The sequence below is a fragment of the Pogoniulus pusillus genome, chromosome 11 (genome assembly GCF_015220805.1).
Source record: "Pogoniulus pusillus isolate bPogPus1 chromosome 11, bPogPus1.pri, whole genome shotgun sequence".
NCBI lineage: Eukaryota > Metazoa > Chordata > Aves > Piciformes > Lybiidae > Pogoniulus > Pogoniulus pusillus.
Window position 1 is genome coordinate 13,987,632 of NC_087274.1, and position 69,530 is coordinate 14,057,161.

The 69,530-nt window shown below is 47.1% G+C and overlaps 2 protein-coding genes across 4 annotated transcripts in view; both read right to left on the reverse strand.

Moving 5' to 3' along the window:
- Positions 1-22,863: 22,863 nt before the first annotated feature.
- On the reverse strand, positions 22,864-43,105 carry LOC135179391 (myosin-1B-like). 2 transcript variants are annotated; one of them, XM_064151151.1, is made up of 38 exons: positions 42,902-43,105; positions 42,670-42,813; positions 42,419-42,575; positions 41,854-41,881; positions 41,641-41,755; positions 41,455-41,547; positions 39,891-39,954; positions 39,700-39,798; positions 39,503-39,606; positions 39,289-39,427; positions 38,774-38,892; positions 38,530-38,679; positions 36,946-37,116; positions 35,138-35,444; positions 34,955-35,031; positions 34,373-34,460; positions 34,161-34,278; positions 32,698-32,821; positions 32,476-32,612; positions 32,127-32,382; positions 29,387-29,629; positions 29,120-29,296; positions 28,890-29,035; positions 28,708-28,798; positions 28,229-28,618; positions 27,939-28,065; positions 27,591-27,709; positions 27,069-27,265; positions 26,553-26,736; positions 26,301-26,466; positions 25,997-26,121; positions 25,517-25,825; positions 25,185-25,388; positions 24,181-24,306; positions 23,919-24,089; positions 23,724-23,828; positions 23,494-23,589; positions 22,864-23,087 (listed from the first exon to the last, which is right to left on the reverse strand). In XM_064151151.1, the coding sequence occupies exons 1-38, from the start codon at positions 43,103-43,105 to the stop codon at positions 22,932-22,934; spliced, it is 5,826 nt and encodes a 1,941-aa protein (XP_064007221.1). In that variant the 3' UTR covers positions 22,864-22,931. The 2 variants fall into 2 exon arrangements, with proteins under 2 accessions (XP_064007221.1, XP_064007219.1); XM_064151149.1 differs by having other exon boundaries at positions 34,955-35,008; positions 35,112-35,444.
- Positions 43,106-59,476: 16,371 nt separating this feature from the next.
- LOC135179384 (myosin heavy chain, skeletal muscle, adult-like) overlaps positions 59,477-69,530 on the reverse strand; it is a 19,478-nt gene continuing 9,424 nt past the window's right edge. For both annotated transcript variants that reach the window (XM_064151133.1, XM_064151132.1), the window contains exons 21-38: positions 69,045-69,287; positions 68,670-68,846; positions 68,439-68,584; positions 68,257-68,347; positions 67,778-68,167; positions 67,118-67,244; positions 66,893-67,011; positions 66,432-66,628; positions 65,845-66,028; positions 65,593-65,758; positions 65,298-65,422; positions 64,797-65,105; positions 61,469-61,672; positions 60,969-61,094; positions 60,707-60,877; positions 60,516-60,620; positions 60,291-60,386; positions 59,477-59,701 (exon numbers count right to left, since the gene is read on the reverse strand). In XM_064151133.1, coding sequence (XP_064007203.1) covers positions 59,546-59,701; positions 60,291-60,386; positions 60,516-60,620; positions 60,707-60,877; positions 60,969-61,094; positions 61,469-61,672; positions 64,797-65,105; positions 65,298-65,422; positions 65,593-65,758; positions 65,845-66,028; positions 66,432-66,628; positions 66,893-67,011; positions 67,118-67,244; positions 67,778-68,167; positions 68,257-68,347; positions 68,439-68,584; positions 68,670-68,846; positions 69,045-69,287 — 3,132 coding nt within the window. In that variant the 3' untranslated portion in view covers positions 59,477-59,545. The remainder of the gene's footprint in view (positions 59,702-60,290; positions 60,387-60,515; positions 60,621-60,706; positions 60,878-60,968; positions 61,095-61,468; positions 61,673-64,796; positions 65,106-65,297; positions 65,423-65,592; positions 65,759-65,844; positions 66,029-66,431; positions 66,629-66,892; positions 67,012-67,117; positions 67,245-67,777; positions 68,168-68,256; positions 68,348-68,438; positions 68,585-68,669; positions 68,847-69,044; positions 69,288-69,530) is intronic.

A 69,530-nucleotide genomic window follows, 5' to 3' on the forward strand; every position in this document is an offset into this window, starting at 1 on the left:
CATCTGGGGAGGCAACAGATTTCAGAAGGAATGACAGATGACTTGTTTTTCTCTGCTCTGTGTAACTTCCCTTGCTAGAAATCCAGTTCTGAAGGAGCACCATGCTTTCATCTACCTAGCTCAGGTGCCAGCTCCTGCAGTAAGGACACCACCAGGTCCCAAAGCCTGTTCTGCTCTTTAATATCAAGTTTCCTGTTGCTGAGAAGACTCAGAGGAGTGAGGCTATGGTTTGCTAAAGGCTTTCCTAAAGTCACTACCCTACACTTGGCACTCTCTGTGTCTAGTAAGTTGGTGGAGTACAAGGACACGATTACCAAGAGTTTTCAAAACCATTGTAGGATTCTATGTTTTCAAGTAATGCAAATATCTCATCTTCATCACAAATCTGTTACTGTGGTGCCCTACTGTCTTACTGAGAAATAATGTCCAGGCTGAACCTTCAGAGCCACTGCTTGTGCTCCATCACACGACTTCATCACTTTTTCAAATGCCACGTCAGGTAGTTATAGGTTTGGATAGTGATCCCCAGCCCCTTTGCCAGACTAAGCTCCCTGTAGGCTGTGTGCTGACCCAACTTGCTATCCTGCTGCTGCACTCTCCAGTTTATCCACACTGCTCTTGAATAGAAAGAAAAGAATCAACTCCTTCAATATGATGGTGCCACTTTTGCCAATGTAGCCTAATATATAGTTTGTTTCTTTCCCAGTAAGAATGCACTGCTGGCTCATGCTCATGTTTGTCACCTGGACACCTACCAAGGACACACTTTCTATCTTCACTGTCCAAGCTGCTGATGGAAATGTCCAACAGTGTGGACTACAGTGTTGAACCACTGTGCCTGCTATGGACAGCCAGCTGAATGCCAAGCCATTCATCCCTATACCTGGAATGCAGGGCTCCAGCCAATTTCCAACAGATCTAGCAGTCCCATAGTCCAATGTGTTCTTATGAATCAGATTGCTGTAAGGAAAATGTCCAAATCCTTACTAAAGTCCACTTTTTTTCCCTCTCATCCCCTTATCTGTGCATGTAATTATAGAAGTAATCTCTTCCAGCACAATTATTTTTCTTTCCTTCTTCACTTCACTTCACTTCACTTCACTTGGCGTCCTATAACTTTTGAGGGCTTCTCAAATTTTGAAGTTGCAGAGAGGAAAAATGGAACTTTAAATTACTTTAACAATAATAAACCTCTGCTTTGCCATTTGTTTTCCCTACATTACAATGATCAGTAGAAAGAGAAAAAGGGAAGAAGAGAGGGAAGTATAACCAACAGTTGGAAATTCCTTCAGTTTCACAGAGAAAGTGGCTTGTAAATTACTGCCAAAAGTGGTTAAGCCAATCAGCACTTTGTATTGCCTTTCGTGCTGTTTCAGTCACCTCGGATCTAGAGAAGTGAAAGTCACCCAGGCCAGAGCAGCAACATAGTTCATTACATTTTGGTTCATTAATTTTGGTTCATTACCTTTTCTAGTTAATATTCATAGAATCACTGATCTGTCAAGGTTGGGAGGGACCTTAAGGATCATCCAGTTCCAACACCCTGCCATGGGCAGAGACACTTTCCACTAGGTTGGGCTGCCCAGAGCTACATCCAGCCTGGTTTTAAAACCTTCCAAGTGTAGGGCTTTCACCACCTCCCAGGGCAACCTGCCCCAGTCTCTCACCATCCTCATGGTGAGCAACTTCTTTGCAATGTCTAATCTAAATTTCCCCTCCTCTAGCTTGGATCCATTCCCCCCAGTCTTGTCACTACCTGACACCCTAAGAAGTCCCTCCCCAGCTTCCCTGTAGCCCCCTTCAGCTACTGGAAGGCCACAATATGGTCTCTTCAGAGTCTTCTCCAAACTGAACATTCCCCAACTCTCTCAGCCTGTCCTCATAGCAGAGCAGCTCCAGCCCCCTGATCGTCCTCATGGCCCTTCTCTGGATGTGCTTCAACACCTCCATATCCTTCCTGTAATAAAGGCTCCAGAACTGTTCCATTTCCTAAAAGCCTGATTTAAGTGGTTTTCATCTGGGGGAAACAAAAGCATTAATTGGGTAAGTCATAACCACAATTACTTAGAAGATGGCAACTGACATTTTCTTGGAGTTACAACTACAGGCTATAGTGTGGCATGGAATGAGTAGGACTCTAGACTTTGTTCCAGGATTTGCCTATCTCAGCAAGCTGTTCCACCCCTTGAATCCCAGAGGCATTTCCTGAATGCCAGATTTGGATTTAAGTTTGATAAGACAACCCAGTGTAAACAGTCTGCAGACTGGACAATAGCCAGGATCTGTAAAGCAAAATGTCAAGCCCTTATTCCTGCTGCACAGAATCCCACGGACAAGTTAGAGGTCTCTGCCATGCTGCTTTTGGATGCAGAGTGGGGAAAGCATTTGAGGGTGTATGGCCCTGCTGTCTGGGAGTCTGCAGAAAAGCCTCCTGAGCCTCTCTTCTCTGCAGTGTTGGAGAACTGCTTTCACAGGTGTAGAAGCAGCTGCAAAGCTGCAGTGTTGTACTATGGGCACCTTCATTTGGTTTATGTATTGCTTTGCTCTTCGATGACACTAAATTGGGTGGTAGTGTTGATCTGTTAGAGGGTAGAAGGCTCTGCAAAGGGATCTGGGCATGCTGGATCAATGGGCTGAAGTCATTGTATGAGGTTCAGCAAAGCCAAGTGCCAAGTCCTGCACTTGGGTCACAACAACCCCGTGAATGCTCCAGCCTTAAGGATGAGTGGCTGGAAAGTTGCCCAGCAGAAAAGGACCTGAGAATGCTGGTTGACAGCCGGTGAAGACAAGCCAGCAATGTGCTCAGGTAGCCAAGAAGGGCACCAGCTTCCTGGCTTGGATCAGAAATGGCATGGCAAGCAGGAGCAGGGAAGTGCTCCTGTACTAGGCACTTGTGAGGCCACACCTTGAATCGTGGTCTCAGTTTTGGCCCCCTTGCTCTGAGAAGGACATTGAGGTGCTAGAGCATGTCCAGAGAAGGGCAACAGAGTTGGTAAAGGGTCTGGAGAACTGGGGTGGAGATGATCAGCTGAGGGAGCTGGGTGTATTTAGCCTGGAGAGGAAGAGGCTAAGGGGAGACCTCATTGCTCCCTGCAACACCCTAAAAGAGGCTGCAGTGAGGTGGGGGTTGGGCTCTACTCCCTAGTCTCAGGTGACAGAAAGAGAGGAAAAGTCCTGAAATTGTGCCAGGGGAGGGTTAAGTTGGAGAGGAGGAAAAAATGTCTTTGCTGCAAGAGTGGTCAGGGATTGGAACAGGCTGCCCAGGGAGATGATGGAGTCTCCATCCCTGGAGGTGTTAAAGAATCTTGTGGCCATGGCACCTGGGGACATGGTGGTGCTGGGCTGATGGTTGCACTCCATCTTAGAGGGCTTTTTCAACTGAAGCAGTTCTGGTTCTGTGGATGTCTCTTCTGCAATGCTAGGTCTGAGAGAGGAAGAACTAGAGCGAGGTGCTTAGCCTTACTCTAACATAAGTGAGGACAGGGATCTACAAGTTTCTTTTTACTCAGGTCAGGCATTCCCTATAGCTCACCTCTGTGATCTTGCTTTTTCACTACCACAGGCTTGCCAGACCAGAGACTGCCTCTAGACAAACATGTCTGAATGTCCATGGGGATGATGTTCAGTATCAGGATATCCACAGACTGACAAGTAAGTTCAGCAAACCAGGTGGTGGACAACAAAAACAGATAATAAGGGCAGAGAGAAAGGTGAGAAGTGTTCACGGGCATTTTGCACCTCTGGGGAGATCTAAGGGGAGAGGAATGAACCATGATGGACACTGCAGTCTGGATGGGACCCTATGTAGTGTGTGCAGATATGACCATCCAGCCTGAGTACTGATGCACTTTGCCAGGGACACTTGGACTTTTTCTAACCCAATTCCATGCCTGTTAGCTCTCCTGGCTCTGTGTCCTAAAGCTGGAAGTGCTGCATGTGGAAAAAGGATGGCAGTGTGAGGAAGATGTTCCAGTGCCTGCAGTATTTTTGTGGCTCTCTGCTGGACTCTTCCAAGCAGTTCCCTGAAGTCCTTCTTGAACTGAGAGGCCCAGAACTGGACACAATATTCCAGATGCAGCCTCACCAGGGCAGAGGAGAGGGGAAGGAGAATGAGGCTGTTCTTTCTCTGCTTCCCATTGCTGAACTTTATGCCAGTTCTTTTCTCCAGCCTGTCATCTACTTCTCCCAAGCTTGTATTTTCACAGAATCACAGAATTAACCAGGTTGGGAAAGACCTTTGAGATAGTCAAGTCCAACCTGTCACCTAACACCTTCTAATTAACTAAACCATGGCACTAAGTGCCTCATCCAGCCTCCTCTTAAACACCTCCAGGGATGGGGACTCCACCATCTCCCTGGCAGCCCATTCCAATGCCAATCCCTTTTTCTGTGAAGAACTTTCTAAGGTGCAGCTTGAGGCTGTGTCCTCTTGTTCTGTCACTGCTTGCCTGGGAGAACAGATCAACCCTACTTGGCTACAGCCTCCTTTCAAGTAGCAATGAGGTCTGCCCTGAACCTCCTCTTCTCCAGGCTGAACACCCTCATCTCCCTCAGCCTCTCCTCACAGGGCTGTGCTCCAGCCCCCTCGCCAGCCCTGGTGCCCTTCTCTGGACACATGTGCTGTTCTGCTGGGAGTGTGCCCTGTCCCATCCTCCAGACTGTTAACCATGAAGTGAAACACTGCTGACCCTGTATTTTCTAGCCCCACATTCCCTGTATTGCATATTTGCAGTTTTGGCAGTTGTGCCCATGGGTTTTGTTAAACTAGGAGAGCTCAAACACACTTCTGGATGACTGGACTTCATTCATAACATGAGACTATCCAGAGCTGGTGCTAAGGCTTTTTATGTGGAGCATCAGGATGCCTGTCAGTCCATCCTGCAAGGCCATTTCTGCCCTTTGGGATTCCTAGGATTGTTGTGCATCTCGTTTCAGTCTGAAGCATGGCATGACCACAGCTTTCCTCTCTGGAAATACTAAACCTTTCATAGCAACTGCTGTCAAGTGAACAGCTTAGAGGAGATGCACCTGGAGCATCTGAATCCAGCTGGGTCTCTCTACCTGGCAGCTACAGCACGGAGTGCTAGATGAGTTCACAGCAGCATCTGTTCCAGACAAACAATGCAGCTACTGAAGAGGACACCTAGATCCTAATGCAAACACAGAATCAGGGAATCATTTAGGTTGGAAAAGACCTTTAAGATCATCCAGTCCAACCACAATGCAACTACTATGACCACTAAACTATATCCTAAAGCACCACACCTACACATTTCTTAAACACCTCCAGGGATGGTGACTCCACCACCTCCCTGGGCAGCCTGTTCTCATGCCTCACTACTCTGGCAGGAAAGAAATTTTTCCTAATATCCAGCCTAAACCTTCTCTGGCACAACTTAAACCCATTTCCTCTTGTCCTGTCATTGGTTACTTGAGAAAAGAGATCAACAGCAGCCTCACTTCAACCTCCTTTCAGGTAGCTGTAGAGAGTAATAAAATCAGTATGCAATGTAGTGCAACACATCTGCCTCATCACCCCATGCACATGTTCCTGTGTGAGCTGCAGCTCAGCCCTCATGGTGCTGAGGTGTGTGAAGCAGCCACGGTGCTTTAGCGTGGGAGCATCGCACCTGGTACTGTGCACCTGCTTCATCTATTAGCTTTGCTATCACACACAGCATTCAGAAACTGCCTTTGAAATCTTCACTAGAAGCCTAGCTTGACAAAGCACTTTGGGCTGGATCAAGCCTTTCTAACCTCTTCCAGACTGCCATGTTCCAATACACACTGACCAGGATCTTTTGGATATTCCACACAAAGAGGGATTAAGTTTTAATACCAGTCTTAGCTATTTGATAGCAATTTGGTATGAAGCAGTACTTTGATTTGGCTGAGTGGTACTGCACACTGCAGGACATAAGCATGATACAGCAATTACAGGATACATGGGAGCTCAATGCAAGCAGGATTCCTGTTACCAGCCTCTGGATGCTCACTAGTGTGGTCCTTTGTATCCCCAGTCACAAGGAAAGAAGATATGGGTTGAAGCCAGCCTGAGCCCATTACTATCCTCAAAATTCATTTTGCTTGTTGTTTAATTTTGGTACTCTCTGTTGACCTGAGCCACACACACTTCCTTTCCTACCCAGCCATCTTTCTCCCTTTCTGCCTTGCCTGACTGGTCAGAAGGATTGTATTTTCTAGTGGTTGTTTTAGAGTGAGACACTTGAACAGGTTGCCCAGGGAAACTGTGGATGCCACCTCCTTGGAGGTGTTCAAAGCCAGTTTTGATGGGGGCTTGAGTGACCTGGGCTAGTGGGAAGTGTCCCTGCTCATGGCAGAGGAATTAGAAGTGGATGATTTTTAAGGTCCCTTCCAACCCAACCCATCCTATGCAAATAATTCATATAAACAGTTGCTCCACTCAGCTGCTACAGATGTTTATCTAAAACAAAAGTCCCAGTTTTGCTAAGTTCAGCTCCCTTTAGGACATCTGTGACTGCTTCTTACATTCTTTTCTGAGCTTCCTGAGCTCAGATGCTTGGTCACCACCTCTGAGCCTTCTGTTGTGGGTGTTTGTTGATCAGTCACACAGACAGTTGCTTGGCCTGACTTTACTGAATGCTCTTGTTACATTGCATGCTTCTATTCAGAAGGACCTTGACAGACTGGAGAAATTATATTCAACCAAGGGAAATGCAAATATTTGGCACAAGTTAGTCTCACAGATAGGTACAAACCAAGGGAAATGCAAGTATTTGGCATAAGTCAGTCTCACAGATAGGTACAAACCAAGAGAAATGCAAATATTTGGCATAAGTTAGTCTCACAGATAGGTACAAACCAAGGGAAGTTGCACCTAGGAGATGGAAGGGGTCTTAGTGTTTGTGTGTTTTAACAAAACCCGACCAAACCAGACCACACAAAAAGTAAACCACACAAAACATTCCTACACAAAGGAAGGTGATTCTGAAAACAAATAGAGAATGGCCTCTGAAATTGACAGTAGGATTGCTTTCAGTCTGTGAATCCACATGTCACAGAATCATAGACTCACAGAATGGTTTAGGTTGGAAGGGACCTCAAAGCCCATCCAGTTCCAAACTCCCTGCCACAGGCAGGGACATCTCCCACTAAAACAGGTTGCTCAAGGCCTCATCCAGCCTGGCCTTGAACATCTCCAGGGAGGTTGTGGATCACAGAATCACAGAATCTTCAATCACATTCTATGCTCCACAACCTCCCTGGGCAACCTGTGCCAGTGTCTCACCACTCTCACTGCAAAGAACTTCTTCCTGACATTCAGTTTAAATCTCCCCTCTGCCAGTTCAAACCCATTACTCCTCGTCCTGTCATTATAAGACCTTGTTAATAGTCCCTCCCCAGCCCTCCTGTAGCCCCTTCAGATACTGAAAGGCCACTCCAAGGTCTCCTCGAAGCCTTCTCTTCTCCAGGTTGAAGAGACCCAGCTCTCATAGCCATAGCCCAACAGCTAGAGAATGAGGGCAGCCCTGAAAGAGCCAGAAATGTTTGGATGCAAAAAGGAAAACAAGTAGGGTTCTGCCAGTGACTGACTTTCTGCCACTTCTCTTTCTATGTGTGCAGGGTTGGACTCCTCTAGCACCAGAAGCAAAACACAGCACAGCCAAAAAAGAAGGAGTTGATTGAAAGCCATCTCTGGATATAGAATATCCTGCACAGGAATGTGGTGCGAGCAAGACACTGGAACGCTGACATTCCCTGTAGAGGAGGAGGGGATTGGGGTGCTGAAAATAGATCCTTCTTGAGATGGAGATCAGGCAGCTGTCTCAGATTCTACCAGATCTGGAGACAGGACTTCCCTTCCCCCTTGCTGACAGGGGCCAGAAAGGACAGCCAGGTAATGTCAGCAGTTCAGGTAAACAAAACTGAAATACCTCATAGAATCATAGACTCCTAGACTCATAGAATCACAGATTCAGTCAAGGACCATAAGGGTCATCCAGTTCCAGGCCCCTTGCCCTGGGCAGGGACACCTCACACTAGATCAGGCTGTCTAGGGCCTCATCCAGCCTGACCTTAAACATCTCCAGAGATGAGGCTTCCACCATCTCCCTGGGCAACCCATTCCAGGGTCTCACCAACCTCATGGTGAAGAATTTCTTCCTAATGTTCAGTCTGAATCTACCCCTTTCTAGCTTTGTTCCATTCCCCCCAGTCCTATCACTATCTGACATCCTAAAAAGTCCCTCCTCAGCTTTTTTGTAGCCCACTTAAGATACAAAAGGCCACAATAAGGTCACCTGGGAGCCTTCTCCTCTCCAGACTGAACAGCCCCAACTCCCTCAGACTCTCCTCATAGCTGATCAGCTCCAGCCTTTTGATCATCCTCGTGGCCCTTCTCTGGACATGTTCCAGCACACCTCCAAATTCTCAGTTTATGGCCTGTCTCATCCAAGACACCCCTGAGAAATTGTCTTCTCTTGTTCAATCTGCTGCAGAGGTGACTTTTACATTTCAAGTGGGCATAAGTGATATGAGCAGCACTGCTTCAAAAGAAGCAGCCTTTGTGCTGCTACCCTCATCCAATGCTGCCCACTAGTTCTAAGGCAGCAGATCAGCGAGTCAAAGACAGGAAAATCAGCGCTGCTGTAACACTTGCAAGAAATCCGTGGGGGCTGCTGTTGTGTAGGTGCCATGCAGGAGCTCATGCAGGCTCTGCTGTGCCCACAGCAATGCTTTCTGTAGCTCCAAAATGCTCACTGGGGCGGTTTGGTATCTGGGCTCTAGCTGCTGTTAAGCTCTCTTTGATTTAGGTGCTTTTCCCCATGCCTGGAGTTACTGCTGAACTCCTAGAGCTCCCCTCCTTGTCTCTGGGTCCCAGGCTGTAAATTGTGATCTGCCCTTCACTAGTGTGGTCTGGGTCTCCACTACTCTGCCCAGTCTAAGTAGGGAATATTGCTCGTTGACCAGGGTGATTCTCTTCTGGGCTGGCTGGCATCTCTGCTTCCAGCACAGCAAAAGAGGGACTTCAGTGCCTTACCTGCTGATGATTTACTGGGCTTTGGGTCCTGTCTCTCCACTCTCCTCATCAGGTTTGATGAACAGAAAAGTGTTCTGCTTCATTTTAGGTGCACAGGACCAGTAACTATTGCATTCTGTAGGGTGATACATACCAAAGAGGAGAGGAGTTTGAAACTGAGCCTGTAAGATTTCAGGAACTGCTCTCTCAGCAGGGTCTCTAGAAATCACAGAATCATAAAATGGTTTAGGTTGGAAGGGACCTCAAAGCTCATCCAGTTTCAACCCTCTGCCACAGGCAGGGACAGCTCCCACTAGAACAGGTCATTCAAAGCCTCATCCAACCTGGCCTTGAACACCTCCAGGGAGGTTGTGGATCACAGAATCACAGAATCTTCAATCACAGTCTGTGATTCTGTGATTCACAACCTCCCTGGAGGTGTTCAAGGCCAGGCTGGATGAAGCCTTGAGCAACCTGTTCTAGTGGGAGCTGTCCCTCCCTATGGCAGGGAGTTGGAATTGGATGAGCTTTGAGGTCCCTTCCAACCTAAACCATTCTGTGATTCTACAATTCTGTAAGAGTAGATTTAAATTGGATGTCAGGAATGAGCTCTGCATCATGAGGGTAGCTGAGCACTGAAGCATGTTGCCCAGGAAGGTTGCCTGGAGATATTCAAGGTGAGGCTGAACAGGGCTCTGGGCAGCCAGATCTAGCTCAGGATGTCCCTGCTGACTGCAGGGGTGGTTGGACTGGATGACCTTTGCAGGTCCCTTCCAACCCAGGTGATTCTGTGATTCTAAGATCTGCAGCTTCCAGTTAGCACAGAATATGCAGTATGTGGACAGGACTGGATGCAAGCTGCTATACAGGTGACTGTTTTAGTGAGCCATCTGTTGTTGAGCCTTTCTTATTGACACCCAGAATGAAACCTGCATTGTCCAACCCTCCCTGCCCACACCTCCCCTTGCAGTACACCATTGGATATTGAGATCTTGCAGCTTGTTCACACCTTCTCACCTCAGGCTGTGATTGCATCTTGAGTTACTGTGAAAGTCCTTCTTTTAGGGGCTAATTAGGCAGAGGAAGTTCTCTTCTCAGGGGCAAAAATAACTATCTGATTTTTTTTTTCTTTCTAAGCACTTTTCTGCCACTCTTAGAAGCAAAGCTGTGCTAGGACTGTTTACTTAACTGCCTTCCATACTTTGGGTGGAACTGAGTTGTTATACCGGGAAGTGGGAGCAGGGTTTACTGATATGAGCAGGTAAGATAAAAGGGCTGTGGCCTTCTCTAGCTGCCTTATGGTCTGTGGAACACAAACTAAGATAAAATCAACAGTGTGACCAGGTTTGAATCATGGCAGACTTCAGAATACAGCAGTTTGCAAGCAGGTGAAGTTCAATGAGGCTGAATGCTGGGTCCTACACTTGGGTCACAGCAACCCCATGAATGCTCCAGCCTTGGGGCTGGGTGGATGGAAACAGCCTGGTAGAAAAGGCCCTGGGGATGCTGGCTGACAGCAGATGAATATCAGACAGGGTTTGCTTGGCTGGACAAGAAGGGCACCAGCATCCTGGCCTGGATCAGCAGTGGTGTGGCTGGCAGGAACCACTTCTGTGGAACTGGTGAGGCCACACCTGAAATTGTGGGTTCAGTTTGGGCTCTTCACTCCAAGAAGGACACTGAGGGGCTGGAGCATGTCCAGAGAAGGGCAACAAAGCTGGGGAAAGGTCTAGAGAACAAGGGTGGAGAGAAGCAACTGAGGGAGCTGGGGATATTTAGCCTGGAGAAGAAGAGGCTGAAGGAAGACCTCATTGCTCTCTACAGCTCCCCAAGTGAAGGCTGCAGTGAGGTGGGGGTTGGGCTCTTCTCCCTAGTCTTACGTGACAGGAGAGGAAATGGCCTGGAATTGTGCCAAGGGAGGGTTAGGTTGGAGAGGAGGAAAAAAATCTTTGCTGCAAGAGTGGTCAGGGATTGGAACAGGCTGCCCAGGGAGGTGGTGGAGTCCCCAGCCCTCCTGGAAGTGTTCAGGAAACCTGTGGCCATGGCACTTGGGGACATGGTTTAATGGTGGTGTTGAGTTGCTGGTTGGACTGGATGATCTTAGAGGGCTTTTCCAACCAAAAAAACTCTGATTCTACGAATTTCCAGCTTGGCTTTCATCAAATTCTTATTAATTCTGTCACATTTTTCCTTGCTGACTTTAAGTTTCCAGAGGGAAACCCAGAGAGGTTCAACTTATCACAACTTATCACCAGCTCTTCAGCAAAAATAAACCATGCTGGAACCTAAGTCATTTCTACCTGTTGTGACAAGCAGTGTGCTCTTGCTGTGACTACTCACAGCAGATCCAGGTGCAAGCAACTCTTACGAGACTATGCAGCAGCCCCATGCTCTTTGGTTGTGTTAGACATTCCACATGAGAAGGGTTTCATGTTTAATGCCAAATGTACTTATTTAATGTTAGCTGGGGGATTGGTTTTGCTGGGCAGTGTGGCAGTGGGATGAAATCTCAATGCAGACACAGTAGAGCCATTGCAATAGTTGAATCACAACCCAAATGTGATTCCTGTTACCCATCTCTGCATACTGAACACCACTCTGTGTCCCCAGTCGCCACAAGGAGTATCCTTCCTATACTGGTGAAGTACTGGAAGGAAAGGATGTTTCCATGTGAAGAATCACTTCTACTCTAAAACTGCCAGGAACATGACATGGTCACAAAAAATGTAGGTGATAACTTCATCTCTAAGGACTGTTCCACAGCCTTAGGACCATCAAGATGGTCTGAGGACTGGAGCACATGATAATAAGGAGAAACTAGGAAAAAAATGTTTTTTTCTTCTGCTGAAGAGAAGGATAAAGGAAGAGCTTACTGATACCTGCAACTATTTGATGTGATGAGATGGAGTAGCCACAAGCTGGAACTTGGGAAATTTGGATTAGACATAAAGGAAATGACTTTTGCCATGACAGTGACCCAAGGCAGAAACAGATTGTCCAGAGACACTCTGTCTGTGGAGGTGGTCAGGCCTTAACTAGATAAATCCCTGAGCAACCTGATCTGATTAGGTCTGGTTTGAGTAGTGCTGGACTAGATGACCTCTGGGAGATCCTTCCAGTCTCACCCCTTTGGTGTGGTTTCCTAATCTCAGCTACAGAGCAGGCTAAGCAGCACAGCAAAGCTTTTCTGCCTAGGCAAGAAGCAGCCTGCAGCTGGCTCAGTCACCTGTCTGCATGATGTTGTGCTGGCAGCCTGGCAGCCCAGGGCAGCTCAGACGTCCCTAATCAGACAGCATTAACACTGATGTTGTGGGCCAGGCCCTGCAGTAACCCAGCCTCTATGGCAACCCCCAGTGCTCTGCTGAAAGCCCTGCTGGTGTGGCACCACTGCCCACAGCAGCCCATGGGTGGCATTTGTTCAGCTGTGAGCAGGACCAGCTGGGCTGCAGTCGCACCACAGCATCTGACCCCAGTGGGCACCAGAGGCTGTGGCTCAGTGGTCATGATGTGGGTACATGGAGTGCTTTGCCTTCTGAGTGTGTTCTGCCCAGAGCTACTGTCCCTGCCCAGAACAAAGCTAGAAATGAGTAGATTCAGACTGGATATTAGGAAGAAGTTCTTCACCATGAGAGTGGTGGAACAGGTTGCCCAGGGAGGTGGTGGAAGCCACAGGGAGGTGTTTAAGGCCAGGCTGGATGAGGCTCTAGTGTGAAGTGTCCCTGCCCATGGCAGGGGTGTTGGAACTGGATGATGCTTGTGGTCCCTTCCAACCCTGACTGATTCTATGATTCTATACCATGGCCACTGCTCCACATCAACCCCAAGGCCAACCCAGAGCAGTGTCTCCCTGACAGTGGCTGAGACCCTCACAGGTGTCTGAGGCTGATGAAGTATGGGAATCATGGGAATAAGCAGACAAGCTGAGGCTTTCCCTGAGCACTGGCTGCCTCCCCAGGTGCCCCTGGCTCAGGCACATCCCAGCTCTGGTGCACTTGTTGGGTGCGGAGCCAGCAGTCTGTACCTGGCTCTCCTCCCATGGATTTGCATGGCAGCTTTTGGAATGAGAGGGTGGTCATGCTCTTGGAGATAGGGAGCTGTAGGAATGGTTGGAAGAATCCCAGTCTTTGGCTTCCTGTTATTTGAACTTGATTCTCCTACTTCTTGTGCAGGAAAATTCATTCATCCATCTGCTTCCTCTCATTGTCCTTCTGTGATTTTACAGCCATCTGCCAGCCTGAGGGCCCCAAGGCTGGCTGGGCACTTTCAAGTGCTGAAGGACATTTCAGATGCATGTGCCAGATGACACTGGATGCTCTTTCCAGTGGGAGGGACCTCTGTGGGGTGCTAGAAAATCTCTCTCATTCTGTTTCATGTTTTTATGGAAGAGAAGAAAAAACATTGCCTGCCTGTACACTGCCAGTGAACACAAACTGTGTGATGGACCCCAAGTTAATGTGCCTGTGCTGGGGGAACCCACTGGAGCCTGCTTTGGTATAAAGTCTCTTGGTGTAGCAGTTCCAGTGCAAACACATCTCTGAGGACCCCAGATGAAGTGTCTGTTTTTATGGCTGTTGATATCACTGCTCCCAGGGCTCAGATTTCAGAAGAAAGAATCTAATTTTTCGCTGACATTGTAAAATTTGAGGGGGAGGTCATAAGTCTCTGGGGAGTAAGAGAAACATTTGGCTCCACCAGCTGCACAGGGAATATGATCTGGGCCAAATATAAGAACCTGGAGATTTAGACATTTGTTTGGGGTGTTAGAAGTTCATTTAAAGCAATGGTTCTCCTTACACCCATATTCACATCTGCCTGCCCCACAGTATTTATGGTAGTCTAAAGTTTCTTCTCTGGATTTATCTGGCCATTGCTGTGCAGAGTCTGAAGCCTTTCTGAGAGAGAATCTACAGGTAAGTGTGTAAACAGAATAGTTTTGCTTCAGGGAACTATGGACACCTTTGGCCATGACCACGTTCACCCTTATTGCTCTTTCATCATCTGTGCTTCTCTCTGGTAAGAAAAGAGGTTCCTTTGTGCCAGAGAGTCAATATGGCCATGATGGTCTCAGGTTGATGGTTGAACTTGATGATCTTAAAGGTCTTTTCCAACTGAAATAATTCTGATTCTATGATTTTTCTTTCCATATGTGAAAAAAATGTTTCACAGAGAGAGATTTCTTCACTGCTGCTTTTGAACTGAGAGGTGGATCCACTTCTTTCTTTGGCAGAAGTGTGGCTGTGGAAAAAGAGTCCTTCTATCCTGCCGGACTAACACTTACCTCTTCTCTTTGTAACACAACAGGAGGGAGGTCTCCCGTGTGGTGTCAGATCACAGGGCACCAGGATCACCATGCCTGCAGCAGCATCTCTGTCCTCTGAGTCACAGAATCATAGAATCATAACATGGTTTGGGTTGGAGGGGACCTCCAAAGGTCATCTAGTCCAACCCCCTCTGCAGTACACAGGGGCATCCTCTACGAGAACAGATTGCTCAGAGTCTCCTTGAGCTTCACCTTGAATGTCTCCAGGGATGGGGTCTTGGCCACCTCCTGGGCAATCTGTTCCAGTGTTCCACTACCTTTGTGCTAAAGAACTTGTTTCTAATATCCAATCTAAGTTTACTCTTCTGTAGTTTGAAGCCATTGCCTCCCATTCTATCACTTCAGGCCTTTGGAAACAGTCCCTCTGCAGCCTTCTTGTAGGCATCCTTCAGGTACTGGAAGGTCTCTTCTCCAGGCTGAACACCCCCAGCTCCCTTAGCCTGTCCTCATAGCAAAGGTGCTCCAACCCTCGATCATCTTTGTGGGCTCTTCTGGATCTGCTCCATCAGGTCCATGTCCTTCCTGCATTGAAGGTCCAGAGAGTCCACAACATCAAGGATCTTAAGTGGCACTACGGAAAAATTACGGGGGGAGAGTTTTATCCCCTGTGTCTGAATGCTACTATGGAAGATTTCACATAGCAGCACCACGCTCAAATGAGTTCTGTCCTCCTGTTCAGCAGTGCTAGGTGAGGGCCAGAGAAGAGAGGATGGGCTCAGTGGTCACAGAAGTACTGCAAGAAAGTGTACCACAGGGACAGGAGAGGACCAGACTCCTGTTGGCAGGGGAAAGTGCCAGGCTTCCAGCCGTTCACTCTTGCCAAAGCAAGCAGTTCCCTCACAGCCTCAGCTGGGATGTCCATGGGGCAGACCTGTCAGCATCAAAGGGCTTGTTAGCATGCCCAGGAAACAATCCACACGTGCAATGGCTACTTGGATTGTTTGGGAAGAGCCTGGGTGGCACGGCATCTGCTAAACAGTGGATTATCTGCATAACAAGGAGGTTTGGCACCTAAGAGTTTAGCTTCCACATCATGCAAAGCATTCAGGCTGTGTCCAGCACAGCTCAATCATGCAGCGCAGTAGGAGGGAGGCATGCACAGAGCAAGCAGCTCAGAGCCAGGACATGGCTCTGATGCTAGCACTGGCACAGCTTTGTCTTCTCAGAAAGGAGAAGGAAAAGAGAGAGGCTTGGTTTTAAGATTCAGAGGAGAAAATGCCAGAAAGATGTTGCTTGATTTGTGCCTGTCAAATTGCAGATGACAAAAGAGAGCCCTCTTTAGGCTCCGAGTGCGTGTGGCTGTGCCCGTGTCACTGTGCAGCGCTTCCCGCACACCCCCTCGCTTTCTGCTGCCTTGAGCCAAGTGCTGTGCTGCTTCTCCTGCTGGGAAAATCCCACACCATCGTGACTAGTTGGCTTGTGGCAAAAGGCCATTACCAACAGTTCTGTCAGGGCATATTGGGCAGGACACTGGTCATAAACCTGCCGTTTTGGTCGGTTCCTCTCCCTTTTATTTTGATCGGTTTACTTTCCATGAAGCTTCCTCCTTGTCATCCCTGAGCAAGTAACAGCCATGGATAATACAGAACAGGAATGGTGAGGCTTGTGCCTCCCAGCCAGGGCAGCCAGAGGAACTTTCCAGATATGCTCATCATTCATTCTCAGAGACTGGCAGAATGCTCTGAGCAGCAACAGCCTCTGCAGCCCTGCCAGATGAAGAGTGTCAGCTGGCAGGAGGACTGGCCTGTAGGGTAACTCTCCTGTCCCCAGACAGGAGAATTTAGACAGTGCTCAATACCTGACTGCTATTTTCCTCCTTAACAGCAGTTTCCCTGCTGGCCTTGTTCCAGAGGTGTTTCTTGTCAGGGAACAAGGCGGAATCTGGCAGTGTGACAGAGGCAAGATGACTCTGGAGGTCTCTTCCAACCCCTAGCATTCTGTGATTCTGTGGTTCTATTCATTCCAGAACCTCGTGTATGAAAAAGTGGAAATATCTCTAAGCATTCTGTAGCAATAAATCGACTTTGGGTTTTTTTTGGAGCACTTATTTTCCTCTGTGCTCTTTTTACAGCCTGATGAGCTGTTGGCTTTTTAAATGCTCCTGAAAATAAAAACTCAGAAGCAACTCCCACAGGGTTTCTGATCATCTAGAGACAGCTCCACAAGCTGCTTTCATGAAAACATTGGTTTTGTCTTAATGACATTGGTAAGAATTTCTTGTGCTGCAGCATCTTCATTTTCACAGCAGAGCAGATGCCTCTGAACGACCTATGGAAAAACCAAACTGTCCTCAAACAGTCACTGTCAGCCTCACTGGCAGAGCAATTAGACCCCCTCACTATGAGCAGTGTGTGTTCTTCATTGCACTTGGCTGTACCAGACATCACTCGTGTCAGATAAATGACTAAACTGTGCTTGAGGAATAACTGAAAATAGCAAGATTTTGAGAAAGAAAGGGAGAAAGAAAGGGAGGAAGAAAGGGAGGAAGGAAGGAAGGAAGGAAGGAAGGAAGGAAGGAAGGAAGGAAGGAAGGAAGGAAGGAAGGAAGGAAGGAAGGAAGGAAGGAAGGAAGGAAGGAAGGGAGAGAGGAAGGGAGAAAGGAAGGGAGGAAGGAAGGGAGGAAGGGAGGAAGGGAGGAAGGGAGGAAGGGAGGGAGGAAGGGAGGGAGGGAGGAAGGAAGGAAGGAAGGAAGGAAGGAAGGAAGGAAGGAAGGAAGGAAGGAAGGAAGGAAGGAAGGAAGGGAGGAAGGAAGGGAGGAAGGGAGGAAGGGAGGAAGGGAGGAAGGGAGGGAGGAAGGGAGGGAGGGAGGGAGGAAGGAAGGAAGGAAAGAAGGAAGGAAGGAAGGAAGGAAGGAAGGAAGGAAGGAAGGAAGGAAGGAAGGAAGGAAGGAAGGGAGGAATAAAGAGAGAGAGAGAGGCAGGCCAGCTCTTATAAATCTGTGGATTGCTTGATGCAACACTTCGTTTGGAAATCATTCCCCATGGGATTTGTATCTCACAAGTGCTGTCGTTGGCCATCAAAAAGATGAACAGAAGTTTTTCTCTAGAAGCTTCCTCTTTTGTGAAGTAAAAACCAGCACAAAATTTCCATCTTTTTTGCTTGTTTTCCCTTAGTGCTCTTTTTATACTTCACTTGTTACTGTTTCTTCTTCATTCTCCTACTCAGGCCTTTTGCTCATAAAATGCCAATAATAGACATATAGGTATATAGACATATATTGATGCTTGAGATGAAAAACTTTTGTCCCACTGGAACAGATTAGTCCCACTGATCACAGAATCACAGAAACATTCAGGTTGGAAAAGACCCTCAGGATGACCAAGGTTCATTGTAAATCATATCCTCAGGCACCTCATCCAAACAGCCTTTAAACACACCGGGGTGGTGACTCCAACACCTCCCTAGGCAGCCTATTCCAATGCCATTCCCATTCCCAGCACTCTTTCTGGGAAAAAAAAGTGTCCTAATGTCCAGTCTAAACCTACTCAGTGGCGTCTTGAGGCCATTCCCTCTTGTTTTATCACTAATTACCTGTGAGAAGAGACCAGCACCAACCTCTCCACAACCTCCTTTCAGGTAGCTATAGACAGCAATCAGGTCTCCCCTCAGCCTCCTCTTTTTTACACTAACCATCCCCAGCTCCTTCAGTCACTCCTCATAAGATTTATTCTCCAGGCCCTTCCCCAGCTTCCTTGCCCTCCTCTGCACTCTGTCACCTCAACACCTCTCTTGGATTGAGGTGCCCAAAACTGAACACAGTACTCAAGGTGTGGCCTCATCAGAGCTGAGTCCAAGAGGACAATCACCTCCCTGCTCTTGCTGGACACAGCGTTTCTGATCCTAACCAGGATGCTATTGGCCCTCTTGGCCATCTGGGCACACTGCTGGCTCATATTCAGTTGCTTGTCAATTACAACCCCCGGGTCCCTTTCTGCTAGACAGTTTCCAGCCACACTACTCCAAGCCTGTAGCATTGCTTGGGGTTGTGACCAAGTGCAGGAGTTGGCATTTGATTTTGTTGAAGCTCATCCCAGTGATGCAGTTCATGGGATCACTCTTCAACAATAGCTTTTGTAACAGCCATGGTTAATACTGAGGCTGCCAGAACTGCTGCAGCAATCACCAAGGCAGTAATACAAAGATATATATGCCATGGCACAAGCTACACTGAAAGCTGGCTAACAGCACAGACAAATGAAGCAGTGCTCCCAGTTAGACTGAGGTTTGCCATTCCTTGGCTTTCCTGCTACACCAAGGATATTTTATTCAGAGCATTCCCAATGGGATTTGCAGTTTGCAAGTGCTGTTGTCAGCCCCACTCTTGCTGTGAGCAAGGCATGCTGTAGAGACTGGTACACCCTCGGCATCTCCCTGAACCGAGACAGGGAATTCCCAGCCTGTGCTGCAGCAGCAGTTCTGCTGCCCTCTGTGTAAAACGAGAGCTGCCAGGAATGTTAGCAGCAAAGAAACAGCATTGCTGAAACGCCGATCGTTCAGAGCAGGGCTGTCAGCCCAGCGCTGCTCAACACCAACCCGCAGCTGGACGCTGGGCTCTGGAGATGGTAGGACACACTTTCCTTATTGCAACCTCTCTTTCTCCTGCTGACTAACTGAATGCATGCTTTTAACATCCCCTGCAGGAGGGGTCTAATCTGAAGAGCTGTTACTGTGTTGATGCAGTTTTTAAAACACGCTGTAATGAGCATGAGATCAGACTGGAGGTATCAAATGATTTCTTGAGAAGAACAAATGTATGGACAGAACTACCACAAATGTAAAAGTACTCCAGAAGACACACATGAAGTTGGTGCAGTGCAAGTCTGGCTCTTCAGGGCATTGGCCATGGCAAACATAAGCTCATGTTTCTGGGACTAGAAGCTGCCTGTGAATCTCTCTTTGCCTCCTAATTGTATCACTTGAACTCTGTTCCAAGGCTCATTTCTGCAATGTGTTTCTGATATAGCTTAGTGTTATAGAGGAGTCTGCTACTTGAGTGCTTACAAAGCTTCATTTTGACAATCATGTCTTTCAGAAGAGAGGGCAGGAGGAGAGCAACTGGGACTCCGAAGATAGCTCAGCACAACTTCAACTTCACTGTGAAGTGGAGAAGGTAAAAAAATATTACCTGGGCAGGTACTAAATGACTGTCCAAGTTGTAAAGTTACTCTAGTCTCTTCCTGTCTTTCCAGCAAGGACCAATGGAGGAGAACTGGCAAGTGGGTCTTTGGTGAGGACATGACATTAAGAATACCCTTTCCATCACTCACCAAAGCAGCTGAGGAGCTCCTGTTACAGAGCAGGTGAGTAAGGTGAGAAGGTTGAGTGGTATCAGGATAGAACAGGCAAAAAGAGAGACAAGAGGTTGTAGGAGGAGTTGAGAAGAAGGAGCAGGCATGAAGGGAAATCAGGGTTATTAGTATAGCATAAGCTGGAGAAAGCGACTGCTCTCCCAAAAAAGGTCTCAGAACATACTAATGAGTTTCACTCACTGACAGATAACAGAGATGCCACAACATCAGCCAGTTAATGTGGTTTGGAAGCCTTGCTTTTGAATGCTGTGAATGGAGGGAATATGCACATCATCCTTTGAGCTGTGGCAGTACTGTTCTTAGGTCCTGTCATAAGCTACTTAAGAAACACCCAGAACATCTGGTGACAACAGAGTGAACCACATGGAGTCAGACACAGAACCACTGTGGGTTATTTGTACTATGTTTTCCATGCCCATTCAGTTCCATGAGGGTTCATCCACAATCCAATCCCTAGGGAAAACAGATTGTCTGTGTGTTCGTCATCAGTGTCACCTGGTTTGACTGCAGAGCTTCCATATTACAACGTGGAGTCACTGAGTCAATCCCTCAGCAAGGGGAAATGTTTGGCTGCCCAAGATAGGTGTCATTCAGGGTGGGACATCTGGAACACTGTGATTTCATGTACCAAAAAGAAGGAAATTCTGAATATATCCAAGAGCACTTAATGATGGGAAAACTTCCTGCATAGCTCAAATTCTAACACTCTTTTACTTCACTCCTGCATCTGCCATAGCGAATGTTACATTTAGGGTCTCTATCTAAAGGCATTACCAGCCCACAAAGCAGCAGTTTGCCATGCAATGCCCGAAGTATAAACCTACTCTCTCAGCTCACTCAGGAGTGTCCCACACCCTAACTGCCCTCCCAGTCCCTAGCAGGACCCCTCCTGTCCCAAGGTGCACTTCCCTTCAGTGTTTTCAGCCGTTTCTTTTGGCACCATCACTCACAAGGACTTGGGATGGGAGGTGTCACAAGACACAGATTTCCTGCCCACCCTTCCTGCAGTGCCAGGACAGAGCAGACATTCAGGAATCACATCTGTCCAAGGTTCTCTTTGACTCAGTGAGACAAGCACTGAGGTCCCAAGGCAATGAGCCTGCCTTTCTTCTTTCTTTCCTTCCAAATTCCTTCCTTCCCAATTCCTGTTTTCCAAATTCCTTCCTTCCTCACTCTCTCTTGACTTTTGCTGTCAAGGTAATGTTTCTGAGTCCTGAGTGTATGGCTTATAAGTGCTTAGAGAACAGTAACAATGAACATCTTTAGGACAAGGCATTGACAAGGAGCATCTGATAACAAACATGTTTTTTCCTGAGATCAGTTACCTTTGCATCAGCACTTATCAGGTCACAGGCAGTCTGACTCCAGAAATAGAGTGTCAATGCTAAGTGACTTCTGTCCTCCACTTAAGTCAGCAAGTTGCAGACTGAGGAGAAATTAGTTTACCTTACTCTTCCCATTAATGCTTCACTCTGACTCCAAGAAGGCTCCAGACAAGCTTTACAGGAAAGGCCAGTGGTGAGACCAGGCCAGCCCAGGGCAAAGTGTGGCACTTCTCTCCATGTCACACACATGCTCTTTGAAGTAGATCATCAGACCAAGATGTTGTCATTTAAGCAACCTGAAATGTCACATTTCATCATCTCAACGTTTAGGAGCAAGCAGATTCTCAAGCTGTCCTTTCTTACAGGTGAGAGGAGAGCCCAAACCTTTTCAAATGCTCCAAGGGCACCATGGTTCTTCCAGAGTCAGGGCAGCTTGTTCATTCGGGATGGCCACTGTAATGTTGTCCAAGAGGAGCAGGGATTGTAGGCATCCAAACACAGCACCCAGAGCTGCTGTGGCATTTGCTGGTCAGTCAGCAGGTTCACAAAAGGACTCACGAGCTGGAAATGCTTCTCCAAACTCTTCCTGGGGCACAGCTGCCACAGAATGACTTTGCAGTTAAGCTTTGCCTTTGGTATCATTTGTTTGGGCTTTTTTTTTTTTTTTTTGCTTCTTTAGCACCAACAGAATCCTTTTGTTTCCTCTTGAGGTGAGGAAACCCAAGGTTTGTGTGTGAAGAAAGATTTGGGAGCACTCTGTGGCAAGAGGGTTGCTTTCCCTTCTTTGGTGCCCAGATATGGCTGGCACTGTTGCAACTTTCACAGCTTCACACTTAAAGATGCTGTTTCTCAAGAGCATCACTTACAGTGCCATGGGAGTCAACTCAGGGTGTCATCTTTTCCTGAAATATATTTAGCTGCTGCCCAGCAAACTACTTCCATATTAGGTTATAAGATGGGAGAATTTCTTGGGTGCAAGCCTCAGTGTGCCTGGGAGATGGAGATCTGACTGCTGTTGCTGCAAACACTGTGGCTGCTGTGGTCAGCACAACAGGCTTCCTTCCTGCTGTCTCTTCCCCATCTTCCCTACAGCAGCTCCAGCAACTTCATAGCTTCTTGAAGTGTCCCATGGACACTGGTTGGCAGTGTGGAGTTGTCATGTTTAATATTTGCCTGTATTCTCAGGGTGTCTGACCTCAATATTTCTTCTGTGCTGTCATATTCTCTCAGCTGTCCTCATTTCCAGTTTTAGATAATCAAGATCAGTCCCTTTTGATTTGTGTAGTTGTAAACCTTGCAAAATATTGGCTGACTATTTCTGTGCTTAGAACAATTAATTCTAACCTTAAATTACAATTCCATTGTTGGGTAAACCTGTACTGTAGTTTCACCAGTTTTGTTTGGTCTGATGGCTGTATCTGATGGATGTAGCTGAGTCCAATTTCTGGATCTTGGGCCACACAATAAACTAATTTTTGGATCTTTCTCATGAAAAATTGCCTGTTTGAAAACAATCAAAAGCTTACGTAGCTGCAGACCTGCATTGTAAGAGTGAAAACCACTTCTGCTTCTGCTGTGTGTGCAAGAAAGAGGACTCCTTAGGGAAGAAATGTTTTTTGTTGTTCCACATCAGGCACAGAACTCTTTCTGCCTTTCATTTGCTAGTATGGGAGTTACATTGCAATGTAATAGGAAGCAGTGGAAAAATACTGGATTTGGGTAACTAAAGCTCTGCTGCTGTCCAAGGGTTACAGTGAAATAAAATATTTCAGTGGAAAATGCCCCAAACCTACCTAACTGCAGACCTGCATTACAAGAATGAAAACCACTTCTGCTTCTGCTGTGTGTGCAAGGAATCTACGCTCTTTATTCTCTAGACATCGACATAGTGACACATAAAGACTCATTGCATGAGAAGGTGCCTGAGAGGTTCACATTTTGTGCAGCCTCAGGTCCTTTGCTGCCTCATGACAGCCTCACTCTTCCTCTCCTATCTTCTTGCCGTGGAACTCGCGGCTCTTGGCCCGCAGCTTGTTGACCTGCGACTCCGCAATGTCAGCTCGCTCCTCGGCCTCCTCCAGCTCGTGCTGGATCTTGCGGAACTTGGAGAGGTTGACGTTGGAGAGCTCCTCCTGGGCGGGGAGAGGGAGGCGGTGGGGAGCAGCCCAGGGCAGGGCTTCACTCCTGCTGCCCCTCGGTCTTGCGCAGCTGCAGCTCTTCCCTGGAAACCTCCATCCCCCACTCATCATTGTTGGCATGGAAGCCTCCCACAGACCTCCTCATCCTCCCTATCCAGGACCCCACTGCAACAAGCTCCACCTCACTCTTGAGGAGCAAATTGCATCTCTTGGATTTGTGTTTTGTCTGCTTCTGCTCCTAGTTGTTTGGTGCTCAGGTGTGGTTCATATGGATGCTAAATCCCCTGACACCTTCCATTGTTAATTATTGGCATTTTCAAAACTTCTGATATTCCTCTCTTCAACACCTTTATAACACCCAGAAAAAGCAAAGCTTGCCTGTTCCTTGAGCAATACTTACAGCCTCTTCAGATTGTCTCTTGTAGGACTTCACCTTCATTTGCAGCTTGTCCACCAGATCCTGCAGCCTCAGAATGTTCTTCCTGTCTTCCTCAGACTGCAGCAGGGAGCAAACAGGCAAGAGGCAGAATTACTGCTTTCTCCAAACCACAAAGTTCCATTTTGCCTTAGGCTTCTTGTAAAAGCTTTGGCTGCCTGGCTCTGTGAGCCCCAGGAGGTCTGCTGCCTCACCTGGTAGGTCAGCTCCTTCACCCTCCGCTCGTACTTGCGCACACCCTTCACGGCTTCAGCGCTGCGCTTCTGCTCAGCGTCCACCTCCCCTTCCAGCTCCCGCACCTGCAAGGAGGAGCACAACTTTGGAGCTTCCCTGACACCTCTGCAAGGGATCTACTCACTCACTCACTCACAAATGCCAGCCCTACGCACCCTGGCCTCCAGCTTCTGGATCTGCTTCCTGCCTCCCTTCAGGGCCAGCTGCTCAGCCTCATCCAGACGGTGCTGCAGGTCCTTCACTGTCTGGTCCAGGTTCTTCTTCATCCTCTCCAAGTGGGCACTGGTGTCCTGCTCCTTCTTCAGCTCTTCTGCCATCATGGCTGCCTGATGAGAGCAAAGGGTCACAGGCATTTTGGTGCTGGAGACAGTCTGGGGGATGATCCAGCAGCAGCAGTGAAAGGAGCCCCCAACTCACATCAGTGATGGCCTTCTTGGCCTTCTCTTCAGCGTTGCGAGCTTCCTGGATCATATCCTCCATTTCACCCTGGATTTGGGCAATGTCTGTCTCCAGCTTCTTCTTGGTGTTGATCAAGCTGGTGTTCTGTTCAACAAAAAATTCAGTGTTTCCATAGCGTGGGTTTTTTTTTATATAGTTTTTATATTGTATTAAAAAAACAAACAGCAAAACAACCAAGCACCAGCTGCTGCATCTGGGCAACAACAACCCCATGAAATGCTACGGGCTTGGGGAAGAATGGCAGGAGAGCTATGTGGCAGAAATAGAGCTGGGGGTACTGATTGACAACAGGATGAATATGAGCCAGCAGTGTGCCCAGATGGCTACGAAGACTAACAGCATCCTGGCCTGTTTTAGAAATAGTGTGGCCAGCAGAACCAGTGAGGTGATTGTCCCTCTGTCCTCAGTGTTGGTGAGGCTGCAGCTCGAGTACCATCTTCATTTTTGGGCACCGCAGTACAGAAAGGACACTGAGATACTGGCATGGGCACAGGGAAGGACAGCTGAGCTGGTGAGGGGCCTGGAGAACTAGACCTATGAGGAGCAGCCAAGGGAACAGGGGCTGCTTGGTCTACAAAAAAGGAGGCTGAGAGGAGACCTTATTGCCCTCTACAACTGCCTGAAAGGTAGTTGTAGAGAGCTAAGTACTGGTCTCTTCCCACAAGTAATTAATGACAGAATGAAAGAGAGTGGGATCAAGCTGCATCAGGGAGGTTTAAACTCGACATTAGGGGAAAAAAGTTAGAGAAAGGGTTGTGAGGCTCTGGAACAGGCTGCCCAGGGAGGTGGCTGAAATCATCACCCCTAGATGTGTTTCAAAGCTGTGTAGATCTGGTGTTTTGGGACAATGTGTAGTGGGCAAAATGGATGGACTTTGGTGATCTCGGAGGTCCTTTCCAGCCCAGATGATTCTATGATTATTTCACTTCTCAAAGAACTCTGTGTTGAACCTGAGGACTCACCTGAGTGTGGAGAAGCTGAACTCTCTCAGTTGCATCTATCAGCTCCTGCTCAGCCAACTTCCTTGACCGCTCTGTTTGCTCCAGGGCTGCCCTGAGCTCCTCAATCTCAGCCTGCAGCAGGTTTGCTCTGCGCTCCACCATGGCCACCTGCTCCTTCAGGTCCTCCTGAGTCCTGAGAGCATCATCGAGGTGTATCTGGGTATCCTGGCAAGAGAGACAAGTTGGATTGTAAGTTCCTATTTTTACATCAGTATAGAAGTGATTGAGTTGTAGAACTGGGAAATATTTAGCTGAGTCAGGATCCAGTGAGCACCTCTTTCGTTATGCCATACCTTGAGCACTCCCTGTGTGTTCCTCAGGTTCTTCTGTGCCTCTGCAGCTATACGGTTGGCATGGCTCAGCTGGATCTCCATCTCATTCAGGTCTCCTTCCATCTTCTTCTTCAGGCGCAGGGCTTCATTCCTGCTCCTGATCTCAGCATCCAGAGTGCTCTGCATGGAGTCCACAATCCTGAGGTGGTTTCTCTTCATCTGATCTATCTCTTCATCTTTCTCTGCAACCTTCCTGTCAATCTCAGCCTTCACCTGGTTGAGCTCAAGCTGGAGGTGCAGGATCTTCCCCTCTTCATGTTCCAGGGAGGCCTGGAGAAGAGAAAAATGTTGTGTCAGTATTTTGCTTACAGCTGTTCCCTTGTGAATGACCTACACTGAGAAATGGATGAGATTCCTCTGGCCTGGACTTTGCCTTTCTTGTAGTCTCTCACAATATTCCTCAGTAATTCTGTCTGGACAACAACAACTAAGAACATGTACCTCAGCTTCCTCCAAGGAGGCTTGAAGTTCATATTTCTCCTGTTCAATCTGCTTCTTGACCTTCTCCAGCTCATGAATTGCCTTTGTTCCTTCTGCAATCTGTTCTGTCAGTTCAGAAATCTCCTCTGTGGGAACAAAGATCAATGGCATGGTGAAGCAAAGGAGAAGCATGGGAAGAATTCTGCATGGGAAGGAATCCATATAACAGATCTGCTTTCCCACATACAGGCACGGACTGAAGTGGAATGGTTAGTAGACAAGCTTATGAAAAAGCCCACCCAGGAGCAGGGTGCCAGGCACTCACGCTGCAGGTTCTTGTTCTCCCGCTTGAGCGTTTCCAGGTGGCCCAAGGACTCCTCATAGGCATTCTTCATCTTGAACAGCTCCGTGCTGAGAGAGCGAGACTCCTTCTGGGAAGATTCCAGCTCAGCCTGCGTTTCCTCATACTTCTGCTTCCATTCTGCCAGGATCTGAGGAGACATGGGGTGTGAGTGTGGATGTGCTGGCCAGGAGGGCATGCTCTGCCCTGGCACCCCAGTGCTGGAGCCCAAAAGACCTTGTCAAAGTTCCTCTGCTTCTTGTCCAGAGCTGCACAGGCAGCATTTGATCTCTCCACGTCAATCATCAGGTCCTCCACTTCATTCTGCAGTCTCTGCTTTGTCTTTTCCAGGGAGGCACATTTGGCATTGACAGTTTCAACATGTTCCTCTGCCTCCTGCAGGCGCTGTGCCAGCTTCTTCCTGGGAGCAGTGAGCACAGAGTTAGCAACCCAGGGGAAATTCCTACTGTGGCACATTTCTTGACAATGTTCTTAACTCCTTCACAATCTGGACTCCACATTCCTCTTCTTTATGTATATAGACTACATCATTATTCTATGCTGTGCTCAGTCTCCTACACATAATGTTCTTGATGTTTTTTTTTCCTTTCAACATGCATTAGAGAAGATATTTGCTATTTTCCTGCCACTCCATCCAAAGCAGAACATTGACTTCATCCTGACAATATCCCAGTGGTCTCTTCCAGCTTCCATTCCTGGCCTCTGCCAGCCTACTCCACCTTCCCCACGTACTTGGCCTCCTCCAGCTCCTCCGTGCGCTGAATGGCGTCCGTCTCGTATTTGGTTCTCCACTGGGCCACTTCGCTGTTGGCCTTGGACAGGGCCCTCTGCAGCTCCCCCTTGGCCTCCTGCTCCTCCTCATACTGCTCCCGCAGCAGGTCACAGTCGTGGCGAGCAGACTGCAAGGCGTGGGCCAGGGCGTTCTTGGCCTGAGGGAAAAGAGTGCAAGAGTGAATGGAAACACCCTGGGAAATGTCCTGACTGGAATGCTGATGGACACTGCCTTGCTCTTCTGGGAGAAGATGGCAAGGTCCAGACTGGGAAAGGAAGAAGCAGCAGTCGGCAGAGGAAGTCACAGATGGACTGCATAAAAGGGTCACCAGAGCCTGTCTGGGAAGTGCTGCACTGCACTGCCCAAGTGGTTTCTTTTACTGCCTCTCGTCTTGTTGACTCTGTGATTTCCTTGTGTATCTGCAGCTCCTCCTTGACAGAAGGACTGCAATGGCTAATGCAGGGTTTGGAAAGCCTTCTCACCTTGATCTCTTCCTCCAGGTGCCTCTTGAGTTCCTCAATCTGCTGGGTGAATGCCTGCTTGCCTCTTGACAGCTGAGAAACCAAAGCATCCTTCTCCTCCACCTGGCGTGAATATTCACCTGGAGGAGTTTGCAGACACAGCCTTTTAGTGCCATGGGAGACAGCAGTGGGGACCCTCAGGCTGGAAACCAGAGTCCGCAGAGCCTGCAGGGGTTTATGATCTCATCTCAAACATTTCTCATGCCAGGGCAGACAAAGCCTTTCCAGAGACCACCTGTCCAGAAGGATAACTTCTGCTTTACCTCTCTGACATCATTCATTTGCACATCAGAGCTCTCCATGTCTCACCTGATTCTGTCTGCAGCCGAGCTCTTTGAGCATTGAGGTCATTGATCATGCGCTGATGTTCCTCCTCTTTAGTCTTCAGCTCACTCAGCTGATCCTCCAGGGTGCGGCACATCTTCTCCAGGTTTGTCTGGGGACCACATACACATAAGGAAAGTAGGCAAACTGATTTCCAGCATATTCACCTGATGGAGTGCACTGCAGCTGTACTTGACAGTTAAATGTATCTTGAAGGTTCAAAACCGTATAGGAGGTCATGTATCATACAGCAGTACCTGGCAGAAGTTCCATACCTTGGCTTTGGAGACAGACTCCATGTTACTGGCCAGGTCATCAACCTCCATCTTGAGCTCACTCTTCTCCTTCTCCAGCTTCTGCTTCACTCTCTGCAGGTTGTCGATCTGCTCCCCAAGCTCAGCGGTGCTGTCCGCGTGCTTCTTGCGCAGGGCGGCAGCCGTGGCCTCGTGCTGCAGCGTGGCCTCTTCCAGGTCACGACGCATCTTCTGGAACTCTGCCTCTCGCTTCTTGTTCATCTCAATCTGGGCTGATGTAGCTCCCCCTGCCTCTTCCAGGCGCTCACTGATCTCCTCCAGCTCCCGTGAGAGGTCAGCTCGATGCTTCTCTGCTTTTGCCCGAGACGTTCGCTCGGCCTCAATTTCCTCCTCCAGTTCCTCAATGCGAGCCTGGGGAACACATTGGCACCCTTCACACCCATGCCCTTCTCCTGCCTGCCCTGAGTCTGGGTGAAAGAGTAGAACCCACAGAGACTTGCCTGCAGCTCCTTAATCTTCTTCTGGAATTGCATGCCCAGGGCCTGCTCATCCTCGATTTTGCTCTGGATCTGGCTGATCTCAAAGTCTTTCCTTTGGGCAAAGTAAACCATGTTAGAGCTCAGAGGAAACAGACAAGTTCCCCAGCCCTGTGCTCAGCTGCCCCACATGGAGCCTCACTTACTTCTTCAGCTTCTCATCCAGCTGCTGCTTATCATTTTCCAGGTCCATTATGGAATCCTGGTTCATCTTCAGGTCACCTTCCAGTTTCCTCTTGGCTCTCTCCAGGTCCATGCGCAGTTTCTTCTCTTGCTCCAGGGACCCTTCCAGCTAAAGAGAAGAAGTCATCAGTGCTCTGCCAAGTATCTCAAACTCCACCCCTGTCCTCTTCTTGCTCTTTGCTTATGTGCTTACATCATCCACTTGCTGCTCCAGCTTGATTTTAGCTTTGGTCAGAGTGTTGACTTTGTCCTCCTCTGCCTGCAGGTCATCCAGTGTCTGCTGATGAGCCTCTTGGAGAGCTTTCTTCTCTTTTGTCAGCTTGGCAATGGTCTCATCCAGAGCTGCCATCTCCTCTGTGAGGTTCTTCACCTTTGAGAAGAAGGAAGAGGTGTTAGTAAAGGGAGTCAATACAGCACAGTGCTCTTTTCTGAGTTGTGAGGGACCCCTCCTGCCTCATACCTTGTTCTCAGTGGCATGCTTTTCCTTCTCCACCTTGGCCAGTGTTAGCTCAAGGTCATCAATATCTTTCTTCAGCTCTGAGCATTCATCCTCCAGTTTTCTCTTCTTGGCAGTCAGCTCAGCATTAATTTCCTCCTCATCCTCAGCCCTTTCATTCAGCTCCTTAATTTTGGCTTCCAGCTGGATTTTGCTTTTGATGAGCTGGTCACATCTCTCCTCAGCATCAGCCAAGCTGTCTGCTTCCTGGTGGAGAGAAAGATTTTGTCTAAAATATTGGGAAGATTCTCTTTTTTTAACCTGTTCTCTTACTACACTGGCACTGATAAAACCCTTGTCTGAGCTTGCCCTTCCACTCCAATGGTGAATTATGCTGTCAATTTTTCTGTCTTGTATATAGTTATGAATGCATTTCAACAACCTGTGTTGGTTTTTAGCCTTCAAAAGTACCTCCCTGAATTTGTAGCTGTGAGACTAGCTCCTGACTTTAGAAGCATCACAGAAGAGCCATCTCTATCCTTAACTGTTTCAGAATCTTTGCTTTACATGGAGTGATTGATGGCTTCTCTTTTCCAGCTGCTATCGAACTCCTGTTTATGTGGGGATTTGAAGTATTTGTATCCTCAAGAGAAAAATTAGATAAAAAAGAAAGAAAATTACTCTTCTGCATTCAAAGTCTTTCACTTCAAAGTTCTACACACACTGCAGAGGTTTGGGCTTTTTAGACCCTGCAGGCTTGTCACATTTCCAGCCTCTATGTGTGGAGCTTTCAGTGCTGACTTCAGTCAGCTTTAGATTCCTTCTTGGAATCTCTTCTTGGGATTTCATATGAGTAGCATATGAGACACCATTGTGAGTGGGAAGATCAGAATCTGTGTCTGCTTTCTTTTAGACTGGAGAAAACCTCCTAAATCTTCATTTCTTCACCTGATGACTGAAGCTATTCTGCGCTAAGGGAAATGTGAGTCTTTTACTTTGTAGTTTTGGGACTTGCAATAATGTAATCAGTAAATTAGTATTGCTTTGTGAGGTGGACTATGAAATACTGTTGAACATTGAATTTGCTTTGTAAGATGGATTTCAACTCTTTAATTCTGTTGGAATTTGAAATTACTTTTAAAGATGGATTTCAACTATTTAATTCTGTTGGATTTCCAAATTGCTTTCTAAGATGGACTTCAGCTATTTAATTCTGTTGGAATTTGGAATTGCTTTGTAAGAAGGACTTTGACTGTTAAACACTGTTGGAATTTGATGTGTCTACAAGGTTCGTAGGATGCTGTTAACAACAGACCTACCACATGGCATATGGAAGTTCTTCACAGAGGGAGTGATTGGCACTGGAATGGGCTGCCCAGGGAGGTGGCAGAGTCACTGTCCCTGGAGGTGTTCAAGAAAACACTGGATGAGGCACTTAGTGCCATGGTCTGGTTGGCTGGATAGGGCTGGGTGCTAGGTTGGACTGGCTGAGCTTGGAGGTCTCTTCCAACCTGGTTGATTCTATGATTCTATGATGACAATTGCAGGTCACTACACTACCCACAAACGAGAGACTGGGGTTGATTGCTCATCTGTGTTGCTATTCTGTATTGTGTTCAGTCATGTTTAAATAAGACAGAGATGTGAAGTGCCTGCCCAGAGGTGGTGGTTTAATAGTTATGCATAGATACATTAGCTATAGAATCATAGAATGATGGAATGGTCTGGATTGGAAGGGATCTCCAAAGCTCATCTGGTCCAACCCCCTCTGCAGTCATCAATCCTGAGCTAGATTGGGTTGCCCAGAATTTGGTACAGATATTTTGCTCTTCTGAGTTACTGATTAAAGCAGAATGGGCAGGACTCAGTCATTTCACTAAGAAGAATCAACACTTTCCTGCATCAGACTCTATCTACCTGTCCCTTTTCATCTTTCCAGGGAATATTGAGCACTCCTGTGCATAGTAAAACACCACAGAACAGAATCACAGAATTACAGAATTAACCAGGTTGGAAAAGACCTCTAGAATCTCAAAGTCCAGCCTATCACCTCCAACCTATCACCTAACCCTTGTAATTAACTAAATCAAGGCACCAAGTGCCTCATCCAGCCTCCTCTTAAACATCTCCAGGGATGGGGACTCCACCACCTCCCTGGACAACCCATTCCAATGTCAATTACTCTTACTGTGAAGAACTTCTTCCCAAAATCCATCCTAAACCTGTCCTGGAACAGTTTGAGACAGAGTCCTTTTTTTCTGGAACGGCCCTGGAGATAAGACTTTTGATTAGAATCAGGAGCTCTGGAGTCTTTTTAGACTGAGGAGAAATTTGGAGGCATATGACTGCCTTTCTGAGTGAACAGTTCTCCAGTAGTTATTGAATAGCTGAATTCAGCCATGAATTAGAATTCTAGGTTGTACTTATTGTTCAAAATTAAGGAATCCTGATGAGGCAGAAATACTGCCTGCAGGACCCACCTGGTGAAATGGAGTGGGGTGTTCAGATCCATGTCCTGAGCTTTTCATCTTGGTTAGCTATAGATCATTTATTCCTCAGAAAGCAAGAGCGCTGAGTCTCACTATCAGCTCCCTGTATCACCATGATACCTTGAGATATCAATTCTCACAGCCAGAATGCTTCATTCTTCAGTAAAAATATACAACATCTGCTCATCTATAGTCTGACTTTCTGCTTGCAACAGAGCTGTCTAGATGTACAGATTTTTTTTTTCCTAGTGGGAAATAAATAGTGATAAACTCACAGATTGCACTTGGAGCTGCAGGTCATTTTTCTCCTTCATCAAAGAAATCATCTTCTCCTCCAGCTCCTTCCTCTTGGCCTCAGACTTTGCAAGATCCTCCTTGGTTTTCTCAAACTCCTGCTTCATGTTGGCCATCTCCTTCTCAGATTCTGCACTCTTCAGCAAGGGCTTGATCTTGAAGAACAACTTCATCCAGGGCCAGTGCTTGACATTCATGAAGGACCTAATGTTGTACTGGATGCAGAAGATGGACTCCCTGAAGCACAATTAAAATGCACATAGAATATTTTCGGTGTGACAAGCACCAGCACTGTCCCCAAGCACTTTACTGAGAATGAGCAATGTCTACCTTCTCTCCACCATTTTCTGGTATGCCACTCTTGCCAGGAAGCCTCTGCACATGGCCTGTGTGCGGGTGATGAGCTGTGCCAGCTTCTCATCCCTCATCTCCTCCAGGAGTCCTATCAGCCCAGCTTTGAAGAACACCTTGAGGAAGAGAACATTGCAGCACCTGACTGCCAGGCAGAGCACAGCACAGGCACACACTGAGTGAGTCAAGGAGACTCTGTACCTTGGTGTGGCCAAATTTGTACTGGGTGTGGTCCACATCGATTGACCCAAGAAGCTTCTCAGAAGCCTTCTTGCTGTCAATGAATTGTCCCTCTGGGATGGCACTGGCATTAAGCACCTTGTACCTGTGGGAGGGAGCAAATAGGAGTGAATTATCAGGCAATACAGGTCATTGAGATGAACTGCAGTCAACAGGAGCAGAGTGAGGCTGGGGAAGCTGGAATGTCCTCCCTTCTTCAGAGAACCCTGATAAAGTCCCAGTCTGATAACAAAAGAAAGGGAACTTCTGCTGTCTCTAGGTGATCCATCACAGATGACAGAGGACGTTCATCTCCAGCCATTTCAGCCCAATCTTTTCCACTGCAGCTGAGCTGCAGAGAGTTGCTAAGGAGGAACATTGGCACTGTGTGTAGAGGCAGAAGGCATCTTCCCCTGAAACGTGCAGCAGATACTGTGGCCAAAGCAATCCATCTGAGTTTGCAGCTTCTGTCTGAGAGTGTGTTGTAGCCACCTCCCAAACTGCATTTTTCAGTCTTGTCATCACTGGCTGGTGTAGCCTTGGCAGGACTGCAGAGGGACCTGGACAGGATGGACAGATGGGCACAGCCCAATGCCAGGAGTTTTAACAAGTCAGATTCTGCACTTTGGCCACAACAACCCCATGCAGTGTTACAGGCTGGGGACAAAGTGGCTGGAGAGCAGCCAGGTGTGGAGGGACCTGGAGGTACTGTTTGACAGCTGAACAGCAGCCAGCAGTGTGGCCACGTAGCCAAAAAGGTCAATGGAATCATGGCCTGAGGCAAGTAGGACCAGGGCAGTCCTTCTGTTCCTGTACTCAGCAGTGGTAAGGCCACACCTTGAGTACTGTGTCCAGTTCTGGGCCCCACAGTTTAAATGAGATGCTGAGGTGCTTGAATGTGTCCAGAGAGGGGCACCAAGGTTGGTGAGTGCTGGAGCATGGCCCTGTGAGGAGAGGCTGAGGGAGCTGGGGGTGTGCAACCTGGAGAAGAGGAGGCTCAGGGCAGACCTCATTGCTCTCTATAACTACCTGCAGGGAGGTTGTAGCCAGGTGGGGTTGGTCTCTTCTGCCAGTTCTGCCAGGCACACAGTGACAGAACAAGAGGATGCAGCCTCAAGCTGTGCCAGGGCAGGTTCAGGCTGGATGTTAGGATGAAATTCTCCACAGCAAGAGAGATTGACATTGGAATGGGCTCTCTGGGGAGGTGGTGGAGTTCTTATCCCTGGTGGTATTTAAGAGGAGGCTGGATGAGGCACTTAGTGCCATAGTTTAGCTAATTAGAAGGTCTTAGGTGGTAGGTTGGACTCGATGATCCCAGAAGTCTTTTCCAATCTGGTTAATTCTGTGATTTTGTGTCTCCATCTACATTGAGGGACACTGGCAGAGCTGAGTTGTGTGATGAACTGCAGTCAGTGAGCACACTGACATCATTTCATAGCTCTCACCTCTGTTTGAAGTCAGCATAGAGGACTCTGCTGGGGAATCCCTTCCTGCAGATTCGGATCCCTTCCAGCACGCCGTTACAGCGCAGCTGGTGCAGCACCAGCTCATGCTCCATGGCACCTGGCAATTCAGAGCACAAGGGAATGCCTCAGTGCCCAGTGCAGAGGGCAACAGCTGCACCAGAGGAAGTTCTCTTTCTGCCTGAGCATCTTACCAGGTGTTTTTGTTTCATTTGGGATGATGCAACGGACAAAGTGGGGGTGAGTGCTCCGCAGGTTGGTCATCAGCTTGTTCAGGTTCTCCTGTGGAATCATGTGAAGCAGCTTAGAGTGATAAAATTTACTTGTTATCTGGATGCTAAAGATCTAACATACTGACTCTCAGGAGGAAGAACCTTTCAGCTTGTTCAGGTTCTCCTGTGGGACCATGATTTAGTGAGCATTTATATGAAACATCAAAAAACTAATCATTAGTGCTCTGAACTTGTGAATGGATATGCACACAGCTGGAAACTCTCAGCAGGTAAACCTCAGCCTATCCCTCTATCACCTCTGATTCTGAATGCTGAACAGCAGCTCTCAGGATAAGAGAAGCAAACTCAGGGTGAGTACATCATAGTTTTATGGGTAAATTCTTGTTTAAGGGTAAGCTTAGAACCTTCCAGAGTCAGTTTTCGTTCCTTGAGACTGGTGTATGTTTTTTGAGATGTGGATCTGGATGAAAGGCGTTTGGTGCTTTACTGTTCCTGCAGCTTAATTGTGGTGGGCATAGATGAAAATACCAAAAGTTCACTTACCCGGAAAAGAGCTGAGACAGTCTGGAAAGAAGAACCCTTCTTCTTGCCACCTTTCTTGCCACCACCACCACCAGCCTCTGATAAAGTGAAGATAATGGAACATTAATGTCAACGAAGCCTATTCATGATTCCACAGTCTTGGAGAATCACTGTACACCAGAGATGACATTGCACAGAACTGACCTTCCTCTCCTCCAGCAGAGGCAAAGAGCAAGGCCAGGGTCTTCACAGAGGATTTCTGGTACAACCCAATGACAGTTTCATTCAGGGGGTCCTTGTTCTTCTCCAGCCAGCCAGTGATGTTATAGTCCACAGTGCCAGCATAGTGCACCAGGGAGAAGTGAGCCTCAGCCTTGCCTTTGCCAGGTTTGGGCTTCTGGAAGTTGTTGGACTTGCCCAGATGCTGGTCATAGAGCTTGTTCTTGAAAGAGGTGTCAGTTGCCTTGGGGAACATGCACTCCTCTTCCAGGATGGAGAAGATGCCCATGGGCTGGGAGAAATACAATAATAACAGTGAAAAATACAGATCTGCCTTTAGATGGAGGCTGCAGTAAAGCATAGATGACCAAGAAATGGATTGATTTTTTTTTCTGGGTCAGAATGCATTAAATCTTTGTTAAGTTTTGCACCTGCAGTTGGAGAAAAAAAGATGAAATTGTGTCTGAAACTGAGAGTGTCACAATAATCACACAAAAGTTTGCCCATGAACTCTGAGGAATCTAAAGCAGGTTTTCATTTTCTGCATCAATGCCTTCCCAAAGCACATTTACATGGATGAAGAAGTCTTACTGAAACAGAGCTCTGCTCAACAGACCAATAGGGTCTTGTAGCTGCTTCCCTGCCTTTTGCTTCCCATGTAACAGGAAGTTGCGGTGTCAGCTCACAGTGATGGTATGATTCATCCCTAATCATCTGCTACCTATAGTTTTCCATAGAAATGTTTTTTCAGTATCACAGTATCAATACTGAAATCTGTGTCTGGATTAGTCAGTAACAGTGAAGACTGTGTCTGGATTTCTAAATTATAAAAAAAAAAAGGAAGGAAAGAAAAGACTCCCTTTTGTAGGCTAGAAAACACACCTAGAAAGAATGCTTGCTGCCAGATTCTCTGGTCTCATTAGTTCTTCTCTTGCCAGGCAAACAAAATTGCAGCTGGTGTTTTTTTTTTTTTGTTTTTGTTTTTTTAATACTGAATAGTCATAGACTAATAGAATGGTTTGGACTGGAAGGGACATCTGAAGGTCATCTGGCACAGCTGCCCTCCCAAGCAGGGCTACCTAGAGCCGGTTGCCACCTAGACCCAGTTCAGGCAGCTGCCTCACTTTCTGCTTTCTCTGCAGTCAGCAGGGACATCCTCAACTAGATCAGATTGCCCAGAGCTCTGTCAAGCTTCACCTTGAATATCTCCATGGAAAGGGCCTCAAACACTTCCCTGGGCAACCTGTTGCAGTGTTCCACCAAACCCAGAGTAAATAACTTGTTCCTAAGATCCAATCTAAATCTGCTCTGCTCTCATTTGCAGCCATTGCCCTCATCCCGTCCCCACAGGCCTTTGCAAACAGTCTCTCTCCATCCTTCCCATAGTCCACTTCAGCTACTGGAAGGCTGCTCTAAGGTCTCTGCAGAAGCTTCTCTTCTCCATACTGAACACCCTCAGCTCTCTCAGCCTGTGCTCATAGCAGAGCTGCTCCAACCCCCTGATCATTTCAATGGCCTTCTCTGGACACGCTCCATTAGGTCCATGTAGTTAATTGGTAACCCAAAGGTACTTATTTTTACCCTATTCACAAAGGCACTTAGAAATTACCTTCTGAATTCATCCAGTGTTTGAAGTGAAATAGAACTTTTTGAATACAAATAGCCAGGGACATGAATTGTTAATAAAGTTAAGTTTGTGAAGCATTAGGGCCAGGAAAAAATAAGGGTGAAGAAACAAGCTAGAGCTCTGTCACAAAGAAGAAACCACAAAGTCTGGAATGCAATCAATTTACCTTCTCAATCAGCTCAATGCAGGCAGCCAGGTCCATGCCAAAGTCAATGAACGTCCACTCAATCCCTTCTTTCTTGTACTCCTCCTGCTCCAGCACGAACATGTGGTGGTTGAAGAACTGTTGCAGTTTCTCATTGGTGAAGTTGATGCAGAGCTGCTCCAGGCTGTTGAACTGCTCAGGAGAGACAGATTGTACTCATTCTCAAGATGAACTATTTGTAAAGCTTTCTCCTGTGCACTCAGAATCCCATGCTCAGATAAAACAAAGATCTTTTTTGAATGTTAAAACATGTTATTACCTGTTTTGAAAGATGTTGGGGAGTTGGGCTCTTTGATATATGTTTACATATATAATGGATTTTAAAATCACATTCCAAAATCATTTTGTGCTCTTATCCCTGACAAGGTGCAGTTTATGTCACTCTTTCCTCTCATATTACATAGATTTTTCTATTGCCCTTACAGAAAATTTGGGAATTGCCTGTGTTTGCCAGTCCTGGCTGGGACTAGGGTCCCTTCTCCATACCTCTGCAGGACTGCTCTGCCAGCACTAAAGGCAGCCAAATCATTCTCTCTGTGGATACCATCCTCTGCTGCTCTGAAGCAAAGGATATGTATTGCTGTCTCATTCCAAAGCCTTGATGCAATTCCGTGGAGGACTCCAGGCTTCCTCTCTCTTCCCACACTCCACAATGTTGTATCCTCAGTATTTGTACTCTATTTATCAGTGGGTTTTTTAAATACCAAAGCCTAGTTATTGAAAAGCTACAGCATTTGTGCTAATCATGCAAAAGGCAGCTGCTTCTGTTGTGAATAAGATGCAGAATCATAGAATACTTTTGGTTGGAAGAAAGCTTTAAGATTGCTGAGTCGAACTTTCAACCCAGTACCACCATGGCCATTAAGCCACGGCCACAGGTTTCTTGAAACACCCCCAGAGATGGAGACTCCACCACCTCCTTGGGCAGCCTGTTCTGATCCCTGAACGCTCCTGCAGCAAAGAAATCTTTCCTTATCTCCAACCTAAACCTTCCCTGCACAACTTCCTCTCGTTCCATCACTAGGGACAAGAGACCAACCCACACCTCACTGCAGCCTCCTTTCAGGGAGCTGTCAAGAGCTTCTCCAGACTAAACACAACCAGTTTCCTCAACTGCTCCTCTCTGCCTCTGTTCTCCAAACCCTTCACCAGCTTTGTTGCCCTTCTCTGGACATGCTCCAGCCCCTCAATGTCCTTCTTAGAGTGAAAGGCCCCAAACTGAACCCACTATATGATGTGTGGCCTCACCAGTGCCCAGTTCAGGGGCACAATCACTTCCCTCCTCCTCACTGTTTCTTTTACACAAAGCTAGGACATGGAGGACCACTGAAGCTCATAGATTCTGCTGGAGAAACAGCAGTGGCATATTGAAGGAAGGAAAGCATTTCCAGGAAATCAAAATGACACTTTTTTCCCAAACCCACAAAACTCAAGTTGACCCTGCAGGCAAATGGGATTTTTAAAACACCTTACCACATTTCCCCAGTTTTTCTGGAGCCCTAATTTCTTTTTTCAGTGTTTTATTGTCATTCCTGTGATACTTACATCAAAGATCTCGAAGCCAGCAATGTCCAGCACACCAATGAAGTACTGCCTGGGCTGCTTGGTGTCCAGCTGCTGGTTGATGCGAATGACCATCCACAGGAACATCTTCTCATAGACAGCCTTTGCCAGGGCACCAACTGAATTGTTCACCTAAAATAAAGAAGGCAGCAGAAGGAAATTAGCACTCAAAGCTAGAGACTGAATCAAGGCAAAGGTTCCCAGTCACTAACTAGCTGGTAGTTACCTGCTGCACTGTTTGACCTTTGGTCACATATTCATTCCCAACCTTGACTCGAGGGTAGCAGAGAGCCTTGAGCAGATCTGCTGAGTTCAGACCCATTAGGTAAGCAGCCTTGTCAGCAACTGTCCACAAAGAGACAGGGAGGTGATGAGAGAGGAGAAGTGATCATTGAACTGGGATGTCCTGTAAGATGCAGCTGTTGGTTTCAGCAATGCAGTTTTGTGGTAGCTTGAAGCGGAATGTTGAGTATTCTCTATTATGGTGTTACAGTTTTAAGGCTATGCCTGATTTTTACAGAGAAAATTTCAGCCTGGGGATAAACAGTTTTAGGGATTGGACACAGAATAATCATAGAATCACAGAATCAACCAGGTTGAGGGGAAGATAAATTTCCAGTTTGTTGGGAAGTAAATCCAAACCACAACATTCAGAAGCTGAGCAAGACACTTGACTGTAAACTGCCAGCTGATTAAGTGGTTGTTATTAGGTGGTTGTTATTAGGAGTTCTAGGTGAATACCTTCTGTGCCATCAGGCTCTGCCTGCTCCTCACGCTGCTTCTGCTTGAACTTGAGGTTCCCATAGTGCATGACAGCCCCTGTCAGCTTGTAGATGGCTGTCTTCTCATCAGCAGCAAAGCCCAGGATGTCAATGGCACTCTGACAACAGAATGAGTCAAATAAATCTCTGGGACATCAAACAGAACTTTTGCCACTGTGTTATGTGTGACTTACATCTGTAGCCATCAGCTCCTCCTGGTCGTTAATGCTGGGAACTGTGATCTCCCCTTGACTCACAAACTGGTAGTCATATGGGTTGGTGGTAATAAGGAGCATGTCTGTAAAGAGCAATGGGACAAGCCTGGCCATAAGAATGAAGATGAATGTTAAACATATTGAAATTCCATCAAACAATTTATAATACTTCCTACCGATGAGCTCTGGCTTCTTGTTGGACATGATCTGGTAGAAGATGTGGTAGCTTCTTTCTGCCTTGAGCTGGAAAGTGACTCTGGACTTCTCCAGCAGATCTGGAAAGGCAGGTAGGACAGGATTAAGCCTGAGAAAGTCCACTGAGGTGGAAAAGAAGGAAGGAATGGGATCATTTCAGGAGGTCTCTTACAAGTTTCAATGTCAGCAGAAGCCAATTTTCCTGTGGCTCCAAAGTGGATTCTGATGAATTTGCCCTTGAAAGGAGAAAGAAAAAAAGACATTTTGGAATGTCACTATGCAGCCTTACCTGCTCCACAGAGGACAGATTTTAAACACAGAAATTATTTTTATTACTTTTCTTATTTTTCTCTCAAAAAGGAAATCAGAACAAAACAAAACAGAACCAAAATCAACCAAACAAAACCCAACCCACAAAGCAACAGCAACAACAAAGGAAACTCTCTCGACTGGCAATGCTGAGGCAAAGTTTTGAGCCAAATTGTTACAATTTAGTGGATAATCCTGATTGCAGAGGAACAAGAGGACGTCATTTATGCTTCAGTTCAAACTGAATACAGAGAAAGCCAAGAATTTCAGCTTTTCATCCAATGGGATGCTGTAAAGGCGGATTTTGGTAGTGTAAATGTTAAATGAGGATTCTCTGATCTCATTAAAAAACAGAAGATAGCTGTAATTATCTGAATTGTAGGACTGAGATAATGAACCCAGAATGCAAACCTTCAGGGTGAGATTCTGGGCTGATATTGGAGTTTCTCAAAGACCTTCACAGTTCAGCCAAAAAAAAAAAAAAAAAAAAACAAACCATTTTTTTTTCAATTAAATGCAGATGCTGTAGAGTAATTTGATATCTCAGAGGATGCTTTGAAAATGGCTTTGTCTCTATCCCTTCCCAGACAAATCATATCAGGATCCAAACAGATTAATAAGTATTCCTAGTTCTGTGTGGAAAAAAAAGCTCAATGATTCATATTTTTCCTGGTCTGATGCAGACCATTTCCATCCTCTCTGACTTTTCCTCCCTCCCTCCATAATACATTATTTCAACTTACACAAATGTGTGCCTACAGACACTAAGAGTATGCACATGGGTGTTTGTAATTCTTGAATAATAAAGATAATTATATTTATATAGATATTATATTTATTTTATATATATATATATATATATATAAATATGTATTTAAATAGTTATATACTTATATACTGCTGGATGAGGCATTTAGTGCCAGGGTCTAGTTTATTGGACAGGGCTGGCTGATAGGCTGGGCTGGATGATCTTGGAGGTCTCTTCCAACCTGATTGATTCAATGATTCTATGAATTATATATGTATATTTTATGTATTTTAGTATTTATGCATCATATATATACAATATAGATATAATGTTTATAATATTTATAGATATATAGATGATATACATCTGTATAGTATATAAAATTATATTTGTATGTAATATATAGTATATATTATATATATTATGTATTTATATATATATATATATATATATATATACACACACATCTAAAATAATATAGATTCTCCTTTGCCAACACTTGTTTGCTATGCAATACTTCTAAATTTACCTTGTGAATTAGTCTAGGTAGATTGGTTTTAGTTGACAAAAACCATGAGGAAAGTATTGGTTTGCTGAATGCAGTCGTCCAACCATGACAATTGAGAACAGACAGCCTCTGTCAACCCATAAAAGTCAGCTTCCCTGATCAGCAACTCACAAAGCGTGAGGAGTTGTCGTTCCTCACGGTCTTGGCGTTTCCAAAGGCCTCCAGCAGTGGGTTGGCGCTGATGATTTGATCCTCAAGCGTGCCCTGCAGGAAGGTCATTGCTGGAGGTTATCTGTTCCAAGACTCGTAGCAAGAACAAAGGAAAGCATCAGTTCCAGCCACTGCCTACTCATTCACCTGCATCTTGCCTGCTGATTGCTCCTCCTTCTTCTTCTCCCCACTGGCTGCAATTGTTGCAAAGTACTGGATGACTCTCTTGGTGTTCACAGTCTTCCCTGCACCGGATTCTCCACTGTCAGAGCAAAGGGAGAAGCAGAGAGCCTGTGGTCAGGCAGGAGGTCCCCTGGCACAGGGCAGCACCACGGGGATGAGAGAAGGGAGGGTACCTACGTGATGAGGATGGACTGGTTCTCCCGATCTGCAGATACAGAGAGACTTTGTCAGTGAAGAACACAAAAAGGCTGAAAATGTGTGCAGTAAAGGTAACTTATGACAAGAAGTCTGCAAGCTCCTTCCTTTGCTTCCTAGGAGCAGTTTGTTAAAATTCATTTCTTTACAAAGCGATTCCTTTCCGTGAACAATGACTCCCTTGGAGCCATGTGCTGCACTCCATGCTCTTTTATTTCCTGCATGCCAGAACTTGCTTCTGGTTTGATATAGTTTTCTGCTACACAGACTGTGTTTGGAATAGGAGAGAAAGGGAGCATAAGGACCCATGACAAAGGAACCCTGAGCCTGGTTTATAGTTCTGATCTCTATAGCACAGAGGAGACAGGAATGGAAAGGTTGAAGCAAAACCTGCAGCAATATCTAATTCTTCTTTGCTTTTTCATGTCATGATGTGAAAGAACTCTGTTCCATCTGACAGCAGTTCATGCTATGACTAATGATGTGCTAATCAGGGAAACTCTGATTGCATTGCAAATCTTTTTGGTGGAATCTGAGAGCCACTCACCAGTCAGCATGAACTGATAGGCGTTGTCAGAGATGGAGAAGATGTGTGGAGGAGCCTCCTGGCGCTTCTTGCCTCGGTAGGCCAACACCACCTCCGGGTTGTACACCGGCAGCCACTTGTAGGGGTTGACAGTGACACAGAAGAGACCCGAGTAGGTCTGTGGGCAAGGAGACAGCAGGTTGGCTTCCACTCAGCCTGCCACAGCAGCTCCTGCTGGCCCCCAAAGGCAGACTGCTGCTGCTGCTACTCACGTAGATCATCCAGGCTGCATAACGCTCTTTGAGGTTGTACAGCACAGCAGGTTCGTGCAGGTGGGTCATCATGGCCATGTCCTCGATCTTGTCATACTTGGGAGGGTTCATGGAGAAGATTTGATCTTCCTTCACGGTCAGAGTCTATCAGAGGAAGGAAAAATACACCTATGTCACTGGAGACCTCAGAGTGGGAATTAAATGCTGTTTGTGAACCTTGCATTCCACTCACCTCTCCTTTTTCAGTCTTGACGGTGACCTTTCCTGACTCCCTGCTCTGGACTGTCCCTTTCACAAAGGATTCCTTTGCATGCACCACAAAGACAGATGTTTTGGCATCAAAGGGCTTGTTCTGGGCCTCGATTCTCTCCTTCTCTGACTTGCGGAGGTAGGGAGCTGCCTCCCCAAAGATGGCCATCTCGGCGTCCGAAGACATGGCTGCGCTTTAAGGAGGCGCTTGCAGCAGAGAGCACTGTGGAAGGCAGAGAGGCAGCCCAGGGCAGTCAATGATTTGTTGAAAAACTTAAACAATGTCATGCACTGTTCAATTTGGGAAGAATCTCAGGCAGCTCTTTGTTCTACCTTCCTGTGCCATGCAGGGCAAACGCTGGATCGAGTTACCCAGAAGTAAGCTTTTCCAGTGAAGTTTTGATTCTCTCTGGGAATGGACATTCCTTAGCTCCTCTACATACCTGTGTAACATTTGACCACTCTGGTGGTGAACTGTCTGTTTCTAACACATTATCAAAATCTCTCTTGCTGTAGTATGTGCCTGTTGCCCATCATCCTTTCACTCTGCACATCCCAGAAGAGCCTGACCTTTTTTTCTTCTGAATAACCACTCACTTTTTGTTGAAGAAAGCAACATGTCAACTACATTTTACTTTTGTCTCTAGAGTGGATGGACTTTCAGCCTTTCAGCCTCCCCTCATACCTTATGTGCTCCTACCTATACCAGAACCTCTCTTCTGGACTCACTCCAGAATGTGAATGTGTTTCTTGTCACCAGGGAGCACCAAACTGAACAAAGTGGATATTGGAGTTGAATGCAGGGGAAGAATCACTTCCCTTTACCTGCTGGCTACACTGTTGTGAACACCTGAGAGAGTGCTGCTAACCTTCATTCCCCCAAAGGAACACTGCTGACACATGCACCAGCCCACAGGACTCTTTTCTGTAAAGGTGTTTCTATATAAATGGCAGACAGCATACAATCATAGACTGTCAGGATCCTCAAGGATCATCTAGAGCCAACCCCCCTGCCATGGGCAGGGACACCTCACAGACATCATAGCCTGTTCTATGGGAGTATTCAGTCAGTGGGCTCAAACTGGAACCCAGGAGGTTCCATCCAAGCAGGAGGAAAAACTTCTTTGATATGAGGGTGCTGGAACCCTGGAGTAGGCTGCCCAGAGAGGTTGTGGAGTCTCTGGAGAGATTGCAAACCCACCTGGACATTGTGATTCTGAGCAACCTGATCTAGGTGAATCTGCTTTAGCAGGAGAATTGGACTAGATGACCTCCAGAGGTCTCTTCAACTCCCCTCATGCTGGGATTCTGTGATGTGATTCTCTCCTACAGGCAGGACTTCATATTGTTGTTAGCAACATTTTGGGAGCTCTGTGTCCTTCTGCAAGGAAGCTTTGGACAACAGACTCCAAAGCAGAACAGATGTGTCGCAGTGAGGCACCGCATCAGAAGAAAAGGATATTCACTGCACCTCCCTGGGGTTACCAAAGCCTGTAAAAGCCTTACTTGCCTATGCACAAAAGGGAGATAGGTGAGTCCAGAGGGTGTTCTGAGGACTCACGAGTGCATGACAGCTTTTCCTGATGCTCTGAATCATTCTTTAGGGTCATTTGCTTCTCATAAAGAACTGTTTAAGCATCTCAGCATCATAACATCAGTCTTTGAAACAAGATGTGCACCTTCTCTCTCTCTCTCTCTCTCTCTCTCTCTCTCTCTGCAAAGAGCAGTTTTAGGGCCAGAGACACCAAGTACAGATTCCAAACAGCTACATCCTTCCACCAACTGCAACCTGCTTGTCCTACTGCCATGCTGATGAGGGTTGCCGTCTTGGTTTCAGGACACATCTCCTTCAGCAGAAGGAAAGGTCCTTTGACAATTTTTTTCCAGTCTTATGACAAAGGCTATTGTCTAAGGCCTGACTGGGACAAACCAAACCCCCTCAGACTATAGTTCAGATTCCAGCCACCTCATGTTTTAGCATAGACTCTGGTTATAAAGTGAGGGTTAGATATACACAACTGCTTTCCTACTGTTGAAATGACATCAGTGGTTGCAGTGCTACCATCTATACTAGTCAGCGCTATCTGGGCCCTCTTGCATATCATACTGTGTCCTCTGAATGCCTTAGGCACATAAGCAAACTTGTTTCTGGGGTCAAATGGAGAGATATCCCCAGATCTAAATTAGAAATAATGCTGGGGGTGGACCATAGAACTATGTCAATGATCTAAGAAAGCCACACTGACAATTTCAGAGATCCATTCTGCCTGAACAAAATAAGATTTGTCTTTCTTTTCACCATGTTCTCTTGTCCAAGAACCTAAATGTGTGAGTTACAGTTAACTTGCTATTTGATACCATGCCCACGTTTTGGTCTGGCTCTCTCCTTAAATCAACCACCTTGATACCTCCGTGGCAAAGGCAGTCACTTGCAGTCTGTTGCAAGTGCCTTAACTCTGGGAATTAGCATGCCAGCAGATGCTGTATGAGGACAGGTAAGCTAAAACACTGCATCACCAATTAGTTATTTGCATGCAAATTGCTTGTGAAAATAATTGCATGCTAAGTCAGAAACCTTAGTCCAAGGTTTGATTCTGTGATTAGCAAATCAAAGCTATCTAAATGCAGTACTGGATTTCCAAGGAAGCACCACAAGTCCAGCAATAGCCAGCACTTGTGTTCCTAGGAAGTCAGACAGACAACATGTTTAGCTGTTACGTCATGACTTCTAGATACCTAAATAAGCCAACCAAATGCCATAATTTGCAGCAGCATGCAGAGCCTCTTCTCTGCTTTGTTTCAGAAGAGTAGGAGCAGCACATCTCCTTCTGTGGTGTTTGGTTGGTTAAGTCCTGCATTTTTACCGAGCTGCCTGGTACAAGGCTCATATGCAGGATGCAACACCCCAGCATCACCTGAAAAGTATTTGCATGTTCATATTCAGCCACTATCACCTCCAGTAATGCCTATGATTTGCTACTAAGCTTCGAGGTTTTGCAATAGTGAGCTCTGCTGGCTGGCTCTGTCTGTCTGGACTTCGTGCCAGCACAGATCGTTTACTTCACTGATCCATAATTAAAGATGAGGAATCCCCAGGGAGCGTTTCCTGGCCTGACATTGGTGGCTAGTGGCCTCAAGCACAGCCACTTTGGAAGCCTGCTTGCCATCAGCAGCCTGCTCAGACAACTGTACTTGCCATGGCTGGGCAATGGCCAGGAACAAATGCACATGCAGCAGGTTTTCCAGAGAAGTTTGCATCAATTTGCTACTGCAGAGAACTCTGCTCTGCAGAAATCTGCCAGCTTCTTCTCTTTGAACCATGACTAGATCAGGCTCTTACCTTCTATGATGCTAGAAGATGCCTTGCAGGCTGAAAGAGCACCAGTGCTGCAAAGCAGAAATAGCAAATCCCTCATTACTGCTGCTCAGGCTTCCACAGGTAGGTCACAAAGCCAAAATCCTAACTGGTAAGAAGACCTTGCAAACCCTGAGAGAAGGACTGAAGTGGGAGCTGGGGGCTGCAGGGGCAGACGTGCACTTACCAGAAAGCTTCCCCTGGAGATGGGACAGCCCAGATCCAAGAACTCTTTTATAAAGTCTGATCAGCACATGCTGCAGATGCCTCCTCTGTCTTTGGGCAAAGCATTTTTGGCAAACTTTGTTTTTGGCAAAGCATTGTCTGGCAAACTGAAGGAATGGCAAACTGGGAAGTGATGTTACTAGATATAATTAGAAATTTTTGGTCTCTCACTAGCTATGTGAACAAATCTCCTATAAATACTAGGAGAAGATTCCTAAGGAAGGAATATCTGCTAATGCTGACTGGAGGGATGAGGGTAGCTGCTAGTAACTGTAGGCCAGAGATGCTCCGTGAATGCGAGCTAAGGGAGCAGGGACAATCATTCACCCAACAGGCCTTGTGACACTTGTGTGCATACCTTAACTTTTTCTGAGGCCACCCTAAATCTGCTGACAGCTGTCTTCTTGCAGACTTCTCTACTTACAGACCTTGGATGAGAGATGTGGATTTTACTGTTCTCTGCACTGCTTATCTTTATCAGATTGTTAACACTGTGGTGCTTCACTTCTTCCAGTTGTAAGATAAATACCTGCTGTGGTGGTTTGAGGGGTTTCAGGTTATCCCAGATTTCCCCCCCCAAACCTACAAAGACCCAGATCTGTCTCAGGGGGCAGACTGGTCGCCCCTGGATATCCTAATTGTATTATTCAGTCCCATAATCCTGCAGACACTTTAAAAGTAAGCGGCAAGGTCAATTTGCTCTCTTTTCTGCCTGCCTTTCCAACTCTCAAGAGGGATCCTTGATTTCAGGAAGGATTTTGACATTATCTTCTGTAAGATCCTTGTAGTGAAGTTGTTGAAGTGTGAGCTGTGTGAACAGACAGCAAGGCAGATTGAAAACTGTCTGGATGGCCAGACTCAGAGGATGGTGATGAGTGGCACTAAGTCTAGTCAGAGATCAATAACTAGTGACAGTCTTGCTCTACGCCTTTGTTAACGACCTAAATGATAGGGCAGAATGCATCCTCAGCAAGTTCATAGATGACACAGAACTGGGAGGAGGGGCTAATATACCAGATGGTTGCTGTCCAGAGGAACCTCTGCTGGAGGAACGGAGTGACTAGAACCTCGTAGAGTTCAAAAAGGAGCCTGTGAATGGGCAGGAGGAACAGTTGCAAGCAGCAATGTTTTCCAGTTGGAAAGCAGCTTTGCAGAAAAGGACCTGGAGGTCCTGGTAGACACCAAGCTGAACCCGAGCCAGAAATGAAGGCCAATGGGATCCTGGGCTGCATTAGGAGGAGTGCAGTCAACAGATAGAGAAGTGATCCTTCCCCTCAGCTCAGCACTGATGAGACCACACCTGAAATATTTGTTCACTTCTGACATCCACAGCACAAGAGAGATGTGGACATACTAGAAAGAGTCTCCTCACGGACTGTGAAGATGATTAAAGGTCTGGATCATCTCACCCATGAGGAAAGGCTTCAGTGTTTTCAGAATTGCAACACACTTTACTATGTCAGTTGCTTGTTCCTCTGACATAAGACAACACTTGGTGATGACTTGATCACTGAGCAGTTCATCCAGCCACGACTGGTCCTAAAGGCAGTGGAGCCATGTTTGTACAGTCCACCAGAGGTGGCAAAAATCACTTGGAGCCTTTTCTCATTTTGTATACTTGGATATTTTTCTGTTGGGTGCTCAGAGATATTGCTCTAGATGCCACTCAGCTGTCAGCCACAAAGAACAAGTGCAATTTTTCAGATCCTGTTGGCTCACAGTTGGACCTGAAGGTCTTTGCTGCCCATGCATAACCTAAGGGATTTAGTGCCACACTTGTTCCTTGGCATGAACCACATGGTTAGAAAGTAGCAGACACACGCCTCTGCTGGGGCACCATGTCCACACATTATTTCAGGTCCAGAAGACAGGGAACTAGAGACTGGCTTAGAATCATAGAATCATAGAATCATAGAATCAACCAGGTTGGAAGAGACCTCCAAGATCATCCAGTCCAACCTATCACCCAGCCCTAGCCAGTCAACTAGACCATGGCACTAAGTGCCTCATCCAGTCTTTTCTTGAAGACCCCCAGGGACGGTGCCTCCACCACCTCCCTGGGCAGCCCATTCCAATGGGAAATCACTCTCTCTGTGAAGAACTTCTTCCTAACATCCAGCCTATACCTACCCTGGCACAACTTGAGACTGTGGATGTAGGGAGCAAGAGCTTCATTCTCCTCATGTTTTGCAGGAAGGGCTGCAAACTTTGGGAAGCCTGAGAGACAGGGAACAGGTGTGTGAACGATCTTGGCAGGTGAAATGAACAATATGGATAAGAAGGGTTACTGGTGGTCTGAGGTTCAAGTTACCTGGAACTGCTCCTTCCCAAGGGAAAAACTCCTTCAGGTGTGCCCTTGAAAGCCACAGCAGCACACACACTTACAGCAGTCATACACCTCAGGAGGAGGGCTCCTGCTCAGGGGCACAGGCAGCCTGTCAGCTGTCACTGCCACATGCTGCAGGCACTCCTCGTGTCATGCTCTGGTGCATCATTTCTCCAGTCTACTTTACCATTGCTGTGGTGTTTCCTGCATTGCCATCTCTTACTCCCCTCATGGTTGTTGTTGATGAGGTGAGCCCTGTAGCCACATATCTCTGCTCTGGTTTGCAGTGGCAGTCACATGGAATTCTGTGCTGGCTGCATTTCTTCCTCAGGCACGATTCTGTCTGTGGGTTTGTGCTTCCCTGGCCTTTGGGGCTGTCAGTGAAGGATCTTTTCTTGTTCCTGTCTGCTGCAGAAGTCGAGGAATCTCTAAGGCCTTTTGTGAAGGACTACAGCCTTCTGTTATTCATCCTTGGAAAAGTGATTGGGGTTTTTCCCATCTCTTCCTGGACAGATGCATCCAGTTTATAGAGTGTAGGGTTACCACAGCCACTGTATGTCACCATCTGTCACTATCTGTTCATCTCCCCTCTTAGATAAACTGAGGTAGTTCTAACAGTCACTGGAGCCACTGGAACAGTCTACTTCTGATTGAAAAAGGAGATTTGGTTCCCACTGTTCTTTCTGCTTTATTTTTGTTCAGCCCCAGAAGGAGAGGCCTTGGAGAGGAGATGTATGCTCTCCCACCACAGGCACAATTTGCCATTTCAGTTCACCTCACCTTCAAGAACTGCTTCTTTAGGTTCAGTTATAGTTTCATTGTTCACAAATCTCTGTCACTGTCAGTGCTAAGCAGCTATTTGAGTTTGGACATCTCTACTCCAAAGACAGGGTGAAAGAATTGGGCTGGTTCAGCCTGGAGAAGGGAAGGCTCTGGGGAAACCTTAGATCAGCATTTCAGTATCTGAAGGAGACCTAGAGGGAGGCTGGGGAGGGACTGTTCAGGAGACCTTGGGGTGACAGGATGAGAAGTGACAGTTTGAAACTGGAGCAGGGGAGGTTTAGGTTGGACATCAGGAGGGAGTTCAGCACAGTGAGGGTGGTGACACTGGAACAGGCTGCCCAGAGAGATGGATGAGGTCCCATTCCTGGAGACATTCAAGATCAGACTTGATATGGCCCTGGACAGCCTGCTCTAGTTGGAGATGTCCCTGCTGACTGCAAGGGGGTTGAATAAGATGACTTTGCGGGTCCCTTCCAGCCTGATGCAGTCTGTGAGTCCATGAATCTGTGAGCTTGAAAAGCCAAGTCAGGTCCACTTGTGAGAGCTCCCACTGAAACAGCAGGAATTTATTTATTTCCCTAAACCTAGTGAAAAACAGAAAAGGAAAAACAGCAACAACAGCCTCTGACATTTGTCACTCACAACTGATGAGTTCCTCTGAACAATGTTTCATCTTTTAGTTCAGTTAAATGGAGCAGTTCAATTCTGTCACATGTTTCTGAGGCATTTATGCTATTACTACATCAAAGTGGCTTTTGCCATTCTCACACTTGCATAATTTGATTGAGGACTATGGGACAGCTCTGGGCAAGCACTGATTTATTAAATACACCTAGGTAAAGAGTGCTCAAGCAGTGCAGCAGTTCTCTGTTGTGGAAAATGACTGCCAAATCAAGCGAAACATCGATGAAGTGCTTCTGCCAGCCATCATTTTCCTGCCATTCTTGTTTGCACCCATCTCTGCAGGGCTGGACTCCACCGAAGCAGGAGGCAAAACACAGCACAGCTGAAAGAGAAGATGCAGACTGAAAGATCTCTCTGGGGACAAACCGTCCTGCAGACGTGACTTGGGCAAAGTACTGCAGATATTCCCCAAGGAAGGGGAAGGGATTCAGGCACGCTGAAAATAGATTCTTCTTGAGAAGAAGATCCCAGATAGACAGGATGACAGAGCAAATAAGTTGGAAGGGACCTCTGAAGGTCATCTGGTCCAACCCACCATTGCAAGCAGGGCCACCCAGAACCATTTGCCACCTAAACCCAGCTCAGGCAACTGCCTTGCTTTCTACTGCACCTTATACAACTTCTTCTTGTCATGTTCTGTGATTATCAAAAAGAGCCTCAGAGTGAGAGACCACATTTTGGTGCAGTTTCAATCATGAAAGTAAGTGGAAATGGCTTACAAATGACAGCTTCTGATGCTGTGAAACTCCTCTTATCACATTTCAGTCCTACTGGTCGCTCACATTATGGGAATGAACACAGCAATGTCTCTATCAAGATTTCCCTAGCCCAGGATCTTGCTTCTGACACTGGTCAAGAGGAGATTCCCACACAGAATGTATCAGAGAATTATAGGAGTTTGCAAGGACTTCCAGAGATCATCTTGTTCAAGCACCCTCTCCAGAGCAGGTCCACCTAGAGCAGGTTGCACAGGCCAGAGTCCAGGTGAGCTGCTTTGAATGTCTCCAGAGATGAAGGTTCCACCACCTCTCTGTGCAGGCAGTGTTCCATCACTCTCAAAGTAGAGAAGTTCCTCCTCATGTTTGGATGGAACTTTCCTGTCATCAGGGTTTCAGATCCTGTTTGCATCATGGTTTGTACTAATTTGTCTTATGCAGACGTCAGACAGATGGAGACAGACTGAGAGAGGTGGGCTTCAGTCTGGAGAACAGGAGGCTCTGAGGAGACCTTATTGTGGTCTTCCAGCATCTGAAGTGAGCTACAAGAAAGCTGGGGAGGGACTTGGATGTCAGGGTGATAGGACTGGGGGAAGTGGATCTAAGATGGAAGTGGATAGATTCAGATTGGATATTAGGAAAAAGTTCCTCACTATGTAAGTGCTGAGACCTGGGACAGGGTTTCCAGGCAGGTGGTGGAATCCTCATCCCTGGAGGTCTTTAAGGCCAAGCTGGATGTGTCTCTAGACAACCTGATGTAGTGTGAGGTGTCTGTGCCCATGGCAGGAGGGTTGGAACTGGGTGATCTTAGAGGCCACTTCCAACTCTGACAGTTCTACTTCCTCACAATCAGTAAGGCCTGGAATGTCAAATATCACTGTTACCACATTTTATACCCTTATTACTAAGCATGACTTAAACAAAGGGTCACTTTTGGAACAATTCAATATGATTATTTATTTTTGAGGGGGTTGGGGGTCTTTAAAATATTCCTGGGTATATAAAGTGTGGTGCATTTCACCACAAGTGACTGTTCATAGAATCATAGAGGCAGTCAGGGTTGGAAGGGACCACAAGAATCACCTAGTTCCAACCCCCCTGCCATGGCCAGGGACACCCTACCCTAGAGCAAGCTGGCCTCAGTCTCATCCAGCCTGGCCTTAAACACCTCCAGGGATGGGGACTCAACCACCTCCCTGGGAAACCCATTCCAGGATCTCACCACACTCATGCTCAACAACTTCTTCCTCATATCCAGTCTGATCCTATCCATCTCCAGCTTTGTTACATTCCCCCTAGTGCTGTCACTCCCTGATAGCCTAAAAAGTCCCTCCCCAGCTTTTTTGTAGGCCCCCTTCAGATACTGGATGGCCACGATATGATCACCTGGGAGCCTCCTCTTCTGCAGACTGAACAGCCCCAGCACTTTCAGTCTGCCCTCACAGCAGAGCTGCTCCAGCCCTCTGATCATCCTCGTGGCCCTTCTCTGGACATGCTCCAACACATCCACATCCTTCTTGTAATGTGGGCTCCAGAACTGGATGCAGTACTCCAGGTGGGGTCTCACCAGAGCGGAGTAGAGAGCATTATTTTCTCCTACAACCTCAAGTATCCAATGGAGACTTCACAAGACTCCTCACATTTTTCTCTAGTGGCAGAAGTTGTTTTTTTCCTGGAAACTCCTTCCCTCCTGTAGTGAAAAGCAGCATTCATTGTTCAGCTTTTCTCCTTGTTTTCCCTTGGTTTATACTTCTCGTTGTTGTTTCTTGTGCATTCTGCTCATCCAAATGCTAATAATAGACATGTCATAAGCTACATTACAAGTTGGCAGATAGCACAGATGGACACAGCAGTGCTCCCAGTTAGGCTGAGGTTTGTCATCCCTTGGATCTACTGCTACAGCAGGTTGTTTTACTCAAAAATGCCCTCGGTGGGATTTGCAGTTTGCAAGTGCTGTTCTCAGCCCCAGTCTCTCTGAGAGCAAGGTATGCTGGAGAGATTGGTGCATCTCCATGAGCCCAGGGAATTCCCAGCCTCTGCTGCAGCAGCAGTTCTGCTGCCCTCTGTGTGAAACGAGAGCTGCCAGGAATGTCAGCACAAGCTGAAAACGAATGCCAATGCTCTGATCTGCAAGAGCAAAACTTCTCATCCCTGCTCTTCTGCTAAGATACAGCTGAGAATTGGACCATGGCGATGGTAAGGACATAGTTTGCATCTACAAATAGATGAGAATTAACACAGATTGCCTTAAAATGAGGGAATCTTTGGTTTTCATGCAGGCTGTGTGTCATACTGTGGCTGGTGCAAGGTGCTGCCTGGTAAGAAACATGTTTTAGAGGTCTTCCCAGGCATCCCCAATAGAGAACTCCACACTAGTGCAGGAGAAAAAAAACAATATGGGAAATGTGAACTGACCTCTGGAAGAAAGCTGCTGCTGACAGTAACTCATGAGGAACTTGAACACATCCTCTGGGATGAAAAGCTTTTCAGGATGTTCATTGTATGGGCTATGGGAGGTGTAAGCTAAACTCCATGCAGCCGGAGCATAAGCCCCAGGATCATATTGCAAGTGAAAGCTGGGGGCAGTTGCTGGATTCTGTGTGCCAGGCAGGCTCAGCTCTCCCTGAGTCCTGCCCTTCTGTTCTTAGGGCTTGCTTATACTTCTGATCTTGCTTCAGCCCATGGAAATCACAAAGGTTATTTCTCCTGGTATGGAATATTGGGAGCTGAACTTTTGTAAAGGTGCATCCCATTTTTTGTCAGGGAGGATCCAAAGTGTCTTCCTGAGAAGCTACAATGATGGATCTGCTGTTGAGGGGATAGTATCATCTTACTGAGTCTAGACAGGAAAGTAAGAGCTGTGATCCAGCTTGCTAGGATAAGCAGCTCTGACCCAGCTTGTTAGGATAATCAGCTCCTGACAGTGTGTGCCGGTTAGCCACTTTCCCTCCTCCCACCATCACAGCAAACCTGAGAGGATGACATCTGAGCAGTGCTTTCAGTAAGATGAGGATATGGCTTCCAGCACACACTGGAGCTTCAGCTGCACAGAATCACAGAATGCCAGAGGCTGGAATTGGACCTTGAAAGCTCATCAAGTCCAACCCCCTGCCAGAGCAGGAGCACCTAGAGCAGATCACACAGGAACACAACCAGGCAGGACTTGAATAGCTCCAGAGAGGAAGCAGATGTAGTAATTTGTACTCTATTGACCGAGAAGGCAATGGGGAGAAGAGGAGATCTGGAAACATCTGGGGTGTTATCAGTAAAGTGATGCAGAAATGACAGAAATCAGAGTTCAAAGCTATGATTAGAGTCATAGGATCATAGAACAGAATGGGTTGGAAGAGACCCTCAAAGTCACCTTGCCCAACCCTCTTGCAGTGAACAGGGCCATCTTTAACCAGAAAAAGCAAAAAGTAAATGAGCAGCTTGTAGTGAGAGAAGGGGGTGGGGGGAATTAAAAAGATGATGAGGTAGAAACTTTAATATTTTTGTATGGAAGTGTCTGAGCTTCATTTTCAAGCCTGATGTTTTTGAGGCTAAAACTCGAAGTCCTACAAATATTGCATCTCTTTTGCCACAACCTTTGTTATGAAAAGTCTCCAAAATTACCAGAGAATTATCAGACCATCCAGACCTAGGTTGGAATGGACCTCGACAGACCATCTGGTCCAGACTGTCATAGGAAAGGGAGGCTAGACAAGGTTATCTAGCACCTTGTCCAATTCCATATGGAAACTCTACCTGATTCTCCTGGGGAAACTGTTCCAGTGAATGATTATTCCCACTGCAAGATTTTCTTTCTTCCATCAAAACAGAATCCCTCCTAAGGCAACATTCACCTATTATGTCTTGTTCTTTTCATGTGGCTCCTTGTGAGGAGAGAGCCTCTGTCCTTTTGTAGCATCCTTTACATACTAGAAAACTGATGAGGTTTCCCCCTTGATCTATCTCTTCTCCAGTGAGAAAAGGACCTAACCCCTTCAGTCTTTGCTCACAGGGCAGGTTCTCCAATCCTTTGATCATCATTATAATCCTCCTTTGGACCACCTGCAGTTTGTCCACATCTTTCTTGTATTATGGAGATCAGAAATAGACACAGTACTCCACTTGTGGTTTGGCAAGTGCTGAGTGGGATGATCACGGGTTTGGATGCAGCCTGAGACTGAACTTGGCTCCATGAAATGTCAATTCCAGTTCTTTGCTACCTCTCACAGGTCTTCCAGTTTATTGTCTGGGATATTATGTTGCTGTCCTGCAGGATATACTTATGATAGTGTTATGAGGAGGTTGGAGCTGGCAGGAGAAGGACCATGACCTCACTGCTATTTCCTTCACAGCTGTTTGTGTGAAGGCCACATTCACAGTGACTGTGTCTCAGAGTCACCCACTTAAAAGAGCATCCCACCCAGGCCTCAGTGTGCCCTCACTCTCTCCACTCTATTGGGAGTGTTGCCTTGTGGTCCAACCACACTTGAGGTCCCCAGCAGGACCCCTGCTGTCTCAGGGTGCACCTCCCTTCAGTGTTTTCAGCCATTTCTTTTGACACCATCACTCATAGGGAATTAGGATGTGAGAAGGCACCAGGCACAGCTTTCCTGCCTACCCCTCCTGCAGCGCCAGGGCAAAACAGACGTTCAGGAATCAGATCCCTTTGACCCAGTGAGACAAGCACTGAAGTCCCAAGGCCAGGAGCATGAAAACGGTGGACAAACAGTGGGTTTGCAAAAGCAGAGTGAATGCCTCTTCTGAAATTCAGGCACAGCTGTGACAGTCATTCCCAGATGAGTTCCCTGGAGCCCTGTGCTCTTCTCATGACTCCTATGGCCACTGATGGCACCCAACTACTGCAGCTAGATGATGTTAATTTCCTTCCTCCTCTCCCTCACTCTCTCCCTTCATCTCAGTCACTGGGGGTAATGCAAGTCTAGGTCAAGGCAATGTCTATGCAAATGTGCTTAGAGAATCTGGCATTGCTGACAAGAAGTCTCTGTAATGAAATTCATTTTGCAGGAGATATGGATTTTTTCTTGTCTTAATGCCTCACAGGGATGATGCTCCTCAGCTCAGTGCAACACTTTCACAACAAGGCTGTTTAAGGTCAGAGGACTACAGTTCACCTGCGACAGCAGATCTAGTGCAACTCGCCAGCTACATCTATTTTAGACTTTCTCTAAGAGATGCTTCTTTATGCCTGTTAAGGACACATGTTTTCCTCTAAGATCAGTTACCTTTGCATCAGCACTTATCAGGTCACAGGCAGTCTGACTCCAGAAATAGAGTGTCAATGCTAAGTGACTCCTGTCCTCCAGCTAAGTTTTCCTTACTCCTCCCATTAATGTTTCACTCTGACTCCAAGAAGGCTCCAGATAAGCTTTACAGGAAAGGCCAGTGGTGAGACCAGGCCAGCCCAGGGCAAAGTGTGGCACTTCTCTCCATGTCACACACATGCTCTTTGAAGTAGATCATCAGACCAAGATGTTGTCATTTAAGCAACCTGAAATGTCACATTTCATCATCTCAACGTTTAGGAGCAAGCAGATTCTCAAGCTGTTCTTTCTTACAGGTGAGAGGAGAGCCCAAACCTTTTCAAATGCTCCAAGGGCACCATGGTTCTTCCAGAGTCAGGGCAGCTTGTTCATTCGGGATGGCCACTGTAATGTTGTCCAAGAGGAGCAGGGATTGTAGGCATCCAAACACAGCACCCAGAGCTGCTGTGGCATTTGCTGGTCAGTCAGCAGGTTCACAAAAGGACCCACGAGCTGGAAATGTTTCTCCAAACTCTTCCTGGGGCACAGCTGCCACAGAATGACTTTGCAGTTAAGCTTTGCCTTTGGTATCATTTGTTTGTGGTTTTTTTTGCTTCTTTAGCACCAACAGAATCCTTTTGTTTCCTCTTGAGGTGAGGAAACCCAAGGTTTGTGTGTGAAGAAAGATTTGGGAGCATTCTGTGGCAAGAGGGTTGCTTTCCCTTCTTTGGTGCTCAGATATGGCTGGCACTGTTGCAACTTTCACAGCTTCACACTTAAAGATGCTGTTTCTCAAGAGCATCACTTACAGTGCCATGGGAGTCAACTCAGGGTGTCATCTTTTCCTGAAATATATTTAGCTGCTGCCCAGCAAACTACTTCCATATTAGGTTATAAGATGGGAGAATTTCTTGGGTGCAAGCCTCAGTGTGCCTGGAAGATGGAAATCCTCCTAATCCTGACTGCTGTTGCTGCAAACACTGTGGCTGCTGTGGTCAGCACAAAAGGCTTTCTTCCTGCTGTCTCTTCCCCATTTTCCCTACAACAGTTCCAGCTCCCCTTCCCAGCATCTTCACAGCTTCTTGATGTGTTCCCTGAAAGTCTAGTGGTGTAGAGCTATCCAGGAACCTTGAAGGATCTGTAGTGGTAGTGAGCCAAATCTCCTCTAGCATTCCTGACATCTGCTTGTAGAATCTGTCCTTTAGCAGCTAGGCGATGCTCCAGGGTCCAACGCTGCCAGAATGCCTGTTCCATATTTTAAGCCACAGGTAATTAGGCAGTCATCTATTTCCTATTCCAGACAAATGAAGCACTAATATGAGTGCTGCTGTGATTTCCCAGTGGGTACAATGCTCTTTGCCTCAGTGTGGAGGCAGCAACAGTATCCAGACTTGCCATATGCTCAGTCTGCACTGACAAGAATGGCTGGAGCTGTGAGCCATCCGTTCTTCCTTGAGGCTCTTCCTCATGGTCAGGCTCTCCTCATTTTGTCTTGCTTCTTGCCTTGCAGGAAACAGGCTGGCATTTGTTTCAAGACGTCGGACAAGCAGACCGTTTGGAGGTGACTTCTTTCATCTCTTTTCAGCTATGATGCAGTTAGTGTCTACATTCCAACTCACTCTTCGTTGCAGGAATCAGACAGGTAGGACACAACTTGGCATTATGATCAATTGCTTTTTTTTTTTTTCTGCTCTGTAAAGTGCTAGATTTTGTGATTTCTTTGAAGTTTTCATGTTCCCAGAATTATTTGCATTTGAAGTCTTACCTTATGTGATCGAAACTGTTCCCTGACAAAAGAGCTTGTTACAGTACTATAGAAATATTTCAGCACCTGAAAACACTACCCAGTGCTGCAGCAGCTCCTACCTTGTGCTGGTGGCTCTACATAATACACTAGTTGGGCTTTACCCCATGGTGAGTCCTCTTGCTCACAATCACTGCCACCAACCTATTCATCAACCTCTGTTTCATTTACAAGAGAAGCATTCTGCCTTAGTGTTGCATGTTTGGTCCAACAGCGAAGGCAGGGAACTGCAATGCCCTCTTACCCAATCATATTTGTTTACCTTTTGTCTTGCTTTTGGCTAGGACAGAGTTATTTTTCTTCCTAGCAGCAGGTACAGTGCTGGATTTGGGATTTAGTAGGAGAACAGTGCTAGTAACACACTGCTGGTTTAGCTGTCAGTAAGCAGTGCTTATCCTAAGTCAGAGATGTTTCAGTTTCCCATGCTCTGCCAAGAAACTTGAAGGGGGCATGGCCAGGATGGCTGATGCAAACCAGCCAAGGCACACTGTCTGCCACAGCATGGCATGTTTGGTATTGGAGAGACTTGGACAGGAAGGGAAGATTACTGCCTTGTTACTGCTCAGTGGGCACTGAGCAATTGCATTCTGCTTCACTTCTCATGGGTTTTATTTCTCCTTCACTTTGTTATAGCCCTTTTTGGTTACTATTACTATAATTATTGCTATTACTACTACTATTGCAGGTAGTAGCATATTTTATTTTGTCTCAATTACTGAACTGTTCTTGTCTCAACCTGCAAGAAGTTTTAATGTTTTCCCCAAATATCACAAATCAAGCAGCTCCCTGGTGCTTTGTTGTGGGCTAGAATTAAAGCTCAGCAGCTTTAGAACTGATTGCTAATAACTTCTTCCATAAAAAATCCCTGCCTGATCTTTCACCTTTCTCAACAAAAAAGCTACTCACTAGAGTTCTTGCCCTTCAACTGCCTTCTTCAAAGGAGACAGCATCTCAGTCTTTGCATAAGATTCTCCATGAGATCCCAGAAATGTTTAGATTCCTGTTGGTTTGAGTTTGTTGTTGTTGTTTTGGTTGGGTTTGGTTTGGTTTTAATGGGGAAACTTGCCTCTACTTTGCCACAGTGAGAATGAGACCAGAAAAGAGAGGCTCTGCACTGTGCCCATTAAGAAAGAGGACTCCTTAGGGCAGAAATGTTTTTACTGTTCCAGAACAGACACAAAATTCTTTCTACAATGTAATAGGAAACAGAGGAAAAATACTGGATTTGGGTAACTAAAACTCTGCTGCTGTCCAAGGGTTACAGTGAAATAAAATATTTCAGTGGAAAATGCCCCAAACCTACCTAACTGCAGACCTGCATTACAAGAATGAAAACCACTTCTGCTTCTGCTGTGTGTGCAAGGAATCTACGCTCTTTATTCTCTAGACATCGACATAGTGACAAAGACTCATTGCATGAGAAGGTGCCTGAGAGGTTCACATTTTGTGCAGCCTCAGGTCCTTTGCTGCCTCATGACAGCCTCACTCTTCCTCTCCTATCTTCTTGCCTTGGAACTCGCGGCTCTTGGCCCGCAGCTTGTTGACCTGCGACTCCGCAATGTCAGCTCGCTCCTCGGCCTCCTCCAGCTCGTGCTGGATCTTGCGGAACTTGGAGAGGTTGACGTTGGAGAGCTCCTCCTGGGCGGGGAGAGGGAGGCGGTGGGGAGCAGCCCAGGGCAGGGCTTCACTCCTGCTGCCCCTCGGTCTTGCGCAGCTGCAGCTCTTCCCTGGAAACCTCCATCCCCCACTCATCATTGTTGGCATGGAAGCCTCCCACAGACCTCCTCATCCTCCCTATCCAGGACCCCACTGTGACAAGCTCCACCAGGGCTGTGCCACTCATGAGGAGCAAATTTGGTCTCTTGAATTTCTCTTTTGTGTGCTTCTGCTCCCACCACTTGCTGCTCACTTGTCAGGGTCTCTTGCTAGGCTGGGAAAGATCCTGAGATTCTGCACTTCGGTTCACTTCCCACAGTGGTTGTGCCCCTGGGCTTGTTTAGGCTGAGCTCAGCTCTGAACCAGGCTGCAGAACTTCCCTCAGCTCCTCCCTGGCTGTAGCATGCCCAGACCATTTCAAAGCCTCATGTCACGATAAGGACAAGGTGTGGCCAAGGCTGTTGTGTCTTGGCAGTTTCTTTCATGCCCTTTCCTGGTATTCACACTCATCTCCCTGAGCTTGCTGCCCCAGTGGAAGGTGCCTCCTGCCCATTCCTTGGGGAATACTTACAGCCTCCTCAGCTTGTCTCTTGTAGGATTTCACCTTCATTTGCAGCTTGTCCACCAGATCCTGCAGCCTCAGAATATTCTTCCTGTCTTCCTCAGACTGAGCAAACAGGAAATAGAATTATTGCTTTATCCATGTCATGAAATTATATTTCCCTTGAAGTCCATATGAAAAACTTTGGCTTCCTTGAATGAGGGTGTGTCAGACCAAGGAGGTCTGCTGCCTCACCTGGTAGGTCAGCTCCTTCACCCTCCGCTCGTACTTGCGCACACCCTTCACGGCTTCAGCGCTGCGCTTCTGCTCAGCATCCACCTCCCCTTCCAGCTCCCGCACCTGCAAGGAGGAGCACAACTTTGGAGCTTCCCTGACACCTCTGCAAGGGATCTACTCACTCACTCACAAATGCCAGCCCTACGCACCCTGGCCTCCAGCTTCTGGATCTGCTTCTTGCCTCCCTTCAGGGCCAGCTGCTCAGCCTCATCCAGACGGAGCTGCAGGTCCTTCACTGTCTGGTCCAGGTTCTTCTTCATCCTCTCCAGGTGGGCACTGGTGTCCTGCTCCTTCTTCAGCTCTTCTGCCATCATGGCCGCCTGATGAGAGCAAAGGGTCAAAGGCATTTTGGTGCTGGAGACTGTCTGGGGGATGATCCAGCAGCAGCAGTGAAAGGAGCCCCCAACTCACATCAGTGATGGCCTTCTTGGCCTTCTCTTCAGCATTGCGAGCTTCCTGGATCGTATCCTCCATTTCACCCTGAATTTGGGCAATGTCTGTCTCCAGCTTCTTCTTGGTGTTGATCAAGCTGGTGTTCTGTTCAACAACAAAAAATACTGCCCAGTTATTCTAAACTCAGACAGTTATTTCAGAAATTTACTGGTTGAACTTAAAATTTTCATCTGTATGTCTAATATTTGTATCCTCCTTCAAAGGATGCATTTTGTCAGCTCCTAAATGGCTGGACAGCAGAGCTCAAGTTTTAAGGAGCACTTCTAACTCCTGCTAATGCAATCCTACTAATTTAATTCTAATCCAGTCCTGTGTACCAGGATAATAATTCTGGTTCAGCTTTTTATTACGAGAGATTATTTATGAATTTACACAGGCAAAAAATCTGGAAATGGGGAAAAAAAACCCAAACAAACAAAAAACCAAACTCTTGAGATTTTGAATCTCATGAATCTTACCTGAGTGTGGAGGAGCTGAACTCTCTCACTTGCATCCATTAGTTCCTGCTCAGCCACTTTCCTTGACCTCTCAGTTTGCTCCAGGGCTGCCCTGAGCTCCTCAATCTCAGCCTGCAGCAGGTTTGCTCTGCGCTCCACCATGGCCACCTGCTCCTTCAGGTCTTCCTGAGTCCTGAGAGCATCATCCAGGTGTATCTGGGTATCCTTTAAGAGAAGAAGAGAAATTATGAGATGACACAGCACTGTTCATCAGCCTAATGTTTCAGTAAAATATATCTAATTATAAATAAACACCTCTATGTAGAATCCTTATGTCAGTATATGGTGTCTAAGAATGCAAGCAGGAGCTTGATGAATGCTATTGGGCACTGTCCCAGGCTGCCTGGCAGCCCTGTCTAAATTTAAGCCTGTGCAAGGGGAAGGTCAGCTTGAACTCAAACTCCAGCTGACTGATACAAGTAACTTACAAGAGTAAGGAAACTGGACCTTAGTTATTGCTTGGGGCAGAAGACAGAATCTTCCCTCATCCTCTGAACTGCTGCTAAATAACTGGCACAATGCTCTGAGGTGGAAAAATGAAGAGCAGGTGAGTAATGGACAGAAGCCAAGAACACTCAACTGTGTAAAGTTGATTCAACCACCCTCTTTGCTACCTACAAGGAGCTCCTATTCATGAGGTCACTGAGAAGCTTCCAAGCCTGATGAATCTTTTGAATTATCATTTCCTCCTGACAGTCCATGTAGGCTTTAAGATACTGCAACAAGGCAATTTGTAGCCACCAAAAGAGACTCTATGTCTCTTGGAGCAATGTTAAGAGAATCTGGAGCAGAGGTGATGTTCTCCTTCCTCCCAGTCGGAGGAAGAGGTGCAGGAAGGAGGATTAAAATTGTACAGGTGAATGCCTGGTGCAATATTCAAGGTTTGGCTTCTATGATGATGGTTCTACCTTTCAGAGACTTGGCCTGTGGAAGTTGATGGGATTCACATTACCAAGTGGGGTAAGAGATCCTTCACCAACATAGCCAGAAATTTAAACTAGACTTAAAAGGAAAGAAAATGGAATTTTGAGTAACAAAAAATAGCTAAGTGCTGCTGATGTTTTAGGAAGAAACAGGAATGTTTGTGACATGTTCCAAAGCAATTAGGCTTTGTTCCTCTAAAAATGTGATCAATAGCCTAAATGAAATGTCTCCATACCAATGAAGGTAGCATGGGTAATGACCAGCAGGAACTGGAAGCCACTGTGGAGATGGAAAATTCTGCTTTAACAGCTGTCACTGAAACTTGGTAGGGTGAATGACAGGACAGGAGTGCTGCAGTTAATGACTATGAACTCTTCAGAGGGATAGGCAGGGAAGGAGAAATGAGCAGGTTGCCCTGTGTGTGAAAAATTGACTTACTGCACGGAGCTGTCTTTGAAAAACAGTGGCAAGTCACGTTGAGAGTGAAAATTAAAGGCCAAGCCAACAAAGGAAACTTTGAGGCTGATGGTCACCATAGGTCACCTGACCAAGGGAAGCCACTTGGCAACGTCTTGCTTCAAATATGGGAAGCATCATGTTCACAGGCTCTGATGCTGCTGGGATACCTAGGTCACCCTGACACCTGCTAGAAAAGCAGCTAACAGGCTGTAAAGAGCCCAGGAGACTCCTCAAGTGCTTCAAGGATAATATCCTCATTTAGGGGATAGACATAGAAGTGTTACGGCGCCTGCTGTTTGCCAGCACTAATTGGAGCTGTTAAAGCTGGTGGCAGCCTGGGCTGCAGTGATCATGCTCTAGTGGTCACAGAATCACAGAATTAATCAGGATGGAAAAGACCTCTAAGATCATTGAGCACAACTTATCACCTAATCCTTCTAATTAACTAAACCATGGCACTAAATGCCTCATCCAGCCTCCTCTTAAACACCACCAGGGATAAGAACTCCACCACCTCCCTGGGCAGCCCATTCCAATGCCAATCACTCTTGCTGTGGAGAACTTCCTCCTAACATCCAGCCTGAACCTGCCCTGGCACAGCTTGAGGCTGTGTCCTTTTGTTCTGTCCCTGGGTGCCTGGGTGCTTGGCAGAAGAGACCAACCCCACCTGGCTACAACCTCCCTGCAGGTAGTTGTAGAGAGCAATGAAGTCTGCCTTGAGCCTCCTCTTCTTCAGGCTGCACACCCCCAGCTCCCTCAGCCTCTCCTCACAGGGCTGTGCTCCAGGCCCCTCCCCAGCATTGGTGCCCTTCTCTGGACATGTTTAAACACCTCAACACCCTTCTTAAATTGAGTGGCACAGAACCAGACACAGGACTCAAGGTGTGCCTAAACAGTGCTGAGTACAGGAGCAGAAGGACTGCCCTGGTCCTGCTGGTCACACTATTTCTGATACAGGCCAGGGTGCCATTGGCCTTCTTAGCCACCTGGACGCACTGCTGGATCACATTCAGTCAGCTGTTGATCAGTACACCCAGGTCTCTCCCTGCTTGGCTGCTCTCCATATTCTGTGATATTCACAGAACTGAGGACTATGGTCCAGATGAAGAGCAAGGACTTCAAGCCATTGGAGGAATTCTTGTGTGGGACTACAGAAGAAACTGCCCATAGAGATAGGGAGAAGAAAAGGCAACTGTGTATGAACCTTTTCCTTAGAGTGCAGAAGCTGTCTGTCCCCATGAGTAAGGAAGCAGGTGAAGGAGGCAGAACAGCAAAGCTGAGTAAGGACCTCTTGATCAAACCAAAGGCTAAGAAGGAAATTAACAGGCAGTGGAACCAAAGACATGTATCCTGGGAAGACTAGAGGAATGTTTCCCACATGTGTAGGGATAGGATCAGGAATGCTAGGGCACATATGGAGCCGAATTCCTGTTGTGTTACACTTTGGTGTTGCATGAGTAATGTGTGCAGTCCTGGGCCCCACGATTTAAAAAGGATGTCAAGGGATTTGAATGCATCTAGAGGAGGGCAACAACGGGTTGGAAAGCATCTCCCGGGAGGGGCAGCTGTGGACACAAGGTTTGTCTAGTGCAGAGACAGGGATTCTGAGAGAAAACCACATTGTTCCCTACAGCTTCCTGAGAAGGAGACGTAAGAAGAAAGGTGTTGATCTCTTCATCATGGTATCCAGAGAGAGGGCATTGTAGAAGCCCAGCCACTATAAGTTCTCAAGGGGAGACTGGATAGGGTTTTGAGCAGTCTGATCTAGTGAAAGATGCCCTTTGCCATGGCAGGCAGATGGACTAGATGATCACTAATGGTCCCTTTCAACTCAAACCATTCTATGATTCAATGATTCTAAAGTAATAGACAAGTTAAACAGCTATGTGCCATATCCTTAGCATACCTTGAGCACAGCCTGTGTGTTCCTCAGGTTCTTCTGTGCCTCTGCAGCCACACGGTTGGCATGGCTCAGCTGGATCTCCATCTCATTCAGGTCTCCTTCCATCTTCTTCTTCAGGCGCAGGGCTTCATTCCTGCTCCTGATCTCAGCATCCAGAGTGCTCTGCATGGACTCCACAATTCTGAGGTGGTTTCTCTTCATCTGGTCAATCTCCTCATCTTTCTCTGCTATCTTCCTGTCAATCTCAGCCTTCACCTGGTTGAGCTCAAGCTGGAGGCGCAGGATCTTCCCCTCTTCATGTTCCAGGGAGGCCTGGAGAAGGGGACACAAACGTTTATGACACAGATAAAGCCACAGCTGCTCTCTAGGGAGTTAGGGACTCTCTTGGGGAAGCTCAGCTGGCTGCACTCCCTGGCCAGCCCAGAGTGGGACCAAGCAGGTTTCAGCCTTGTTTCTGCATTGCTCCTATTTTGAGTGCAGACAGCAGTGACCATGGACACGTACCTCAGCTTCCTCCAGAGCAGCCTGGATCTCAGATTTCTCCTGCTCAACCTGCTTCTTGACCTTCTCCAGCTCATGAATTGCCTTTCCTCCCTCTGCAATCTGCTCTGTCAGGTCAGAAATCTCCTCTGGGGGAGCAAAGACCAATGGCAGGCTCAGGCACAGAGCAGCAAGGCAAGGGCCCTGCCACACCAACCTGACAGGCACCCCTGTCACCTGCAGCCACAGAGCCATGTGGAGCAGCCGGGCTGCTGGGTGGCAAGAAAGGGCACCCAGGAGCAGGGTGCCAGGCACTCACGCTGCAGGTTCTTGTTCTCCCGCTTGAGCGTTTCCAGGTGGTCCAAGGACTCCTCATAGGCATTCTTCATCTTGAAGAGCTCCGTGCTGAGAGAGCGAGACTCCTTCTGGGAGGCTTCCAGCTCAGCCTGCGTTTCCTCATACTTCTGCTTCCATTCTGCCAGGATCTGAGGAGACATGGGGTGTGAGTGTGGATGTGCTGGCCAGGAGGGCATGCTCTGCCCTGGCACCCCAGTGCTGGAGCCCAAAAGACCTTGTCAAAGTTCCTCTGCTTCTTGTCCAGAGCTGCACAGGCAGCATTTGATCTCTCCACGTCAATCATCAGGTCCTCCACTTCATTCTGCAGCCTCTGCTTTGTCTTTTCCAGGGAGGCACATTTGGCATTGACAGCTTCAACATGTTCCTCTGCCTCCTGCAGGCGCTGTGCCAGCTTCTTCCTGGGAGATGGTGAGCAGAGGTCCAGGTGAGGAAGCAAATGGCAGCCTGGAGTGTGCAGCCAGTGTATTCCTCACAAAAGCACACTTAGACACCTGATTGTAGGTGGTGGCCTCTTGCACAGAGGTGCAGGACTTCTCCCAGCCAGACACTGTATGTCCGTGCCTGGACTCTGGCCTGCAGGAGTTCTCTGCTGCTCAGACAAGGGTTCCTTTGCTATTCTGTGTCCAAAGAGATTTGCTGCTTCTGCCTTTCCCCTTTCTACCTCTGCTCTTAGTTACCATTTATCTCTTCCTGACAGCCCACCCCAAAGCAGAACATTGACTTCATCCTGACAATATCCCAGTGGTCTCTTCCAGCTTCCATTCCTGGCCTCTGCCAGCCTACTCCACCTTCCCCACGTACTTGGCCTCCTCCAGCTCCTCCGTGCGCTGAATGGCGTCCGTCTCGTATTTGGTTCTCCACTGGGCCACTTCGCTGTTGGCCTTGGACAGGGCCCTCTGCAGCTCCCCCTTGGCCTCCTGCTCCTCCTCATACTGCTCCCGCAGCAGGTCACAGTCGTGGCGAGCAGACTGCAAGGCGTGGGCCAGGGCGTTCTTGGCCTGAGGGAAAAGAGTGCAAGAGTGAATGGAAACACCCTGGGAAATGTTGGAATTTAACACTGCCAACATGACTGCTAGGAGGGTGTAGGTGTCTGCAGGTGTAAGGAGAACAGATGTAAGCCTGGTGGACAAAATACATCAACTGTACTCTTCTGAAAGCAAACATCTTCTGCCAGTAAGGCTTGTGCTAGGAAGATCCTGCCCCTGCTAGGCAGTGTGAAGTTAGGAGTGTTTTCAGTAGCCAGATGTAGGAAAAGTCATCACCTTGATCTCTTCCTCCAGGTGTCTCTTGAGTTCCTCAATCTGCTGGGTGAATGCCTGCTTGCCTCTTGACAGCTGAGAAATCAGAGCATCCTTCTCCTCCACCTGGCGGGAATATTCACCTGGGAGGATACACACAAAGGAAATGTTTTAATTGCCATTTTTGTGACCCAGACAAACTCTTTCAGGATGCCTTCATATTCCACAGCAAAGAGCAGAATCTCTAACCTGCTTCTGTCTGCAGCCGAGCTCTTTGAGCATTGAGGTCATTGATCATGCGCTGATGTTCTTCTTCCCTTGTCTTAATCTCACTGAGCTGATCTTCCAGGGTGCGGCACATCTTCTCCAGGTTTGCCTGCAGAGACCACAGGGAATGGAAGAGCATTAGTGTCTGAGCATGTCCTTGTCCTGAACAACATGATTCTGACCACAACACTGGGAACAGACACACAAATTGTGTAGGAGTTAGGTTAGAAATGAGGTTCATACACAGATTATAAACTGATCACATTTCCAGAAGATATGCTTCAGTATAATTTTTTTCCTTAGCTTCACAGAGTGACTTGGGTTGGAAGGGACATTAGAAATCATCCACTCTAACAGGGCCTCACCCCACCTGGCCAGGAACAACTCCGGGGAGGAGGCATCCACAAATTCCCTGGGCAGAGTCTCATGCTGAAGAACTTCTTCCTCAGATCCAGTCTAACCCTGCCTTTTCTGCTTTTCCTGTCTCTAGACACCTTTATGAAAAGTCTCTTTACAGCCTTCCTGCAGGTTCCTTTCAGGTATTGCAAAGTAGCTCTAAGGTCCCAAGGACTGATCCCTTTTTTCACACTGAACAAGTCCATTTCCCAGTTTTCAAGTTGGTGTTAGTATATTTTTCAATACCTTGGCTTTGGAGACAGACTCCATGTTACTGGCCAGATCATCAACCTCCATCTTGAGCTCACTCTTCTCCTTCTCCAGCTTCTGCTTCACTCTCTGCAGGTTGTCGATCTGCTCCCCAAGCTCAGCGGTGCTGTCCGCGTGCTTCTTGCGCAGGGCGGCAGCCGTGGCCTCGTGCTGCAGCGTGGCCTCTTCCAGGTCACGACGCATCTTCTGGAACTCTGCCTCTCGCTTCTTGTTCATCTCAATCTGGGCTGATGTAGCTCCCCCTGCCTCTTCCAGGCGCTCACTGATCTCCTCCAGCTCCCGTGAGAGGTCAGCTCGATGCTTCTCTGCTTTTGCCCGAGACGTTCGCTCGGCCTCAATTTCCTCCTCCAGTTCCTCAATGCGAGCCTGGGGAACACATTGGCACCCTTCACACCCCTGCCCTTCTCCTGTCTGCCCTGAGTCTAGGTGAAAGAGAAGAACCCACAGAGACTTGCCTGCAGCTCCTTGATCTTCTTCTGCAATTGCATGCCCAGGGCTTGCTCATCCTCGATTTTGCTCTGGATCTGGCTGATCTCAAAGTCTTTTCTTTGGGCAAAGCAAATCATGTTAGAGCTCAGAGGAAACAGGCAAGTTCCCCAGCCCTGTGCTCAGCTGCCCCACATGCAGCCACACTTACTTCTTCAGTTTCTCATCCAGCTGCTGCTTATCATTTTCCAGGTCCATGATGCTGTCTTGGGCCAGCTTCAGGTCTCCTTCCAGTTTTCTCTTGGCTCTCTCCAGGTCCATGCGCAGTTTCTTCTCTTGCTCCAGGGACCCTTCCAGCTAAAGAGAAGAAGCCATCAGTGCTCTGCCAAGCAGCTCAAACTGCACCCCCTGTCCTCTTCTTGTTCTTTGCCTATGTGCTTACATCATCCACTTGCTGCTCCAGCTTGATTTTAGCTTTGGTCAGAGTGTTGACTTTGTCCTCCTCTGCCTGCAGGTCATCCAGTGTCTGCTGATGAGCCTCTTGGAGAGCTTTCTTCTCTTTTGTCAGCTTGGCAATAGTCTCATCCAGAGCTGCCATCTCCTCTGTGAGGTTTTTCACCTACAAATATGAGCAAGTGTCAAAATTGGTAGAAAACACAGTCACTGGTGCAGTGACTTTTGCTTTACAGTGCTTTGCAGGTGTATTTGTCTTTTGGATGCTCAGAGAAGGCTTGGCTCAAATTTCCAATGCCAACATGTCTTACATTAGCAGATTCAGTGATGTCTTGGCCCTTCATGTCACTCCCTAGGTGTGTACCTTGTTCTCAGTGGCATGCTTTTCCTTCTCCACCTTGGCCAGTGTTAGCTCAAGGTCATCAATATCTTTCTTCAGCTCTGAGCATTCATCCTCCAGTTTTCTCTTCTTAGCTGTCAGCTCAGCATTAATTTCCTCCTCCTCCTCAGCCCTTTCAGTTATTTCTTTAACTTTGGCTTCCAGCTGGATTTTGGTTTTGATGAGCTGGTCACATCTCTCCTCAGCATCAGCCAAAGCATCAGCTTCCTGGTGGGAATATAGATGGCAGATTATTGAATGCTGAAGGAACAGAGATACATCAGGAATTCCTTTTGGATTGCTTCTCGAGAAAAGGTTAATCAACATTTACATTACAAATTACAAATTTTTAGTTGGTTCTTACTCTCTTTTTGGTCTTTTTTTCCTTCTGATCTTCACCATTATACAGTGTGTCTAGTTCTCTTATGTCCCACCTTACATAACCCACATATATGTGTCAGTGGGTTACTT

Bases quoted from the DNA above. Each gene is read 5' to 3' on its own strand.
- LOC135179391 (XM_064151149.1), bottom strand. From the start codon at position 43,105: ATGTCTTCGGACGCCGAGATGGCCATCTTTGGGGAGGCAGCTCCCTAC. The intron at 35,445-36,945 runs GTAAATTGATTG...TATTTCTCCCAG, and splicing joins GCATTGAGCTGATTGAGAAG to CCCATGGGCATCTTCTCCAT. The intron at 24,307-25,184 runs GTGAGTCCTCAG...TTTGTTGAACAG, and splicing joins TTCAGCTTCTCCACACTCAG to AACACCAGCTTGATCAACAC.